The sequence below is a fragment of the Setaria italica genome, chromosome IV, assembly GCF_000263155.2.
Source record: "Setaria italica strain Yugu1 chromosome IV, Setaria_italica_v2.0, whole genome shotgun sequence".
In the NCBI taxonomy this organism is placed as follows: domain Eukaryota; kingdom Viridiplantae; phylum Streptophyta; class Magnoliopsida; order Poales; family Poaceae; genus Setaria; species Setaria italica.
The window spans coordinates 24,644,716-24,716,110 of record NC_028453.1 but is presented as its reverse complement, the minus strand read 5'-3'; the positions used below and the strand labels follow the sequence as shown (position 1 = coordinate 24,716,110).

Below are 71,395 nucleotides of genomic sequence, written 5' to 3'. Positions count from 1 at the left end.
GCTGATAGAGGACCGTCATCCATATACCACCTTCCCCCTTATCGGCTATCATGCTCCTTCCATGGACGTTATTGCCGGTCGAGCAAAGCAATCGCAGAAGAAGGTTGTCAAGAAGACCAGTCGCCGAGTACGAGCTCGTATAGAGTCGGCCGACCCTCCTATGATTACATCAGCAGAAACTTCGGTCGCACCGCCCCTTCCAACTGCTGGGGAAGTAGACATTCAAGTCATCATGGAAGCTGGGGCAGCCGCTGCATCATTACTGGTGGAGGCCATGCAGGTAAACTTGTTGTCCGATCTTCCCGATTGCCATCTCTATACTGACTCCTCTTATATTAGACTACACAAATCACCTCTGTGGGTCCCCAGCAATCGGCAGCAACCCAATCGGTCGTCGAAACGCCAACACTTCCATCTGCCGAGGTATACTACCCTTCAACCCATTCTCCTAGTTTCTGAATGATGTCCTTATTCAATTTTTTGACACAGGTCACCGGCACGCTAAGCGCCCCGCCTAATCAACCATTGGTCATCTTTCGAGAAGCTGGCCCGAGCAAAGCGCCAATCATTGTGGAGTCTTCTTCTTCTGACGAACCAATGGTACCAGCCCCTGAATCGAGGGTAACGGCCTCTCAAACGCAGTTTGAAGAAATCCGTTTTAAGGAGGTAAGAGATTTCCCACCCTTACTCGGCCGATTTGCTATCACCATCGGCTGATTTGTTTTCTTTTTGATTTACTATTTTCCAGGAACAAGACACCCCCAACAACAGTCTTTTTTCGTTCGCGGTCACACTCTCCGATGACGAGGAAGTCGCCTCTCATCAGGTCACTTTGAGCTTCGTTCCTGATGACGTTCGTGCCAAACTTGCAAGCATACGATCTCTTCTTCAAGAGGACATCGGCCGATTAGTAGAAGATGCCTCGCTGATTCGGCAACTTTTTGGTGACGTCAGCGGGCGAGTACCAGAAGAAGCGGAAGAAGCCTTGGCGCCGGCCGCGTATATCGAGTCAATGAGGATTCCGGTCTTTAGGGCCCTGCGTCACATGGCTGATCGCGCCAAGTTGACCAAGACTCGTGAAGAAGAAGACACGTACAAGCGTCAAGGTCAAGAGGTGCATCAACGGATCCACTTTCTGGAAGACTCTCGCTCGGGAATTGTCGGCACGATAGATCGCCTCAAACGACGAAGAGCAGAGCTTGCCAAGGAGATGGAGCAGGTGACCAAAGCAATAACCGCCGAAGAGAAGAGGCTTCAGGAACTTCCTTCCGTCATCGCCGATCTGAAACGGGAGAGGCAGCACCTGGCTCACGAAGCCCTCAAACTCCACCGCCATATGGCAGAAGTCCCTGGATCGGTGGAGGATGATCAACGGGTCCTGGACTGTGCCGATCAGATCCGGCGCCGAGCGATCGCGGCTATCAACGCCCTTCTGGGCGACCTGTAAAAGCACTGGCAGTCTTTGTGCGAACATTAATATCTCCTTTGACCGTCCTTCGCGGCGCCCCCTTATTTATTACCTTTTTTACTTCCGATGGCACGCGTCTTAACAAACATCCACGCCTTCTTTTCTTATAAACGCTGGCCTAGGTCCCCATTCTGAGAGTACCCGTCTAGCTCGGCTTCATCTTCCCTGACTTGTTTTCGTCGGCGCGCTTTTCAGTCATGTCTTCTTCATCCTCTACCTTTTTCTCTATTAATCAGGTAAAAGATTTGCCTTCATTCTCTTTCTCAGTTTAATTCCTCTAAAGAGAATCACATCTTCGGCGGCCATATGTATATTGTTGCTTTCCCCAGCCGCGGCGCCTTAGTCTTGAGCTCGAACGAGCCATCGGACTCGTGTACTCCGACGAACCGTTGTCGCAAGAAGACAAGGATTTAATCAGGGCCCATCGTGACGAACTCAAAGAGCACGTCCCTGCTGACATCCGACGGATCTGGGACTTTCTTGACGGCAATGACCACCGGCGACCTCAAGCCGACAGAAGTCACGCGCTTCCATGTCAAATCATCCTTGAAGATGCAGCAGCAGGAACATCACGTCCGGCAATGGACCGGAGTCATCCTCTCCCCCGTCAAGTTGAAGCAGAGGCCGCGATGAAAGAGATAGAAGAACGGCACATCCGTCTTCTGATAGAACTAGGTCGGGTTGAGAGAGAGCTTAAGAAGAGGCGTGGTTAATTATTTTTTGTTCTAAGGTGACTTGTACCGTGTCGGCCGTGTAACCCATCGTCCGTACCGAATAATATATCGGCCGATTTGGACGATTATGTTTTTTCTTTAGACGATTCTTTTTGTATCGGCTGTGTGTTTGTTTGTCATGATTGATCCTTATGCCCCGACCCATATACTAGGGTAGTACCTTTTCAAGTATCTTCCGTTCAAGGCCCTAGTAAACTCTTCTCCTTCGATCATTTCCAGAATATAAGCGTTCCCTGGAGCACATCTGCCGATTTTATATGGCCCTTCCCACGTAGGGGACCACTTACCGAATTTAGGATCTTTTGACCCGATCGGCAACACTAACTTCCATACCAGGTCTCCCGGAGAGAATTGCTTGGCTTTGACCTTCTTATCATACCATCTGGCCACTTTCTTCTTGTTTTCCTCAATACTTATCAAAGCTCTCAATCGTTGGCCAGCCAAGTCATCAAGTTCCCTTTTCATGAGCGAGGAGTAGTCATCAGCCGCCAACTACTCCTGGAGCGAAGTGCGTCTCGAACCCGTCCTCAATTCCCATGGTAGCACTGCTTCGTGACCGTACACCAACTGATAAGGGGACAGCTTGGTGGCCCCGTGGCAAGCCATCCTGTATGCCCATAGGGCTTCGGTTAGACATAAATGCTATTTTTTTGGCTGTTCCTCTATCTTCCTCTTGATTAACTTAATTATCCCTTTGTTGGAAGATTCGGCCTGGCCATTAGCTTGGGCATAGTATGGAGAGGAGTTTAACAATTTGATTCCCATGTCGGCCGTGAACTCCTCGAATTCTCCTGATGTAAACATTGTTCCTTGATCGGTCGTGATAGCCTGGGGAATGCCGAAACGGTAGACGATATGGTCCCTTACAAAATCAACCATAACGGCCGATGTTACGGCCTTTAACGGAATCACCTCCACCCATTTGGTGAAATAATCAGTGGCCACCAGAATGAACTTGTTCCCTTTGCTTGATGGAGGATAGATTTGGCCGATGAGGTCTATTCCCCAACCTCTGAACGGCCATGGTTTGATAATGGGATTCATGGCCGATGCGGGCGCACGTTGGACATTCCCGTATTTCTGACAATCCTGGCATCCTTTATAATATTTGAAGCAATCTTCGAGGATCATTGGCCAGTAATACCCATTATTCCTAATCATCCATTTCATCTTATGTGCCGACTGGTGGGCTCCACACACTCCTTCGTGGATTTCTCCCATCAGAGTCTTAGCCTCCTCCGTTCCTAGACACTTGAGTAGGACGCCATCAATTGTTCGGTAGAACAAGTCATCTTCCAGTAACACATATTTGGTAGCATGAAATCGTACCCGCCGATCCACTTTCTTAGATGGGTCTTTCAGGTAATCGACGATCTCTTTTCGCCAGTCATTGGCCGCGAGCTATAGAGCCATAGCGCCTTGAATCGGCCGATACCCAGATGCATGTTGGGCGAGCTTGTTGGCATCCTCATTGTGATTCCTCGGGATGTGCTCAATAACTGCAGATTTGAATTCTTTCAGAAGCTGCAGGCAACCTTCATAATAAATCCTCAACACATCGTCCTTGCATTCGGACCTCCCTGTTAATTGATCCACGATAACCATGGAATCCCCAAAAATTTTGACAGAATTAGCCTTGACTTCCCTTAATAATTGTAACCCTTTCAGTACAGCTCGGTACTCTGCTTGATTGTTAGTGGCGGATGCTTCTATCGGCAGAGAGAAATCATATCTTGCCCCCCGAGGCGATATGAGGACGATGCCGATTCCTGATCCGGCCCCACATGATGATCCATCAAAGTATAAGGTCCAAGGTACTGGTTCCACGAAGGTGGCCTCTGGTCCACAGTGCTGGGCAACGAAATCGGCCATGACCTGACCCTTAACGGCCTTTGCCGATTCATATCGAAGATCAAACTACGACAAAGTTAAAATCCATTTTCCGATTCATCCTTTCAAGATCGGCAATGACAGCATGTATTTTACCACGTCATCTTTGCATACGACCACACATTCTGCTGATAGAAAATAGTGCCTGAGTTTGGTGCATGAGAAGTAAAGGCATAGGCACAACTGTTCTACTGGAGGATATCTTGTTTCGGCGTCCAGAAGTCTTCTACTGACATAATAAATTACTCGTTCCTTTCCCTCGAACTCCTGGACCAGAGCCGACCCGATAGCTCGTTCATCAGCTGATAAGTATAGTTTAAATGGCTTACCAGTTTGAGGTGGGACCAATACTGGTGGTGAGACCAAGTACCGCTTGATATCTTCTAATGCCTTGCGTTGCTCTTCCCCCCATATGAACTCCTGGTCGGGCTTCAACTTTAATAATGGTGCGAAGGCTTGGATTCGCCCAGATAGATTAGATATGAATCTTCTGATGAAATTCACCTTGCCAATTAGAGATTGCAACTCAGTTTTATTCTGTGGGGCCACGACTTTATTGATGGCCGCTATAGTCTTCCGGTTGATTTCTATTCCCTCATGCACCATGAATCCCAAGAATTGTCTGGTGGATACGCCGAAGGCACATTTATTCGGGTTCATCTTCAGCCCATGTTTCTTAGTGCATTCCAATACCTGTCGTAAATCGGCCAGGTGCTCCTGGTGTCCTTTTGATTTGACTACGACGTCGTCGATGTAGATTTCTACTAGTATGCCGATAAGTTTATGAAATATGTAATTCATGGCTCTCTGATACGTAGCGTCGGCATTTTTCAAACCGAAAGTCATTACCACCCACTCGAATAAACCAAGGTGACCCGGGCATCTGAAGGCCGTTTTGGATATGTCCTCTTTGGCCATTAGTATCTGATTGTACCCAGCGTTTTCATCCATGAAACTAATAACCTTATGTCCTGCGGCGGCATCTATCAGCACATCGGCCGTCGGCATGGGGTATCCGTCCATTGGTGTGGCCTGATTGAGGTTCCTGAAATCGACGCATACGCGTAGCTTTCCGTTCTTCTTGTATACTGGTACAATGTTGGAGATCCACTCGGCATAACGGCATTGTCGAATAAATTTTGCTTCAATTAGCCGCGTTATTTCGGCCTTTATGTCTGGTAGGATTTTAGGATTGCACCACCGTGCAGGATGTTGATACGGCCGATACCCCGGCTTTATGGGTAACCGATGTTCGACAATAGATCGGTCTAATCCGGGCATCTCATGGTATTCCCAAGCAAAGCAATCCTTAAATTCTCTTAATAAATTTGTCAACTTACATTTGTATTCCGGATCCAAATTCGCACTAATATATGTCGGCCTTGGTTTGGTGCCATCGCCTAAGTCTATTATTTCTAATGAATCGGCCGACGTGAATCCGTGTCCCAGCTTCCCATCTTCTCGGGCGAACTGATCCATTTAGTCTGAGTCTTCGGAGCCGACTGCTCGAATCGGCTGTAGGCCAAAATCGGACACCTTCAAGAAATCAATGTCCCATATTCTCCCGGATATGCACCTAACGTTCTTGCAGCTCCACTGCTGCGTGTCGGCTGCCGCGACGCTGTATGCGGAATCGGCGGTGACCACCTCGATATTGTCGCCGACCCATTGCACGAGGCATTGGTGCATCGTAGACGGGATGCAGCAATTTGCATGTATCCAGTCTCAGCCGAGTAGCATATTGTAGGACCCTTTGCCGTTAATAATAAAGAAAGTAGTAGGAAGAGTCTTACTACTGATGGTGAGGTCGACGCAGAGTGCGCCGCGGGCGGGGGACACGTTGCCTTCGAAGTCCTTGAGCATCATATCTGTCTTGGTCAGGTCGTCATCACTCTTCCCTAGCTTTCGGAACATGGCGTACGGCATGATGTTAACTGCAGCTCCTCCGTCTACTAGTAATCTGGTGATGGGCTGGCCGTCGACATGCCCTTTAAGGAACAATGCCTTCAGGTGTTGTCGTTTATCATCTTCGGGCTTCTCGAACGTGGCTGTCATTGGCTCCAAAGCCAATTGTGCCATCTGTTTCTTCTATTGCCGACATGTTCTGTCGGTCGGCATGAGTCATGAATTCAATCGGCAGTATGAAAACCATGCCGATGTCCGCTGCCGACTCGTCGCCTCCCCTGTCGTTTCTTTTGGGGCGCCAAACCTGAGACCTGCCGTTTTTCTCGTCCGCCATATGCCGTTGCTCTTCTTCCTGTTGTTCCCACTGGCGGAGGCGTTGGATTCTTCGTTTTTGAGACTTGGTCAATCCATCGGGGCACCACCTGGGGTTCACTGGTTTGGTTCGTGTCCTGGCGCGTTCCTATTCTGGTCCGCGTCCTAAGGGGTTCTCGTTTGATACCCGAGCATCGGCCATCTCTTCGAGTCGGTCGTGAACGCTGACCTTGTTTTCTGGCTGATTGTGTTGATCGAATCTGCCCCCCGGCCTATCATTCCGCTCGCGCCTATCTTCCGACCGGTCATACCGGTCACTTCTGCCCCCCAGCCGATCACGCACTAGAGGGCGTCGGTCTTCTTGTTCGCGCCAGTTTCTGCTGATCGGCTCTGGTCTTCCATCTCTGGAGCGAGACCTCCTGAACGGCCGATTGTTACGATACGGGCCGTTGCATTCAGGGCAATTATCGGCCGATGGCAACCTGAGGTTGCTTTCCAGCAGTGGATGAAGAACGGGCATCACCAATGATCTTCATGTCGCCGCATCGCCTCTTCCCGGGACCTTGAACGTTCATGTTGCCGTTGATATTTGTTGAGCAGAAATTGGGAAGTAATGGGTCTGCGTGGTTCTCCCGATCCGTCATCATCGTCCTCCATCCGCCGTTTCCCCTTGACGTCTTCGGGCGCCGCTGGATTCCTACGGTCCACGGCGCCGCTCTTTTTAGCCGATTCGGACGTCAGCACCTTGGTTTGGAGCGAATTCTTTCCCGTGTCAACCATGTTGGTGGGGAAGGGGTGCTGGTCGATCTTCATCGGCTTGGCTGGTTTTGTTGGAACTTCAAATTTGAGTCTGCCTTGCTCGATGGCCGACTGTATCTACTGCTAGAAGATTTTGCATTCATTCGTGTCATGGGAGGTGGCGTTATGCCACTTGCAATATTTCATCTTCTTCAGCTGTTCAGCAGACGGAATCGTATGGTACGGTGAGAGTTTGATCTGTCCTTCCTGGAGGAGAAGATCGAAGATTTTATCAGCCTTTGACGTGTCAAATCCGAACGTTTCCGGCTCCTTTCCGAATGGACATGATATTGGCTTTTTCCCTTTAATCCATTCTGCAAGGCCGATCTCCGTTTCTTCTTCCGTTTCAAATTCTTCTAAGTATGCTACCTTCTTCGGAAGTTCCTCCGTGGATCGAAAGGGCGAACTTCTTGACCAAACAATCGGTGGATGATTTGGCTTAAACTCTCAAACTCCTGTGAGGCGTATTTTTCTTTGATATGAGGTAGGAGACCTTGGAAGGCTATATCGGCCAATTGTGCATCAGTTAGGGCCAGGGAGTAGCACTTATTCCTGATCTCCCTGAACCTCTGTACATATGAGGATATTGGCTCGTCGCTTCTCTGCCTGAGGCTGGTTAAATCGGACAACTTCATCTCATGTATCCCGGCGTAGAAATATTTGTGAAACTGCCTTTCCAGATCAGCCCATGTAATTATCGAGTTGGGCGGTAATGTAGTGAACCACTGAAAGGCTGACCCAGACAGGGATGACGAGAAAAGGCGCACCCGTAGAGCATCCTGTGCCGCTGCTTCCCCGCATTGGATGATGAATCTGTTCACGTGTTCCACAGTTGAGGTGTCATCCAGTCCCGAAAACTTGGTGAAATCAGGAACTTTATACCGATGGGGAAACGGCAGTGAGTCTTATGTAGGCCGGTATGGTGTCTTGTATGTGTAGGTCTGCACCTTCGGTTTTAAGCCGAATTGTTCTTGAATCACCTCTGCTATGTGTGCCGACCAGTCCGGCTGTTGCTGGTGTACCGTCGGCTGGGGAACTAGTACGTGCTGGTATATTGGCGGCGAGATGACTTGATGATGAGTGAAAGCGTGCGGCGTCTGATGTGTCATAGCTGGCTGTGTAGTCAGGGTCGGCTGTTTGAATGACCCGCCTGCTTCATCATACAGTACGAGCGGCGCAACTCCCCGAAGTACTTCCGTTGATTCTGCCGCCCTGCTCATCTCCGGTGCGACAGGCTGATACTGCGGCATGATTGGCCTAGCGGCCGCCTGGAAAGATGCCTGGAGTTGAGGACTTCCATGGCTGGCCGGTTGATCCTGGGCGGCCGTCACTGATGGTGCCCCCCAAAGCGCTGGATTTAATGGAGGAAACTGCACGGAGGACAACTGAATAGGACGCGGCTGGAGATATTGCACGCTATTAAACCCCATAGGGATTGATGATGAGGAAGTGCCAGAACCTCCAACTGGAATTTGGGTCGGCTGAGAAGCCGAATAAGGTGTATTTGAATAACTCTTGTTCGGAGCTGTAATTGGCGGAGCATATGTCGGCCCCTGGTACCCTTGAGATACGCCGCTAGCTAAGGAGCTGATGACGGCATTGTATACCGTATTAGAAATCACCGGGGATTGATCGATGAAAGCTTGATAGATAGATTGTTGAACCATCTCGGACATCTTGTCCGAGTCCTCGGTGATTGTGATCTGGCGGGGAGTTGGAAACGGAGTCTTTTTGACAGTCTCTCCGCTCCTGGTGCGACTGAAGGACTCCAGACATGTCTTCCGGTAGTATGCCGTCTGCTTCTCTAATTCTTCCCTCTGGTCGCCCCTGAGGTCTACTTCTGTCACTTCGATGACGTTATCTTCCGAGACTTCAGCAGCTTTCGATATAGTGGCGGTTGTATTGGTCCCACCAGGCGTGCTAAAAGTATGTTGGCGCTAGAAATCGGCTAACCGAATCCCCAGCGTCGGACACACGACCCGGGAAAATCTGCTTAGCTCCTGTTCGGGTGATCGCCCTGGTGCGGTTCGCGCGGCGTGCCAGCCAATCTGACCTGTTGATTGGCAAGGAAAGAAACGTGTTAGATCCCAGAGGTTGCGATCGGCTAAAGTTCCAATCTCGAGAAAGCTTATCAGCGAATCGGCCGATTTGCCGTAATAAAGAAATCGGCTATGACGCAGCCGATTACCAGGCAACGTTAATAAAGAACACTGCTGGAGTAATCTAAACAACGCTACAGTAACAACACTAAGAATAGATCTAAATCGGCTATGCGTAAGACAATAGATTGAATAACGAAGCACGAGAAAGCCGAAAGCTTCTATTCCTAGCTAGATAACTGGTGATAAAACTAGAACAACACGTAAAACCTAGAATTCTAGTGAATATCGATAACTGATGAATAAATCTAAACGAAATGACAGCGATGCGCCCGAAGTTAAAGCTTAGAATTTACTCGATAAGCGAAACTTACAAGATCGGCCGGAGGTCAAGTCGATGCAGCCCCGCCAACCCGTACGAACTCGTAAAAAAGAAGAAAAGTATTGGCGAAGTCGCCTGCTTGAAAGTAAGTACGAGGAAATAGTAGTTTGTTGTATTGAGTTGATGATGATTACAGATCTACAAGGGTGGCTATTTATAGCCTGTTACAAATGACTTCTTATCCGATTAGAACTCTATCCCTAAATTCGTACTAGGTCGATTATCACGCTCTTCATGGGCTGATTCCCTCTTCATCTTCATAATCCTCTTTAGGCCCACACCGGCCCAATTATTCCAGCCTCCTAATCAGCCGATTTCTATTCTCCTTATCGACAAGGGACAACCGACTAGGACCCACATGTCAAGGGCTCTGACTACTCCGACCCTGGAACCTAAGGTCGGGCGAGGCGGAGATCCTTAAATCGGCCGATTGATCCTCCCTTGGAGGGTCGAACGCATCCGATCCCAAATCTCAGGAGTCGGGCAAGGCGAAGCTCCAAAGGTCGATCGGCCGATCCTCGACTGTAGCATTAATCGGCCGATCCTCGACTGTAGCATTAATCGGCCGATTTCCAGTCACCGCCCCTGTGTCTCGCCGCATCTTCTAATTTCTTCCTCTTCTAACGCCGATTCTACTCGTGTTAAAATCTGGCGTCAACGGGTATATATACCTGAGCCCCAAAACTAGTCGTTATAGTGCTGTTATGTGCTTGTTGGAATTTCTGACACAGGATCGAAACTTCCAACACAGTTAAACTAAAACGGCTGAGACCCCTTGCTGGAAGTCACAGGAAACTTCTAGTGCCCATTATCGGAACTTCTGACATTATTAAATTAAATCAGCTGAGCACCCCCGGTCGGAAGTTTCTGAAAACTTCCGGCCGGTGTCGAAACTTCCGACCCCATGTCAGAACTTCCGACACTCACAGAAATTGTGAGAAAATAAATATGCAAGTGCGTGATTAGTGTCTCTCATGGGTGGTTAGCATCTCAAATGAGCACTTTGACATCTTCAGGCTATCCATCCGCATTCCTCTTTATAGTACGGTGTTCCTATACTCAATTTCAAAATTAGAAATTATTAAAACTTCTTCTTTTAAGCTCAACAATGTTCTTAAATGAAATTGGGGTTCTTTTTTTTACACCTTTGCACTTCTTAGAATTAAAACCTATCAATAACTCAATAAATTCATTAGTCCCTTAATCATGCATGTCATCAATATCAAAACCCACTTAGGGGGCCAAATGCAGTTTCAATCTCCCCCTTTTTGGTGATTGATGACAACACAATTAAGGCTCACATGAGAAATATATAAACATTTGAAAACATCTTTAAATGCTTGTTCTTGATTGATAAAGAATGTCTCATGAATTGCAAACTTCCAATAATAAGACCAATATGTAACACATAAGCTCATGTCTTTTTATCATATGTGCCTGAAGTCTTGCAATATCCATTTGTGAATATCACTATTCTTTTCGTAATGATCCCTTTACTTGTCAATCAAGCTATCACATGATTTGAAGACTTATACATCAACCATAAAATATATCCCCAAGTTTTACTTCACCCTTGCTTGTCATTGATCATATAATTGCATCACGGGATCACATACTCACTTGCTTTTCTTTATTGTGAGCCATATAATACATATTCAACTTATGAGACAATATCATATCATAAATATAAGAATAAAACCCTGCTCACAATCTTAAGCAAACAAGTGAGTTCTTTAATCATTTTGTCATTCAATTCACCAAAACCCACTTAGGGGCCTAGATGCACTTTCAGCCCTGTGCCATGGTCTCCATGTCAGATGCGTTTCGATGTCCAGCCCCATATTTAGAACTGTCCAAACCTTCTAGTGGGCCCATAGATGTATGTACGACATGCCGAGATCTACAGGTGAGCCCCATATCACATTCACACCATAAAATTTTAACGAATTTGACTGAATTTTTGTTGGAGATGTCTCAGAAGTTAGAACAACAATTAGCTACTTCATGCACATTGGTTTAGGAGATGTCTTCCAATGATAGTTAGCTACTTCATGCATATTGGTATGACTAGATCACTTCATGGGCTAATTGAAAGCCGGATCATGGAACAAAATTTCACGTCTATACCTTAAAAATTTAGCTAATTCAACTAACAGTTAGCTGGACGGACCCTAGTAAGAGGGGGCTTGGCTTGCATGGAGTAAGCAAAAATGGTATGAACATTTGGGTTGGAATGAAGAACCGAATGGCTTGGTTGGTAAAAAAGCTAAGTGGTTTGGATTGCTTTGGTGCAGTAGTAAGTATGTGTTTAGGTTGAAGGGGTTTGGGGATGGGTTGGACTCATATGGACCAACATTTTGGGATGGGGTTCACGTGAATTGGGATGGACCTAGGAGGTGATATGTCGTGTAGGTGCATGTTCATTCCATCCTCTCGAAACGAGCGGATAGGGTCGACCCACTTTCATCCAGTTTAGCCCTATCTCGAGTTTGTTCGATGGGGGGCTTGGTTGAGCACGTCGATGCTAGTGTAGGCAGCATTGGGAAGGCGAACGATGATCGGCGAAGGGGCCTGTGAATGCGGTTTAGGGTTTAGAGGCTTATGAAGGACCAAGTGTTGTAAGGGCGGATGGAGGAAACTGATGTAGGGCTTGTGGAGATGTCCGGCAAATGTTGAGCAAAGGCGAGGCATATACAAAAGCTCGTGGAGGCGACACCACACGCTCGGGTGGAGTAGTGGAGCTTAAGGAGGGAGATAAGGTACAAGGGAAAAAAGAAAAAAAGGATGATGATAGATGGGCTCCACATATAACTGTTGCTAAATTTTGTATTATCTCATCCCTCTTTATCTCTATAATTAAATAAAAATTAAGATGAACTTACTCAAAATGGATTGATTCAAACAAAAAAAACATGGAGCCAACCCATCCTACTGAAACACTAAATTCTAAAGCAAACACATGCTAAGTCGGTAGGGTTGAATTGGTTGATAAGTAATAAGAATCGGTATGGATGTTGCTTGTTTCCAAAACCGTTACCAATTTTATTTTCTATATGAAAGCATCTAGGTCCCTAATTTGTGTTTTGGTAATTAATGACAACCTTTAAGGAATAACAATTTCATTGGGGATATGAGTATAGGTTAGTCCCGGAGATAAATTGAGCTTCAAAGGATGCTACGGTGATAGCTTGGGTGAATTCACTTTGGAAAGCTCAAGATCAAGAGGTGCTTAGTGGATGATAATAGATCGGATTAATAGGCTGGATAGTTGTACTATCAAGAGGGGTTAATTTCATTTTGTCATTGTCAAGATTAGCGGATCAAGACTACAGCTAGTAAATTTCTTTTATGCGTGTAAGGCTTCGGATGGTGGCGTGAGAGGACACGGGATTAGACTAGTTCGGGCAAGGAAAGCCCTACGTCCAGTATGAGGAGCTGCTCGTGTTGCTCACGCAAGGTCTGCAGTAGGGGTTACAAACAGGTGAGAGAGGGAGCCGGTCCCAAGTCTCTTGGGTGTGCACTGATGCTCTAGAGGTGAGTGTGTAGGTTCTGTTGGCTTGAGAGTCCTCCCGGTATTCGGGCCCCTAGTTCTCCTTATATAGCGCAAGGAGGGCTCAGGGTTACAGGTGAACCGGGTGTGTGAAGAAGTCAAAGAGATAAGCTAAGTAAAGTAAAGTACAGCAAGAAGGACCAAGTCCCCGGGTCACCGCCTCCTGCTCCAGCCTTTGGCTCCTGTCAGCGCGTCCACCGGAGGAGAGCGGCTATCTTCGGATCCTGGCGATGATCTTCCTGGCGACTGCTGCCGCCAAGCATGATGATGGTGTTCAGACATGGTAACTGTGCACGTTGGGGGAGACGGTTGACCCTTGTCGTCCTGCTTACGGTCCGTGGCACACGGACGTCGCGTCACTATCGCCGGATACGCGGGGCGCGAGAACGGGCGGAGCTCCCTCCTGCACCGCGCGGCGCATGCCATGAGTGTCTTATGACAAATCAGGGGGAGCCGCGGCCACTCTTGTGACATCCTGGCCCAAGGTTTAATAGGATTGATAGAATACTCATACCAATAAGTTGCAACTTCTTTTCCGGAAGCTCATCCTCAAAGAACTCCGGGGTTAAGCATGCTTGGTCCGGAGCAATTTCGGGATGGGTGACCGACCGGGAAGTTCTTCCCGGGTGCGCACGAGTGAGGACAAAGTGCGCAGAAAAGACTTGTGTTGGTCTGTGAGGAAATTCTTGATATTCTAGAGAGCTGCCAGGTGTAAGCGGGCCCGACCCCGGGGGGGCGGGACGCCACAGTTGGTATCAGAGCCGACTCTCGCGGTTTCACGGGCGCATGCGGTCACAGTTGCGCAGGGATGGGTGACCGACCGGGAAGTTCTTCCCGGGTGCGCACGAGTGAGGACAAAGTGCGCAGAAAAGACTTGTGTTGGTCGGTGAGGAAATTCTTGATATTCTAGAGAGCTGTCAGGTGTAAGCGGGCCCGACCCCGGGGGGGCGGGACGCCACAGTTGGTATCAGAGCCGACTCTCGCGGTTTCACGGGCGCGTGCGGTCACAGTTGCGCAGGCATGGTGTGCATGGCTGGTGTGGGCCCAGAGTGGTCACACAGCATGGCACATGCGCTGGCACTGGACACACAGACGTGGCCAAGAGGGGACGTTCCTGGCTTGGGGTTGACCGACGAGGGCGTCGGTCTTCTAAGGGGGTGAGTATGTGACATCCTGGCCCAAGGTTTAATAGGATTGATAGAATACTCATACCAATTAGTTGCAACTTCTTTTTCGGAAGCTCATCTTCAAAGAACTCCGGGGTTAAGCGTGCTTGGCCCGGAGCAATTTCGGGATGGGTGACCGACCGGGAAGTTCTTCCCGGGTGCGCACGAGTGAGGACAAAGTGCGCAGAAAAGACTTGTGTTGGTCTGTGAGGAAATTCTTGATATTCTAGAGAGCTGCCAGGTGTAAGCGGGCCCGACCCCGGGGGGGGCGAGACGCCACAACTCTAGCCTGTGAGGTCGTGGCTACAGTGTTCTGCCCGGGTACTTGTGGCGGTCACGTCGAGGGGCGCGGGCGCCTTTCTGTGCGCCAGAGCCGCGGCGCATTTATGGCAAGATCGGTGAGGGGCCCACGAGATCCGCGTCCTTGTCTGCCAATCTGCGCCCGAGGTGGACCCTTGCCTTGTGGGCCCGGATGAGTCCGACCTCCTACGCCCGGGGTCGGGCGAGGCGGAACCTTGCAGTGAGGGGTCGGGTGCATTCGACCCTGGGACTGTGGGTTGGGCGAGGCAGAGTTTCGCCATCGAGGGGTCGGGAGTGTCCCACATAGGACCTTGGGTCGGGCGAGACGGAGCGGGATGTTCCCTGCCCATGCTGGGCCGGCGGCAATCATCATTACCGCAGGTGGGCCTGGGCCTTCATGATTGTTGTTTTAAGGGGCATTAGGAGGTTGTTAATATTTCCCCCCAACAGTAGCCCCCGAGCCTGTGGTGGAGCAAGGATGCTCCTCCAGAGGCTGCTTTCATCATTCATCGGGGATCTTTGCTCATCACTCAAGCTGCAGTTAATTAGGGATAAGGACTGTTGTTTGCTCAGCTTGGCCGGGGAGGTTGATCAGGCGAGGTGTCCTGTGGGCGACTTGGCGCGGGAGGATTTCTTATTGTTCCATAGGGCACCTTCCGCCTGGAGACCTCAAATCGTGACCATTCGCGTGGTCATTGGTTGAGAAGCTAGCCCCCGAGCCCCCGCATGTTGCAGGAGACCGGTCGGGAGGCTAGATCAACTTTTGAACGTTACCCCTCAAGCGTCCGTTCGTTGAGACGGAGGGGGTGAGCCGTGCCACGCTATCCTCGCCGGACGAACCGTGGTGCTCGTTGAGCTGCAAACGGGTCGATTCGAGTGGGGTCCCGGTCCCCGTTCGGGGGGGGTCCGGCTCGGGCCAAGCTGGTGGCGTACCCCAGATTCCGGCCGGCCAGTTCATATAGTTCCCGAGTCCATTCGATCGGATTCGGGGGCTTGTTGCCTTTCTTTGGGGGAAAAACCATGAACTTTCATGCCAGTCCGAACTAGAACGTGAGGTCGGGACGCCCTAGGCTGTCGTGCGCCCGGGTGATGGCCGCTAGCGGGCCCGTCCCTTCTCACCCCTCGCTCGGGGTTATCCTTGGGCGGCTGTTGAACCCTTAGTGGGCCAACCTTCGAACCCCTGGACCGTAATGGGCCATAGGGGCGTTTTCAGCCCCGTATCCCTTTTTTACCGATTGGTGGGCCTTGGGTCGGTCGTGGAGGAGATTGTGCGCGCGCGTTTTCTGGGAGACGAAGTGGCGGAAGGTGCTGGCCCATGAAGCGAGGGAGGCAGAGATATTGTCCTGCAGCAGATCATGCGCACGGGTTCCGAGAAAAGCGGGCATGACGGGGCGTACCTGGCGCTGCATTAACTGCGACAAGACCGTCCCTTTCGCTTCCCATGCGCCCGCCTATAAGATGGGGGGTCTACCTCGCCGGTTCCGCCCGCAACTGCTCCCAAATCTTTTCGCCTTCTCGCGCACCCTTTGCCTTCTTGCGCGTTGTTTGCCTTCCTCTGCCTAGCGCAGCTACTTTCCTCGCCCTCCGTCGTCGACGCCTTCTCCCCTTTGCGATGGAGTCCTGGACGCGCTCAAGCTTCGGTACCTCGCGCGCCGACGGCCTCATGAGGAAAGGCCTCCTCTGCGAGAGGACCGAGAGGGGCGAATGGCGATTCCCCGAGAGGGAAGAGGTGCCGAGTCCGCCCGCCGGCTACGTCGTTTCGTTCGCCCACTTCCACGAGAGGGGGTTCGCGACCCCGCCGAGCCGCTTCTTCCGCGGACTGCTGCACTACTACGGGCTCAAGCTGCAGCACCTTAATCCCAACGGGATCCAACACATCGCAGCGTTCGTCGCGCTGTGCGAGGAGTTCCTGGGCATCGAGCCCAACTTCTCGCTCTGGAAGTACTTTTTCGTGGTCAGCCTGTACTAGAGGACTGAGAGGAAGGGGAGCCAACAGTGGATGACCCCGGTGCCGATTGGGTGCGCTGCCATCCATCTTCGCCAGAACCGCGCCAAGGAATATATGGCGATGAAGACCATGGCGTCCCACAAGGGGTGGCATCAGCAGTGGTTCTATGTGAAGAACTACTCTAACTCCCCCTTGCCGGCGTTCACCGACCGCGTCATCGAAGCGGCGCCGGAGCTGTGGTCGTACGGCCCGGTGGAGAAGGAGAAGAAGCGGATCACCAGCTTGCTTCAGGCCATCGAGTACCTGAAGGGAAAAGGCCTGACCGGGGCCGGAGTTATCGGGGCGTACCACGCTCGGAGGGTGGCACCGCTGATGCTCCGGGTTCGCTCGCTCACTGAGATGGTTCCCGGCGCGCCGACAGAGGGCACCATCCTTGCGACGGGCGCGCTTGCCGACACCGAGATCCGGCAGCAAGTTTGGGAGGCGCTGGACGACAAGGACGCCGATTACCCAGTGCCCGGTCATCCTCCGATGCGCCCGGACAAGAATTTCGTCGAGCTGGTGAGGACTTCGCGCTCTCGTTCTTTTTTTCTGCGTTTCTTGGTTCGTCGCTCTGACACGGAGTTTTCATGTCTGCAGGGCCACATGTCCAGGGTTGTGGACTCGCGCCCGCCGGTGCTAGAGGACGCTGAACGGCGGTAGCAGAACCGCCTCCTCGCCGAGAAGTAGAAGAGGCGCAAGGACAAAGAGACGGCGAGGAAGAAAAAGAAGGTCACCAAGGAGTTCCAACGGCGGTGGCAGGGCAATGTCGTGTCGGACGACGACGATGATGAGGAGGAAGATGAGGAGGAGGAGGAGGAGGAGGAGGAGTTCATTCTGGCCCCCCAGCCGGGCGCGCTCGTCATCTGGGAGTAGCGCCCCCAACCAGCCACGGGGGACAAGCCGAGCGGACCGCCTGCCCAGGACCCGCCCCCGCAAGGCTCTGGGGCCGCGCCCCAGGGGTCGGCGTGGGGTGCGCCTCAGGAGTCGACGGAGCCGACCCCTGACCCTCTGCCTGCGTCCCGCGAGCAGAGGAATAGTGGCAAGCGGCCGTTGCCAGAAGCCCCGGGGTCGGCGTCGAGCTCAGAGGCGAAACGCGCCCGCCGTCCTCGCGCTGAGGGAGTGTAAGTGGAAATTCCTCGCGCATCTTATTCCTTCCCCGGCATCGAGCCATTTTTGATGATGTTTTTTGTTGTTTCACAGCGCCGCCCCTTGGGACTTCGTCCCGCCGCTGGCGCCGAAGAAGGCGCTACGGGTGTCGTTCACCTCCGCGGGGCGGGCCGCAACCCCGCGGGGGGCGAGCGGCGGTGTCGACAGGGAGATTGTGGAGCCTACCGCGGAGGCGGCCTCTGCGGCGGCAATCGGAGGGAGGACGTCGCAGCCAGGCACGGGGTAGCGTCCGACCCCTGCTCCGCCTTCTGCCTCCGTGGCTAACCCTGTGGGACAAGGTGTTGCCCCTGGGGTCCCTCCGGCCGGCGAGGTCATAGACCTCAATGACGAGGCGGAGGAGGAGCCTGCGGCTCCGACGGCGACGGCGGAGATGGGGGCAGCTGCCCCAGTGACCGCGACGGAGACGGCAGTGGCGACGGAGGAGGGAAAGTCCACCCCCGCGGCCATGACGAGGACAGCGGTGGTGGTGGAGATGGGGGTACCTGCCCCAGCGGTCGTGATGAAGGCGGCGACGGCGGCAGAGGCGGGGGTGCCTGCCCCGGTAGCCACGATGGAGGCGGGGACGCCTGCCTCAGCGGCCGCGACGAAGGCTGTGGCGGCAGCGGGAACGAGAACGGGAACGGGAACGCCCGCTCCGGCAGCCACGATGGAGACGGTGGCGGTGGTGGATGGAGTGGGACGCGCGTCAACGTCAACGACGGCCGTGGCGACTTCAACAGAAATGGCGGCGCATGTGCCGGGGCCGTTGACGAGGCTGACGGCATCAGGGGTGGTGGCGCCTGCCCTGGCAACGGCGTTGGGGACGGCGGCGCCGGGATCAGCCGGAGCGGCCTCCACCCTTGTCCCGGTTAATCCCATTCCCAAGGCGTGGGGTGGGCCTACCCTGCGCTGGATGTCCCGTGAGGACCCGCAGAGACCCCTATTCATGCTGGACGACGCCAGAGAGTAGGCTAAGTGGCAGGCGGTGCAGGGTGGGCTTGCAAATGTCCGTGCTGCCCTGTCTTCCGCGATGGGGAAGCTAGACGGTGTCGTCGTCCCCGGTGGCCAGGTACGGTGTTCTCCCTGGTGGTTGTTTTCCTCTCGTCTCTCCTTTCCTGAGCATAATTTGTTTTGTAGGCCTTCCAGGAATGCAGCCGGGGGAAGTCTGATTTCCTCCGGCTCGAGCGGGGGCTCTGGGAATGGTTCTCCACGGAGAGGCAGTGGACCGGGGAGCTGACCGCGTAGGTTGCCGCCGCTCAGCAGGTCATCACCGACCTGCGCAGGCGCGAGCAGGCGGCGCGGGAGGACGCGCGGCGAGCGGAGGACAAATTCCAGGCCGTCATTGAGAAGGCTCCCCTCGATCTCGAGGAGTTCCAAACTGCTGCCGAGAAGGCCCGCCACGATGCCAAGGAGCTCGCACGGCTGAAGGGGGACTATGAGGCCCTTCAAAAAACCGTTGAGCGCATCCGGCGTGAACGGCAGAAGGCTTGGCAGGAGTGAGACTTCGAGGCGATTCGGAAGGCTGAGGCTGAGAAGATAGCGGCCGAGCTCGGGGTGGAGGTCAGTCAGCTCCACGTGCGAGTGTAGTGGCTTCAGACCGCCGTAGCCCAGGGACTTGACCGGGAGAGTGAGCTAAAGGCTCAATCTGAGGGTAAGGCTTTTCCTGTCCCTTTGCTTTTGTGATTTTGCGATGGTTTCTGACTTGGCAGATTTTTGTGGACGGGCCTCACAGACGAACTCGCCCGGCTGAGGGAGGTCCTCGATGCGGAGCGCGCCGAGCACGGCAACCTGCGGGACACGGTCCGCGTTGTCTGCGACGGCCTCGGCGTGGTCTAGGGGTAGGGGACAAGTTTGTTGGCAGCTTGTGTCATTGGGATGTACCAGCGGGCCTGCGAGATCGCTCTAGAAGCGCTCCACATCGGCGTGAGGCGGGCCTTCAGCGTCTTCGGCTCCCACTACTCCGACATCAACTTCGCCAGGATGAGCGGGGGGTACGCCTCCGGCTACTCCGAGGCCGAGCTGGACGAGATCGACGCGTCGGTGCTCAATCCAGCGGAGGCCTTGGCGAAGCTTCTGGAGGATGAGGCCGTCCCGCTGGAGGACCTAGGGACGAGTTAGCTATATCGGGCTTAGATGCCCCAGAATGTAAATATGTTAGTTAACTTTGAACTTGTTTCTGTGATGGCCGCAGAGGCCTTTTCTCTAATTTGTCGAAAAATGTTTTCGATCCTTTTTCTTGTTTTTTGGGTTTGGAAAGTTTAGAGCGCGGTCGGGTGCGTCAGAAGCGCTGATGAGCGAAGGCACCGTAGCCGCTGGGGCGTAGGTTTTTTCGCAGTCCGATCAGTCTTGCCTGAGCTTCGTTCGTGCACTCTCTCCTTTTCACGCCCAAACGTTTAGGAAGAGGGTCGGTTCGGAAAGAAATGGTATTTTGAGAAGACGTCAAGTGACTTGGGTCGGAGCCTCTGATAGCCCCCGAGGGATATGCGACCCTGGGGCAGAGCCAGGGTCAGATATCCCTGAGTTCGGCACGAAACTCGAACAAAATCGACTCAAAACTGCCCTTTTCTGTGAATTAACAAGTTACAAAAGTATGTATGTACAAACTTGGAAATAATAACTAAGGGTAGAAGTGTCTTAGCTGCTCTATGTTCCAAGCGTTGGTGAGGATCTGCCCATCGGGGGTCGCTAGCTTGTACGTGCATGGCCGCAGTACTTGCGCGATGATGAAGGGTCCTTCCCACGGAGGGGTCAGCTTGTGCCGACCTCTGTTGTCCTGGACGAGGCGCAACACCAGGTCGCCGACGTTGAAGGCTCAGCCTCGTACCTTGCGGCTGTGGTATCATCGTAAGGCCTACTGGTACTTTGCCGAATGCAGCAGGGCCCCATCATGTGCTTCGTCGAGCTGGTCTTGCGCGTCCTCGAGTGATGCCTAGTTCCCTTGTTCATCGTACGCCTTGACCCTTGGCGACCCATACTCCAGGTCGGTTGGGAGGATTGCTTCGGACCCGTAGACCATGAAGAACGGGCTGAAGCCGGTTGCCCTACTGGGGGTCATCCTTAGACTCCATAGGACCGCGGGGAGCTCCGCGACCCACCGGCCACCGAACTATTTGAGGCGGTCGAAGATCCGTGGCTTGAGACCCTGGAGTATCATGCCGTTGGCCCGCTCAACCTGCCCGTTCGCGTGGGGATGCACCACGGCCGACCAATCCACTCGGATGTGGTGGTCGTCGTAGAACTGGAGGAACTTCTTCCCGGTGAACTGCGTGCCATTGTCCGTGATGTCGGTGAAGAAATGTACCGCCTGCTCGGACTTGATTTGCGCCACCGGTTGTGCCTCGATCCACTTTGAGAACTTGTCGACGGCGACAAGCAAGTGGATGAAGCCCCCGAGCGCCTTCTTAAAAGGTTCGACGAGCTCTAGTCCCCAGACCGCGAAGGGCCATGTGATGGGGATGGTCTGGAGCGCCTAGGCGGGAAGATGAGTTTGGCGTGCGAAGAATTGGCACCCTTCGCAGGTGCGTACCACGTGGGTGGCATCGGCGACCGCCGTCGGCCAATAGAAGCCTTGTTGGAAGGCGTTCCCGACGAGGGTTCTTGGCGTGGCGTGGTGGCCGCAGGCCCCGGCGTGGATATCCTGTATCAAAGCCTTTCCCTGCTCGATCGGGATGCAGCGCTGGAGGATGCCGGTGTGGCTCTATTTGTAGAGCTCCTGGTCGATGATGATGAAGGATTTGGCGCGACGCGCAATCCTGCGCGCCTCCGTCTTGTTCGTCGGGAGCGTCTCGCGGATGAGGTAGTCGAGGTATGGGGTTCTCCAGTCTGGCGGGGGGTCGAGCCCTGCTGCTGGGTCCGCGTCGATCTCCATGACCTTAGGGTTAGGGGGATCGGCCTCCGAGTCCAGGACAGGTGGCGTGTTGCCGACCCCTCTTGCGTCGGCGCCCGAGTCCGGGACAGGTGGCGCGTTGCTGTCCTCTCCCGGGTCGGTGCCCGAGTCCGGGACAGGTGGCGTGTCGCTGACCCCTCTCGGCTCCTTGTAGCGGATGGAGGGCTTGTATTGGTCGCTGACGAAGATGCCATCGGGGACGGGCTTTCAGCTGGATGCGGCCTTCGCCAGTTCGTCAGCTGCCTCGTTGAAACGCCTTGCGACGTGGTTGAGCCCTAGTCCGTCGAACTTGTCTTCGAGCTTGCGAACTTCGTTGCAGTACACCGCCATCTTGGGGTCGTGGCAGCTCCACTCCTTCATGACTTGTTCGATGACTAGCTGAGAGTCGCCTCGGATGTCCAGCCGCCGGATGCCCAGCTCGATGGCGATGCGAAGCCCGTTGAGGAGAGCCTCATACTCAGCGACATTGTTAGATGCAGGAAAGTAGAGGCGGATCATGTACCTCATGCGCATGTCGAGAGGAGAGACGAAGACTAGACCTGCTCCGGCGCGAGCCTTCATCAACAAACCGTCGAAGTACATCGTCCAGTACTCCTGCTTCTCTGGCGCTGATGGCGTCTGGATCTCTGTCCACTTCACGACAAAGTCAGCGAGTACCTATGACTTGATGGCTGTCCTGGGGGCATAAGTGATGCCCTGGTCCATAAGCTCGAGTGCCTACTTTGCGATCTGTCCCGTGGCATCCTGGTTCCGGATCACTTCACCGAGAGGAAATGACGAGACGACCGTCATGGGATGGGAGGTGAAGTAGTAGCGCAACTTGCTCTTCATGATGAGGATGGCGTAGATGAGCTTCTGGATCTGCGGGTAGCGAGCCTTGGACTCGGACAAGACCTCGCTGACGAAGTACACTGGGCGTTGCACCTTGGGGGCGTGTCCCTCCTCTTCTCGCTCCACCACTAGAGCCGCGCTAACCACCTGGGTGGTCGCCGTGATGTAGAGCAGGAGGGGCTCCCCGTCGGTCGGCGAGACCAGGATCAGGGCCTTCGTCAGGAGGTTCTTGAGCCGGTCAAGCGCCTCCTGGGCCTCGGCGGTCCACACGAAGTGGTCGGTCTTCTTCAGGAGTCGGTAGAGAGGGAGCCCCCGTTCACCGAGGCACAAGATGAAGCGGCTCAGGGCAGCCAGGCATCCCGTGACGCGCTGAACTCCCTTTATGTTTCGAATCGGCCCCATGTCGCTGATGGTCGCTATTTTCTCCGAGTTGGCTTCGATGCCGCGCACGGAAACGATGAAGCCCAGCAGCATGCCCCTCGGAACCCTGAAAATGCACTTTTCATGGTTGAGCTTGATGCGCTTGTCTCTCAGCCTTTCGAAGGCTAGTTCAAGGTCGGGGATGAGTTGGTCGCCTTTCTTGGACTTGACTACAACATCATCTACGTAGGCTTCAACGGTTCGCCCGATGAGGTCCCCGAAGCACTTAAGCATGCATCATTGGAACATAGCCCCCGCGTTTTTAAGGTCGAACAGCATCTTAACGTAGCAATATGGGCCGAAGGGGGTGATGAAAGAGGTCACGAGCTGGTCGGACTCTTTCATCGCGATTTGGTGGTAGCCAGAATACGCCTCAAGAAAGCTAAGGGTTTCGCACCCGGTGGTTGAGTCGACTATCTAATCTATACGTGGCAAAGGAAACGGATCCTTTGGACACACCTTGTTGAGACCGGTATAATCAACACACATCCTCCATTTCCCATTCTTTTTTCGTACAAGAACAGGATTAGCTAGCCACTCTGGGTGGTACACTTCCTTGATGAATCCGGCTGCGAAAAGCTTCTGGAGCTCCTCGCCGATAGCCTTGCGCCTTTCCTCGTCGAAGCGACGCAAGCCTTGCTTCACCGGTTTGGAGCCGGCCTTGATGTTCAAGGAGTGCTCGGCGACTTCCCTCGGGATGTCGGGCATGTCCGAGGGTTTCCACGCGAAAATGTCGTTGTTCGCACAAAGGAAGTCGACAAGCGCGCTTTCCTATTTGGGAGATAGGGTAGCGCCTATCCGTACGGTCCTGCCGTCGGAACTGCTGGGGTCGAGGGGGACCTCCTTGATGCCTTCGGTGGCTTCGAAGGAGGTGTCAGACTCCTTGGAGTCGGGCGGGTCCTCGGTGCTCTCCGCGAGCTGGACTGCGGGATCCTCCATGCATGTGATGGTTGCGGCGTACTCGCAGCACTCTACATCGCACTCGTACACCTTCTGGAAAGACGTGCTGACGGTGATGACCCCGTTGGGTCCCAGCAGCTTGAGCTTGAGGTAGGTGTAGTTGGGGATGGCCATGAACTTGGCGTAGCACGGCCGCCCCAAGATGGCGTGGTAGGTTCCACGGAAACCCACCACCTCGAAGGTGAGGATCTCCTTCCTATAGTTGGAAGGAGTCCCAAAAGTGACGGGCAGGTTGATCTGCCCGAGAGGCATCGCCCGTTTCCCCGGCACGATGCTGTGGAAAGGCGCCTCGCTAGGGCGGAGGCGGGAGCGGTTGATCCCCATGGCGTCGAGAGTCTCGGTGTAGAGGATGTTGAGGCCGCTGCCTCCGTCCATGAGTACCTTGGTGAGGCGCGTTGTGCCGACAATGGGATCGACGATGAGCGGGTAGCGTCCTAGCTGCAGGACGCGCCCCGGGTGGTCGGACCGGTCGAAGGTGGTGGCGGGTTCTGACCAATCGAGGAAGGCCGGTGTAGCGGGCTTGGCCACATAGACCTCTCGGCGCTCCAGCTTTCGGCGGCGCTTGGAGTCGTAAGTCGCCAGCCCGCCGAAGATCATGAAGTAGCCATCCACCTTGGGGAAGCCGTCTTCTTTCTCTTCGCCGTCCTTCTTCTCCTCGTCGGGCTTCCATCTCCGGTCGCCCTTCACTGGGTTGCCTACAAAATACCTCTTCATGAGGTTGCAGTCTTTGTAGGCGTGCTTCGCAGGGAACTCATGGTTCGGGCACGATCCCTCGAGCAGCTTGTCGAAGAAACCGGGGGTGCCCTCTGGGGGCGGCTTCCCCCACTTGCGCTCGGCAACGGCCACGATGGGAGCCTCGCGCCGCTGCTTATTCTTCTTCTTCTGTTGACGGTTGGAGGTGCCCTCGTCGGCGTCCTCCTCCCGCTTCGCCTTGCCCTTGGAGTGGTTGAAGATCGCCCCGACGGCCTCTTCGCCTGAGGTGAAGCTGGTGGCAATGTTGAGGAGCTCCTCCGTGGTCCGCGGGACCCTTCGTCCCAGCTCATGGACAAGGGGCCGGCAGGAAGTTCCTGCCAGGAAAGCTCCGATGATGTCGGCATCCACGACGTTGGAGAGCTCAGTGCGCTTCCTGGAGAAACACCGGATGTAGTCCCAGAGGGACTCGTTCAACCCCTGGCGGCAGCTCCGAAGGTCCTAGGAATTGCCAGGGCGCATGTACGTGCCCTAGAAGTTTCCCACGAAGATCTCCTTCAGGTCGTTCCAGCTACGGATTCGACCTGAAGGGATGTGTTCCAGCCAGGCTCGCACCGAGTCGGCTAGAAAGAGCGGGAGATTGCGAATGATGAACAGGTCATCATCCGCCCCACCGACCTAACATGCAAGCCGGTAGTCGCTGAGCCACAGCCTGGGGTTCGTCTCCCCGGAGTACTTGGCCACATTCGTGGGCTGCCTGAAGCGCGGCGGGAATGGCACGTTCAGGATGCGTGCGGAGAAGGCCTTGGGCCCCGCTGGGTCGGGGATCGGGCTGCGATCTTCTTCGCTGTCGTAGCGGCCACCACGGTGGATGTGATAGCCGCGGTCTACTCCATCTTCTCTGTCCGCGCGGGATCGCCTCCACGCGTCCAGAGTGTCGCGGGCATCGCGGATGGGGCCGACGCGCCGGTGAACAGACTGAGCGCCGCCTCCTGTGGGCGGCGGTGTCCGTCGAGCGGGCGCGGCCCGGTTCGCCCTGGGAGGAGGCTGGTGGATAGACTCCCCCCGCCTCTCGGGAGGTGCGGTGGGTGCTGCCCTGCTGGCGTTTTGCCCACGTCGCCAGGACGCGGAGCTCTCTGCCTGCTGGACGGCGGTGCACTCGAGCAGGTTGCGCACCTCCTGGTGCGCCTGATGCTCCTCGGGCGTCGCCGGCTCGGGGAGTCATTGGAGCAGGGCTGCCACTGCAGCGATATTCTGGCAGGCGTGGGCGAAGAGCTGAGGGTGATCTTCGTCCACGCAAATGCATTGCTGGACGTCACGTGCCCATTGCCGTGCCCCGCCTTCGTTGCGTGGGCGCTCGACCTTCTGGTGGGGCGCCGCGCGTGCCTCCGGCTGTCGTGGCCGCACCGGGACCCTAGCAAGGGCCCCAGTTGTAGCTGCGGCACGCGGTGGGGGAGTGCGCTGCCTCCCTTCGGCGCCGTCATCATTGGATCCCTCGGAGTACGTGTCGTCCATGAAGCACTCGCGCGAGGGGTGGTGGCTCCCGTTGTTGGAGCTGGCGTCAGAAGTTATCCTCGCCACGCCCACGAGCTTGTTGCTCATGGGCGGCACGGTCATGGACCGTGCCAGTCGATGACCGTAGGTCACCGCGACATTGCGCAGCCCGAAGGGCCACTCCTCCGAAGGGGGCCCCACGGCGCGCGCCCGGCTGCTCGCCGCCATCCCGGCGGCGGAGCCAGAGATGACGGGGCGAGCGGGCAAGACAAGAAGAGGGATCAGCTCGATCCCCTCCCCTGTGGCGAGGAAGTCCAAGCTCCCGAAGTGGACGAGGGAGCCCGGAGCGAAGCTGGCGTCGTGGCAGGCCATCTGAAGCCGGTGATATACGAGCAAAGGTCCCCTACCTAGCGTGCCAACTATCGTTGTCAAGATTAGCGGATCAAGACTACGGCTAGTAAATTTCTTTTATGCGCGTAAGGCTTTGGATGGTGGCGTGAGAGGACACGGGATTAGACTGGTTCGGGCAAGGAAAGCCCTACGTCCAGTATGAGGAGCTGCTCGTGTTGCTCACGCAAGGTCTGAAGTAAGGGTTACAAACAGGTGAGAGAGGGAGCCGGTCCCAAGTCTCTTGGGTGTGCACTGATGCTCTAGAGGTGAGTGTGTGGGTTCTATTGGCTTGAGAGTCCTCCCGGTATTGGGGCCCCTAGTTCTCCTTTTATAGCGCAAGGAGGGCTTAGGGTTACAGGTGAACCGGGTGTGTGGAGAAGACAAAGAGATAAGCTAAGTAAAGTAAAGTACAAGGAGAAGGACCAAGTCCCCGGGTCGCCACCTCCTGCTCCGGCCTTCGACTCCTATCAGCACGTCCACCGGAGGAGGGCGGCTGTCTTCGGACCCTGTCGACGATCTTCCGAGCGACTGCTGCCGCCAAGCATGATGATGGTGTTCGGTCGTGGCAACTGTGCACATTGGGGGAGACGGCTGACCCCTGTCATTCTGTTTGGCAATAGGGTGTTAAAATTTAACACCCATCACATTGGATGTTTGGATGCTAATTAAGAGTATTAAATATTGGTTAATTACAAAACTAATTGCACAGATGGAGTGTAATTCGCGAGATAAATCTATTAAGCCTAATTAGTCTATGATTTGACAATGTAGTTCTACAGTAACCATTTGCTAATGATGGATTAATTAGGCTTAATAGATTTGTCTCGCGAATTAGCACATGGTTCTGCAATTAGTTTTATAATTAGCTCATATTCAGTTCTCCAAATTAGTATCTGAACATCCGATGTGACACTGTTATAGTTTAACACCTCGTATCCAAACACCCCATGCGACCACGTCGATTAACCCCTCGCCGAAACCCAAGCCTCCCTTCCCGCATCTAGCAGCCCGCACCTCATGAGTCAGGACAATGGCGGCCTCGCCCGTGGTCCTCCGATCTAGGGTTTTAGCCCGCGCCGTCTCCTCCTCGCTCCGCCGCAGCATCCTCGGCGCCCACCCCCACCCTCCTTCCTCGCCCCTCGCCGCCTCTTCCCGCCCGTCCGTGGTCCACAGGTATTCTAAACCTAACCGGTCCTTATTTCTTTCGCTTCTCCTCTCACATTTCTCCGCCGCGGTCCAGGTTACCCTCTGTGTGCGGGGGTTTGCTCACTGTGATGCCGCTGCACAGCGCCGTCGCCTCAACGCGCCTCCGGTCTGCGATTTCTCCCGAGTCCCAGAGCTGGGGCGTCGTCCCCCAAGGTGCTGCTCTTGCTGGTTTTTCTTTTTGGTTACTTCCTTATTGCAGATTTGCAGTGCTGGGACTGCCCGGGGATAGGAACCCATCCTTGGCTGTGCTGAACTTTAACTGCACCGGCTCTAGGAATTGAAATTTTGTGGGGTTTCTGTTCAAATTGACGATCAGGGCCAGTCAGAGATATGAGGTTGAAATGTGTAGATTGTGGATTCCGCGAAAGAATTGCATTTCTGCCACTTTTTGTTTACATTCCACGAAAAAATTTCATTTCTGCCACTGTTTGTTTACATTCCTCTGGCGCCCCCATGTCCGTCGCTCCATTTCGCACAGAAATAAGGATGCACGTTTCCACTGGCCTGGCACCATTTATGTATGCAGAACAGTAGCGCATGAACAAACAACTATTTTACAAGCATTTATGAAGGAAGTTCTCATTTTTTAGATGTAAAAGGTTGATCAGGATTGGCCTTTGCCAAACAACTTCTTGTGTCTGTCTTTTCTTGTTCATCACATGTGTCCCTACCAAACAACTTATTTGCTACAATTATTGTTCAATTTCCTCTGGTGCACCCATGGCAGTTGCTAGATCTGTTAATCTTTTGCATAAATAAGCATGAGAGTTTTGATAGACCTAGCAATATGCATTCAGCCCATGTATAGTCACTGCTGTTGCTGTGGAATTGTTACTATTTCACAAAGGAATAAAGTTGAGAAATATCAATAGACCTAGAAATATTTATTCAGTGTGAAATAGTGATGATATACATGTACTAGCAACTATTTGCTAAAGAAATAAAAGGAATTACTATTAACTAGATTTACTGGGGCAGATCAGGATTCAATCGTCAGTTGTCAAATCATTTTTTGTAGAACTTTTATAGGTTACTTTAAGTACATATATGTATCTTTTCCTGTCCAGTACATATAACTCCGCAAAAGAACTGTTTTGCTACAACTCTGTTTAATTTCCTCTGGTGCTGCCATTGCAGTTGCTTGGTATTTTAACATCATATTGCACTTATAAGTATGGAAGTTTGCATATGCCTAGGAATATGTATCTAGCACATGAATAGTTACTACTTTAGAATTGTATGCTAAGTTGCTAACTAGTAAGACGAGTAGAAATGTAGAATTGATTGGCAAATCTGTTTTCTTTCAGTTCTTTATTGGATCTATTGTTTTGGAGATCAGTGCATGGAGATTTGTAGATTGAGTTCTGGTTCCAGAGTTCAAGTGCATCTTGATGACAACTGTTTCTTTTTATCCAATAAAATATGCCATCCTTTTTTTTTCGGGCTTCATTTTGCCTAGGATGCAGTGTCCATGTCTGAGAAACAATGATATAGTTCAATGAAGCAACCCGGAAACTTGTCTGATGATCGACAAGTCACAAGTTCATATTTGAAATTAACTAGAGGAGTACATGGATTAATTTATAAAATCATTGCATGACTCCTTTGTATCTAATTGTTATCAATTGTGCAAGTGGGATAACATTGAAAGAAATGAACAGTCTGAATTACTTTTAATAGTCCAATGATGTGCCCATGTTCCGGTTCTTTGTACATATAGTTAAATCATCAAAATGCTGGTGTCTTAACTATTTCATATGCTGTACTATCATCGATTTGTTTTAGTTTGTTTCTTTTCTATTAACAGTCTAAGGACGATTTAGAAAGCTATCTTCTCTAACTCTTTGCACATTTTCCATGTTTTACTTTTGTGAGCTATTGTTGAAAGATGCAGACAGTAGGATCAGCACATGAGTTTGAAATATATGCATGTGGATGGATAGTTCAAATGTTTGCTTTGCTCCCTTTGCACATGAATGTCTGAGAAACACCAGAATTGCTATTTTAGTTAAATATGAATATGTATTGAAATGTGGAATTCTTAAATTTCTGTAGATCCTGTATATGTTATTTGCCATAGACATAAATAAATACATGGCATATATTCTGTTGTCAAAAATTCTGTAACCTTGTTAATTGCGTTACCAGAAGATATGCATGGTGAATTCTTTCAAAAATGTATATAACTCAATTTCGTTTCCTATTCTCCCTAATATGCTATTACCTGGACAAGGGTGGAGGTGTTGGAGTCAGACTTGGGTGTGTGACTCAGCAAACTCTAGAAAATAGGATTTGGGGATTTTTCTAATATATACTCTTTTCCAAAATGTAAGTTTTAGTTTTGTCCCAAGTCAAAGTTCTTGCCTTTGAATAAGTTTAGATTGGTGCTGCCAGTTACCATCTTGCACCTCCAAGCTCCGACAAGCAAAACAGGTTGTCCATGCCTGCCTCATCTCTCCAGTGCCCTTCTCTAATGCTGGCCACCTCCCTAGGCTCTCTGCATCATCTTTCTTCCCTAGTGAGCTACTTGTACTTGCCAGAGATGAGGAGTCTGGTTCTTGTTGCTGCAGCCAAAAAAAAAAAACCCTATGAAGACCCACGAAAATAGATCCAAATCATTCTCTCTGACTTGTACATGTAATTCTGTGCTATTGTCTGCCTTCTATTTTATTAAGTAATTTTCATCCTTACCAGATGATCTGCAATTGCCACTAAAACTAGTGACTTTCATTGTAGAATCATTCTGTTTTTTCAAGTAACGTGGATGGTTGATTGTTAATTTTTTACATGCCTTTTGAACGCTTCAACTCTTCCCAATAGGCTAATACGTTTCGGATTGCCTCCTTAGTCCTTATGCTCGTAAATCCCTAAAATTTACTAAAACCTCCTTATGTCTCCCAGTTTACTGTGTTGTGATATGTTTACTATTACTATTGTTGGCACAGTTTTTGCTGGTCCGTTTTATTAATTGATTTGGCTGGAACACATATCTAATACATACAGTATTCAACCTGTATGATTTCACTGTTATTACTGTACTTTTGTTCATGCACTATGTTTTTAATTTTCTCATTCTTCTGTTGTCATTATTCGGTGCTGGTGTACTTGTCATTGTCTTGTCACAAAACACTAGTAGTTCTGTTTTCTAGTGGTTTTTTCATCTGTGCCCATACAAACTGTTTTCTATACCGTACATACTGAGTTACTAACACGTTGCCTTATTTTGCTTGCAGGAAACTCGATGCCTTTATGACAGCATTGCTTGGAGTCAGCTGAGAAGCTTTTTGAAAAGTTTCATATTTGTCACAAAGTACGGACAAGCTTACATGTAGCCATTAATGGTTTATAACCGGTACAAAACATGTTCCATTTTCTTGTATGGTGGTTACAGTATCCGGTTCTGCAGGCTCATGTTATGATTTATGTTGCTAATGCTTGTTTCTGGAAATGTGGACTAGATCGCATGATTCTGCCAAATTCTTGATCAAATTCTAGAGAAGCAACATTGTGTGACCTTGGGCGAGTGTAAGCAAATGGCCATACTTTTGCAATGATTTTCTTAGTTGAATGCCGCTCGGTCACCGTCTGCAAAGCATGGTTGCCTGTTGTTTGGGTGTTGCTGTTGGCTTCATGGGGAAATAACAAAAGGGGTTGACTTTCATAGTTATTTTTTTTATCAGCAGTTACATTACAAATTTTTCACTTCGATTGGAACATGAATATGTTTTGTCTAGAGTTTAAGAACCAGGATCGGCCTAAACTGCTGAAAAAGGACGGAAAGACATGCGGTTTGATCTCTGAACATAAGAATTGAGACTGAGGTACTGTACATCATCACAACTGTAGCAATGCCCATGACACGTTGGTTACGAAGCAAAATGAAACCTTGGACCAGATAACAAGAATCAACACTGATGAATTTTTGAGTTATCTCAGCAGATTGGTCATTAAGTACCGTGTCTTAATCCAAAACCTAATCCATATCAAAATAGGAAATGGAATACAATCACATTACTGACCTTGACATATCCCATGACGTCAAGATATAGCCTGTTCGGTTGAGATTGCTACTGCAGCACACTGAGACTGGAAATCACTATTATAACGCCTATTTGTTCTCTAGTCCAGCCCTGTTTGTTTCCGCTTATAAGCGGCTTATCGGTGAACATAAGCGAGAATCCCACCAAACGTCTTACTTATTTTCCTAAATTCTTACTTATTTTCCTAAATTCTCGCTTATGTGGTAAGCTGCTTCAGAGATTTGAACTACAAGAAATGAAAAGTGAGAAGCATGAAAATCTTTACTTAGATTATCATCTAAGCATGACTGAGAGAAGTAGAAACAAAAGGCCCAGTGTGTCTCTAGAAAGTCATGCTTAAACTTGAACATGAGCACATAATGGGATTAGGTGTATATATGGGCATGATATGTAATTATAAATTTTAGCACCAAAATAGATTCAAGATGGATTTTGATGGATCAATTTAATTGCAAGGATGATACAAATATGTGTTATGTCCCAGAAGAACTATTAGAGCGCGTTTGAATGAATGTCCGCAGCAGCTAAGCTAAAGTTTAGGCATTCACCGTGGATAAGAATGGCATTTGAATCGAAGCCATGATTCGCGCACTTCATTTTGATGCTAAAGTTCGATTAATTTGAGGAGAGAACAATTTGCCCACCAAAATTTAGCCGGTCAAAGGTTTGGAAGACACACATGCCAGCGTCCAAGTGGACCCTAAGGGTGTGTTTGGATGGAGGGACAAGTGAGACGGGACAGGATCATCCCTTTTTAAAGGGATGAGATGATCCCACTTGGTGTTTGGTTGGAGGGATGGGACACCTCAGTTTTGTTGTTTGGTTGGAGGGACGAGGATAAATGAAATAAATGATATTTGTATTCCGTTAGCCGCGGGACTCACTGTTAGCCTCAGATAGCAGGGCCTCATCCCCTTCCTCGAGTCGTCGCCGCGCTGGAGTGGAGGACTGAGCGCCGCCCAGCCTCCCTCCGGCGACACTCCCCGGAGCACGCCGGCCATCCATCGGAAGAAATCAGGAAGAAATCAGCCTACCGCGCCGCTGCCAATCACCCCTGAGCTCGCGTGGACCAATTTGGCTGGATTCCCAAGCCACGCCCCCTCCTCTCACCGGCCATGGAGGACCCCTGGGCCGTTGCCCCTCCGCCCGCAGCCCTACCGTCGGGCCTCATTGGCTGGGGCCGCACCTCCGCACGCGGCCGCAAGCGGCGGCTGGGTGGAGCGGGAGCGGTGGCGGGCGGAGCCGAGCGGCGGCGGTGGACCGAGCAGGAGCGAGCGCGGGATGGCGCAAGGAGGAGACTGGAGCGAGATGCTGTCCGCGAGGGACGGAGTGATCCGACGGATTTGGAGGAATCGTTCCCTCCCTCTTTTTTCAAGAAATATTCCATTTTGATGTTGTCCTCCTCGTTCCACCTGACCTACGGACCCTAACCAAACACAACATGTAAGGGCAAGTGCATTGGTGTCGTCTAATAGGCGGTCTCATGCATTGACACGTAATCTTGAGACGATTCAACAGGCAATCCGTACAATGGGTTGTCCTATAAGTTGTCTGATAGTGGTATATAATTCCTTAATTTGTGCATAAGAAAAATAAAATATTATGAGTTGCATGGTAACAATAACTCGTACAATGGTTGTTAAGTTGTCTCGTAGTCCTACAATTTAGCTCATGAGGTGGTTGTTTTGCGAAGCAACAACCTCTTTCTCTCTCCTCGCTCTCTCTCCTCCACATCATCAAAAATCCTACGTGGCACTATATGAGACGACTTATGAGACCGCTCACGTGTAGCAATGTACTTACCCTAACATGTGTAAAAGTAGGATGAGCTCGTCCCGTCCCATTCGTCCATCCATCGAAACACACCCTAACTTAACCTAGGAGCCTAGTAGGCAGGCCAAGTAGGCAACAACCAAACAACCTACAAGCGCCGACGAGCCGCGGAGCCTCCGTGCGGGAGGTTCATCTCTCCCAGTCTCTGCTGGTGCCGGATCCTCCAACCGCGGACCGCCGTCCCTCTCCACTCTCCGTCTAGTTGATTGGAGTTTCGTTTCATCCCAAAGGCGCGCGGATTGGTTTCTTCCCTTTCGCTGGTAAGTAATCCAAAAGCCCTATGGATGGATTCTTGTTACTTATTCTACATGTTTCCTACGAGATCCAAATCTGCACCCCCACCCCCACCCTCTCCCCGCAATTCAGTTTGTGCGGATTCTTGCGCTGCGTGGTGCCCTACTAACCCAAATCAATTTCATCCCAATGAACAATTGCTGAGAAACATGCATCCCATTCTTTGCTTTTGGTTTTGTTGTTCCGTTGTAATTCCTTACCGTATCTTTCTATCCAACTTCAATGCAATGAGACCCAGTTCGCCTGGGACAACATTTCAAGGAAAAAACTTTTTGTGCACTTCACTTGCCACGGAAGAATTAGTATATGAACTCATTGTAATAACTGGATAACCGTTGCTCATTGCAGGTATTAATCCCATGTCAGCACTCATGATATGCTCCTTGCCACAAATTGTGGCAGCACCTACTGCAACTACACTATTCGCAGGTGAATACCTTCCTTCTTAACTGCCCTATGGTATCTGATTGTTTTGCTGATCAGATGTTACAAATTTGCATTGATACCTCACATATAGAGTAGTTAAGTTTTTAAATATCAAGAAATTCTTATGCATGTCCACATTGTTTTAGATTTTTTTGAATCGAGGTCTCCTCCATTTCCATTACGAAGACGGAAATACCACATTGTTTTAGATGAGAATATCGTTTTTATATATTCTAAAATCAGTCACTTCTCGAGTTACCTTCACTTTCATATTATTTGGACAAATCCAGTGATCCTTTGTATATCTATTGGTTGCATTTCGTTAAAAATAAGCACGCAAGATGTTATATTTGCTTCATTTTAGTTCAGTCCCGTTGACCACTAGTCAAAGTTTTAATGGAAAAACCTTTCAGATCAGTTGGCCAGGTAAGGTTGAAACTTTTTAAACTGGGGAAATATCATGGTGTAGTTGCCTTGATTTTTTCTCCCTGGAAAAGGAAATACATCATGTGATTCGCTTTTTTGACAAACAAAAGGAAGGGATTCTGGTATATTGATGGTTACCTAGAACTTTTTTCTTTGTTTTGTCATCTAGATACCAGTACTGCTATAGTGGTATTATAGTGTATCTATTTTCTTTTGCGATGTTAACATTGATAAATCGAATTTGCAAAGATATGGATTAGAAAAGTACATTTGATTATTAACTAAATTCTATCATTGAGATAAGAGTTTGCATTTTGATGCAGGGGGGAGACGTAATGAGCTACAGTGTTCCCAAATTCAGGGTCCCCGAGTCAATACCATTTCGGTTACTGGAAAAGTTTCTGCTAGAACAACATCGTGTGTATGGGTTCTTTCCCCACTAGCTGTGGTTCTTAATCCATCCCCACTAGCTGTTCTTCTTAAAGGGAAAGCATAAATTTATTGAGAAGAAACATAAACAGTGTAGTTTCGTAGCAATATGCACAGTTTGCATCTGCACACAGTCAGAAATTTCACTGCTGATAGATTGTAAATATAAAAAATTTAACGTGGTAGGAAGGTTTAACAGATGGCTAATGTGTAGAGATATTTCAGAATATTTGAATTGACTTTTTTTTCTCGAAAAACGCAGGAGAGCTGCGTGTCATTTCATTAAGGTAGAAAAAGAGAACAAAGGGGCTAGCAAAGGATTGTCCCAATACAAAGACACACACAACACGCACACACACAATACTCTAGCTTACAGGAGCACCACAGAAACTGCCACAGAACGACCTAGCAGCACAGCCTAGTTGGCTATGGATAGCGACCTGGCAAGGAAATCCTGAAGCTTAGAAGCTCCAGCCATGCCCCACAAAATGCACTCGTCAGCCACTTTCCGGAGCAAATCTATAATGCTTGGTCTTGTATGCTCAAACACAAATGAATTCCTATGCTTCCAGATTTCCCAGGCGACCAAGATAACCAGAGAGTTAAGACCTTTCCGCTGTTCTTTAGGCACAGCTCGAAAAGCCTTCCCCACCAGCTCAAGAATCTGGTGTCTGAAGCAGTTGGCGATAGAGCTGACAGATCTAAAGGCTGGAGAATTGAAAACCAAATTTCCTAGAGAAGACACATCCAACCAGAAGGTGCTGAATGGTCTCTTCCTCTTGATCACAGAAAGGGCAGGCTTCAGGGTGGGTCAGTCCCCTTTTAGCGAGGCGATCCGCCATCCAGCACCTGTTGTTGATTGCAAGCCAAATAAAGAACTTGCAGCGGAGGGTAGCCCAGCTCTTCCAGATCCTCTTCCAAGGAGAAAATTTGATGGTCCCAACAAAGAAGGCAGCATAAGCTGACTTACTGCTGTAATTTCCAGATTGGGTTAGCTTCCATCTGTACTGATCTGGTACATCATGTTGTAGAACGATGCCATCAACCAAATCCCAGACCTGAAGGTATGCCACCAGAACCTGGACAGATAAGGCACCCTTGATGTCAGACACCCAAATCCGATTATTGAGGGCCTCAGCCACTGTTCGCCTTCTGACTGTTCTCTTGGGGATGGCAAGAATTAAATTAGGTGCGACCTCAGCCATGGTTTTGCCAATCAGCCACCTATCCTTCCAGAAACGAATGGACTCCCCATTTCCCACTATTGATTCCACAGCCATGTTGAAAAGACCTTGAGCATTTTGAGGAACTTGAATTTGGAAGCCAGCCCATGGTCGAGAAGGGTCCATTTTTTGAGCCCACAACCAACGGATGCGGCGAGCCCAACCCAGAAATTCAAGGTTATGAATCCCCAATCCTCCATACTCCAGGGGCCTCTGGACCCTTTCCCATGACACCAGGCAATTGCCACCATTTGCCTGTTCTTGTCCTTTCCACAAAAACCCCGTCTTCTTTTGTCTATAGCCTTGATAACCCACTTTGGGAGGTCAAAGGCTAACATGTGGTAAATAGGAGAGGCTGTCATTACCACCTGCACCATGACCAAACGACCAGCCCTATTCATCATAGAGGCCTTCCATCCTGGGAGATGATCAGCCACTCTATCAATTAGGGGTAACATCACTTCCTTTGTGGGCTTACAAATTGAGAGGGGCAGACCAAGGTAAGTCCACGGGAAATTTTTTACAGGACAAGCCAAGACCTCCGCAGTGTGGAGCATCTCATCTTCTGAACAGTGGATGGGAGAGACAGAGCTCTTACAGAGATTAGTATGCAGACCAGAAGCATGCCCAAATAAATCAAGAATGGCTTTGGTGACCTAGAGGTCCATCTTGTTTGGTCGCAAGAAGACCATGGCATCATCAGCATAAAAGGAGACCCGGTGCCAAGCATGTTGCACTGCAAGAGGATGCAACAATTGTTCCCTAGAAGCATATTCCACCATCGAATTTAAGACCCCCATGACGAGAATGAATAACATGGGAGAGAGAGGGTCTCCCTCACGAAGGCCCCTGCGATGGAGGATTGTCTCCCCCCCAGCTCTCGATTCACAAGGATTCGAGTAGAAGAGGTTGACAGGATCATGCAGAGAAGGTCACGCCACCGCTGTCCAAACCCCAAGTGCTTCAGAATCTCCAGAAGGAAAGACCAAGACACCGAGTCTGGCAGAACCAAATTAATCCGGCTAAAGTGTGCTAAACATCACCTCAAATGCGAACAGACACTTTAATCGGATCAAGATGGTAGTCTGTCGGGTTTCACCCGATACAACCATGTATTTGCGATCGAAACAAGCATACTCGTAAGAAGACGAGTCTAGAGATTACAACAATCCAGATGAAAACATTACAGAGGTCCCAAATTATTTATTACAAACCGAGTTCAAATCATAAATTAGTTCAGAGTTCGAGTGCAGCGGAAAGAAACGATAGGCTAATGACGATACACGACATCATGGTGAAGCCGTCCATGATATCACTCACCACAGTCCTCGCCCACCGAGGACGGGTCCCACTCAACCGTCCATCCCGGAGGAAGCTGGTATGGCCAAGTCACACTAGCAATCATCTCATCAATTTCATTACCTGAAAACAGAGCCACAAGCAAGACTGAGTATACTAATACTTCGCAAGACTTACCCGTTAGGTGGTATCTAATCCACCGACTCCTAGACATGCAAGGCTTTTTGGCTGAGGGGTTGTTTTTGCCAAAAGCTTCTAAAGTGGGTCCTAGCTTTCAAGTTTTAGCATCAAATTCTAGTTGATTTAACCATTCTAGATAAGCACCTATTCTAAGCAAGCATGGTAGAACAAGCAATTTAATCAAACCTCAATATTAAGCATCATCATTGTTCATATTCTTACACAGTGCAGCATAGTGGTCAAGCAGTCTCAATAACTGCGAGAAACAGACGATTCGAATTGAATTTCTTAACCTTGCAAGGTGGACCTAAACACACGACATGTGCGTACCGCGACGGGTTCACACATTATCAACGGTTCCCATCGATCCCCGGCGCGGGTACAGAGCCCATTTCCCTTGGATACAAGGCCCCACCGGTCCCTGGAACGACGCCGTGCCATAGCCGCACTTGTACCCACATGATGCACCAAGGGAAATAATTTCCAGAGAGAGCGGGGAAAAGGTCCATGCCCCGGTTCAATCAGGTACTAGGCTTCCTGATTGCCATCTTCTCAGTATGTGTTTAATACGTTCAAAGATTTGACCACGAACACTGACACGGTTCGACCTTAGCAATTTTCTCTATACAGACGGGGCATCAACCATTTCAGGAACATCGCACTAAGCCCCGCCCGTCATCCTTATGATTCCAACATAAGTAAACAGGCAACTCCTATAGCTTGCGAGTGACCGTAAATCACTCGACTTTTACCGTGTCCCTATTTAGCATAGCCACTACGCGACTTAACATACTAGTATTCAAAACATGGGTACTAGAGCATGCAACTAGGGTTTCAATACAACTCCTATGAACTTAATGCATAAACATAAGTAACAAGGATATTGTAGAAATTTTAGAAACTAGGGTTATGCTCCGGGGCTTGCCTTGTCCTAAATCAGCCTTGGGCTCTTCCGAACTTTGGTTCGGGGCTTGATTCGCCTCGATCAAGTTCAGCTCCGGGGGGGGGGGGGGGGTTGTCCTTCGTGTTTTGGGACGAGCTTGTACGTTTCGTCGGTGAGGTTAGCTTCTACACGAGATGGATATGCATAAGATTTCGTTTATAATCTTTCAGGACGTAGGTTTTATTTTGTTAACCATAAAGCATGGGGTGTATTTTGGCCACATTCACCTAGACAAGTTTATAACCATTTCTTTCCTTTTAGCCACATTCAACTAGACAAGTTTATAGTCATTTCTTTTCTTCACAAAACAAGCTTGGTTGGAAAGAAAACATAGATCTTATTTTGATGGTGATTGTGTACACATATAAAATTCTTATAAATTATTTATTCAAAAGACGACAGCTGTGGTGTTTTGGTACTGTTTAGCAACCTTTTAGGGATGATCATGCTACTGATGAAGAGCATAAATAATCATTTGTGAGCCTACAAATCCTAGTAACAATTATTTTTACTAAATAAACTAGCCTTTGACATGAATAAGTGTTCAGGAAGCATCTGCTAGTATATAAACATGAATGATTTACAGGAGCTTTCCCTCTACACAAGAAATCTACTGTAAAAATTGGAGATGGATTTGACCACTACAGGATTTACTAAAAATCAAATATGGTTACACTACAGATATGAAGAACGATTTATAACTAGAGTTCTATCATCATTCTAGTGCTACAAATTTTCCAAAATACTCATCAGCACTATCAGATACTACTGTGATTTTTTCAGGATTTTCTAAGCATGGGAACTATTTATTCCACAATAAGGAGATTAAACAACATGCATTTTGTTAAGCAACAAAAATATATATTTCACAGGAACAAGTATTTTTACTTGGTAGTCATGAGCATCGGGAAGCTACCAAAATTTATTTCGCATTTTATCCTTTTTCTATGATTTTCTACGGATTTTCAAAGTTTCAGCCATTTTCAATGCACTTTATTCAAATTTTGAATTTCCTCTTTTACCGAACGAACCTTAGTTTTCAAGGTTCACAACCATGTCCCTGTGTTTTGCACTGAGGCCCCTGAAACAAAACTCGGGCTGGCAATGTGGTCCCTTGACCGGTCGGCGGCGCGGGAGCGCGATTCTGGCGAGGGGTCGCCGCGGGGGCGTGGGCGAAGGGCACGAAAGTGATGAGGGACTCACCGGCGAGGGTTTTGGTGTAGGGCTTAGGGTAGGAGGTGAGCCGGCGAGGTCTCACGGCGGGGCAGTGGCGGCGTGGCTGCTTCTGTCTTTGCTCCGGCGAGGGTGGCGGCAGTGGTGGCCAGGAGTGGGGCTGGGGAGGTGCAGTGAGGGTCGAGGAGGGCACCGAGGTGCTTGGGTGGCGGCGGTGAGTGCCGGAGGTGGGTGCTCGATTGGCGGCGTCAAAAGCGGACGGCGGCGGGTGTGAAGGGTGGCCGGCGGTATGGGCAGAGGCTCTTTTATAGCCGGCAAAGAGGAGGGACGGGAGTGAGACACCAGGCGTAGGCTCTCCGCGCATTGGGCGGCGGGGTAGTGGTCGGCAGTGGCAGGCGCGCAGGAGTGGCCGGAAGGCCGTGCGGTGCGCCGGTGGGCGGCATGGCGCGACAGCGGGTTGGGCGGTGAGGATAAGGCGTGCAAGGGAGGAGATCGCGCGCCCTGTGCTATCGCTTTGCTGCTGGCGATTGGCTTGCGGCGCGGCGGCAGGCGCCTTGCGCCGCATGGCGCCGGTGAGCGCGCCGCGGCACAATGATCGCGCCCAGTGCGTCGCGCGCGTGTGTTTGGCGTGCGAGGGGCCTATCTTCCATGCAAAATTTCTCCCAAAATTTGAACTGCACGGCTGAAACTCCAAATACACAAGTTGGAGTTCAAACTATAGGTACAACTTCTGTAAAAGCCAACATGTGAAAAACTCGACGGATTTGGAGATACAATTCTGGGAATTTTGGTGGAACGCTGGTCAAACTGTATTTGAATTTGATTTGAATTTTGCCCGAATTTCAACTCAGTTTTTGAACGCCTTCCACTCAAAATCAGAAAAAGTGCCAATTATGAAAGTTGCTCAATTTGAAGAGATCCACCAGTTTCATATTGGCCAAAATTTGAGTTCTTATATAAAATTTGTTTTTATTTGCTGCCCAAGTGCATTATTACTAGGGTGTTCAATCACTTAATCAAATTGATCTTCTTTGATTTGTTTCTTGATTCCCTTGATTTGGCTCTAATTACTTGAGATGTCACAGAGTTGAACGCCTTGGAGATATCCAACTTTAGAAGGATATGAGCTTCCTTTTTCTAGTGCAAGGATTTCACCATCTGCTGGACAAAGAGGAAGTTATCATGAATATTCCTTCCCCTGATAAAAGCACTCTGATTTGTGGCGACTAGAGAGGGCAGGATAGGGGCCAGCCGATTAGCCATCACCTTTGTCACCAATTTAGCAACACTGTGAATTAAACTAATAGGCCGATAATCCTTGACCTGAGAGGCATCTATTTTCTTGTGGAGAAGAGATATGAATGCAGAATTGAGCAATCTGAATTTGAACACATGTCCACTCTGAATGGCTGTAAGAGCCTGTAGCAGATCCCCTTTGATAATGTTCCAACATGATTTGTAAAAACGACCAGTAAAACCATCCGGGCCCGGAGCCTTATCCAGGGGCATATCCTTAATGGTTGCCCAAACCTCTTCCTCAGTGAAAGGAGCATCCAAGGATGAAAGGTCATGCTGCTGTATGCCAATCTCAGAAAGGTCAATTGTGTAATTTCGTTCCTCTGCAGTCCCCAGAAGATTCTCATAGAAATCTAGAACTGCTGCCTGTTTCTCTTTGTTTCTCTTCCTGGGTAACAGCAAGCCGATCCTCGACCTGGAGTTTGGCAATGAAGTTTTTCTTCTTTCTGTACCATGCCTGCTGATGGAAAAAGGAAGTGTTGGCATCTCCTTCTCGAAGGTAAAGGATTCTTGAGCGTAACCGTGCAATTGTACGCTCCAAAGAAGCCATACCAAGGCAATGAAGTTTCAACTTTTTCCTTAGCCACTCCTCGTTTGTGGATAGCTCACGAGAGTCTCTTGCAATTTCAAGCCGGTGCAGGATCTCTTTGGCCATTTCTAACTGGAGTTTGATATTACCAATCTTCCTTGGACCCCATTTTTGCAAACCCCTGCTGAGGTGCTGTAATTTGATGAAAAGGTGCTTGACTGCACAGGAGCCTCCCAATTTTGCTGAACTGCATCTAAGAAACCAGGCACCTTGGTCCAGAAGCTCTCAAAGTGGAAGCGCCGCTTACCAACAGTTTGGATTTTCAAACCAAGTATGAGAGGGCAGTGGTCTGAAACCGTTGAGGCCTTACTTTGCAAGACTGAATCAGGGAAAATATTTTCCCATCCCAAACAGCAGAAAGCTCGGTCCAGCCGGACAAGCGTGGGAGACCGACGCTCATTAGACCAAGTATACTTACGACCCAACAAGGGAATTTCTTTGACTTGAACATCATCCAAGAATCGCCGGAAACGACCCATCATGGCTCTGTCCAGGTTGGCGTTGTTTTTATCTGCCGCTTGATAAATCAGATTAAAATCACCTGCCAACAGCCATGGCTCATTTGCTCAGATTACGAACATTTCGAAGTTATTGCAGGAACAACACCTTCTCTTCATCTCCTTGTGGCCCATATACCCCTGTAACCCACCAATTACGGCCTTCTTGTTAAGCAAAAAGCACAGATACTGAAAAAGTGTCAACCCGAGTAGCAATTGCTTGACAGATGCTGCTCTTCCAAGCAATCAGAACACCACCCCGGGTTCCTTGTGCAGGCAAAGCAATAAACTTATCATAAGCCAAGCCAAACACAAAGAGGAACAACTGCTGGTTCAAATCTGCTACTTTGGTTTCTTGAAGGCAGACAATCTCTGCATTGCTGGACTGAATAACATCTCGAACTGAATTGCGCCAATCCTTTTCGTTGAGACCTCGCACATTCCAAATCAAAATAGAGGAAGGATTCATTTCAGGAATAAAGGGGGAAACGACCCATGTATTCCAGGCTAGAAACTAGCTAGGAGGTCAGCTGAGTGCACCTCCCCCCCCCCTCTCCACTGTCCACCCAAAAATTGCGGCCATAGCTGAGACATGCGACTCCGAGAGCAATCTACCAAACAGCTTGCAGTAATTATCCTATTCAACCATATCTAACTTCTCCTGTGCACCAAAACCAAGACTCTGCATAACCTTCTTTTGAGCCACGCTGATCACAAGCCTGGGGGAGCAAGGTTTTGCACCGGCCACCCTCCTACTGCGACGAGGCAAGGTTCCAGATATAGGTGCCTTGATCCTTCTCTTGTGGATCACGGGCTGAGGAAGTAAGGCGTCGATAGGCTTACCGACCTTATTCAGCTTGCACAGAGGGGTAGCTGGTGGTGAAGTAGGGGGAGTACCTATGTGTGGCGGAGGCAAGGTGGCCCTAGATTGGAACCGCTTCCGAGAATACACCAGCGGAAACCTCGAAACGAGGCCCGAAGGCTGCATAGTAGATGGAGCAGCTTCTGGCGAAGAACAGGAGGGTTCCGGGCGGAGTAGAAGGTTCCTCCAAGGCCCCGCAAGCCGTGGTAGAAGATGACGCCAATAGAGGCCCTCCGCCCCTATCGGGAGCATCAGTAGCAGCTGCGGCCGGTTCCCCGTCAGCGGGCGTAGGTGGAACCAGCGCAGGATGGCCATCGACGGCAGCCGGGGAGGCTGGTCGTCCTGAAGTGGGCTAGCCGTCTCCAAGATGAGGCCGTGGGGAGATACACGTGTAGACGCTAGCGGCCCAGGCCCAGAGCACGGCCTAGGAGAGCCCAAAGGAAGCAGAACATCCTAGAGAGAGAAGCAAAAGGCTTCCGTCTCTGCCTCCGCCTCCGCCGTAACTCCCGTGTTCGCGAGAAGCGCCTGGTGAGCATCTCGGCAGCAAGGGAATAGTAAAACCGGCAACTGAACCATTCTTGCGAGGCCCGCCAGCTGAACCCGGGACGATGGCTCTGTCGGGAAGGGGTGCAGCCAGCGGGCGATCAATGGGATCGGGAGCCGAGGCTGCTTCCACAGGGAGAGGAGCTGGGGCGGCCGTGGGACCCAAATCACCCGCCACATGGACGCGCTCAAATGGCAGCGAGCCCAGGGTGTGGATGCACTGAGGCACGCGGTGGCCCAGCTGCTAAATTTGAGGAGCCCAGCACCGTCGTCGGCCCACCTTCCTGTGCGGACAGCAAGGTACGCCGTCGCCACCGTCTTTTTCTTCGATCAAGATCACCGCCAGCTAGAGGTGGAGAAGGGGGATCATCTCCCCTCAACAGTTGCTTGAACGGAGTCACCGAGATAGAAATAGGATAGCTCAGCAAACGCTTCATCGGCCGTGCGCCGTCTTCCGCAAGGGATGGCTCGACTATCTGGAGGTCCATCTCTGCCGGGATTTAAGATGGTGAGGAGCATCATGACTTCCCACTGATCTGCAGTGCTCAGATGCATGCCGCTAATCCAGCAAAGGTCGTTGAGAAGTTGTTCTGCCGAAGCTAATTCCCAGGCGTGAGCCGGGATTCCTTTGATCTCGATGTCGACCGCAGGAGACAAGTGTCGCCGCGGACGAGAAGAGGAAGTGTGACCATCTCATGACGTGCTGATGCAGTGAGGTGCCGATGATAGGCCACCCGCCATTGTAGACCCGTGTAGCCAAGTCCACCTCCGGCAAGGTCAGCAGGAAGCTCGCCGGACCGAGTCGGTGAATGATCAACGAGCTTTCTGCGACCTCAAACTGAACGGAGATCGGGGACTTGATGGCGGCCGTCGTGTCGGTAGGGGGACCACCAATCACTGAGATGACGAGGGCACGACCAAGAGACTCCTCTAGCTGAGAAATGCTCGCTGAACGATCAAGAACCCGCTGGGGCTTCACAGGCCAAACAGTCAGCCTGTTGTTGCTGCTCGATCGAGGCTGCCGGAGAAGGGGTTTCGGGCTCAGCAGCAGATGGCCCCTCACCTAGATCATCATCCGAGCGCCGCTTCCTTCTACCACGCATGGAGCCGGCCGCGGCGGACCTTTTGCCATTGCCGGCAATAGCAGGCTCCGATTGCTGTTGGGCAGCAGAAACTGGCCTCCAGATCAACATCCTTCCCACCGGAGGCACCTGCGGCCAGGAAGCAAGCTTGGCTGGACACCAGTAGGAGCGATGCCTACTAGCCAGGCAATGGAAACAAGGCGAAGAAGCACGACAGCCTACCGCTCGGTGATGAGAAGAGAAACAGTTAAAGCACTTCCCACGGAGGTTAACAGGGACCGGCCGCTGCGTCGGACGTGCTTGCTGACGTTGCTCCTTGCGCTCACGACGTCCCAACACCGACGACCAGCCGTCCCCGTCCATGGGCCTGTGGCTTGCCGCAGCCACGCGATCTTCACGCCGCAGGACAATCCGTGGCGAGAACCCGGCTCTGGGGCAAGCAATCGCGACCGAGGCCCCCGAGCGGACAGGGGCCTGTGAGGCCAGGCTGGTCGAGGCGCTGGCGAGAAGGGCCTCCCTGAATGACAGAGGTTGGTACGAAGATCCGCTGTCGAAGCTGACCAAGGAAGGGGAGCCGTTGTCGCACCACCGCTGGGCCTTGGAGCACCCCGCCGTACCATGAGGAGGCCTAGGGGAATGGCAGGAAGACGGGAGGGAGGCTGATGCCAGGTGAGATGAAGCAGCTAGGAGAGGAGATTCCACGGGTGTGGCGGTGGCTGCTGGGCCCGGGGTAGGCGTCGGCGTGGGGCTGGTGGACGGGAGGGTGTCGGCTAGGGGAGGGGGAGGTGGAGAGACGAGAGCCATTCTTTATGCTGCACGTCTTTTCAGTTAGACTATTTGAATTGACTTCACCATCGTCATCCTCGCTTCCCCAAATTCTATTATTCCTAATTGATTTTCGTTGTTAATAATCATCTGATCATTTTACATGATACGCCTGAAGAAATATGCATCCTTACGCATTCTAAATGAGCTATAAGATGAACCATTTGCCATAGTTTTCTAGTAGAAGCAAGAATTCAATCATTGTTCAGAAATTTAGAAAGTAGATGACACGGGTTCGGAATGAGACATGTCATTATTTTCAAGAAGTCTTGCAGTGCAGCAGAAACATGTAGAAAAACAGATTAGCAAGTTGTTGAGCCTTCCTGCTATAGGTGATTGAAAATCAGTCAACTACTCAACATGAGTCAACTATGTTACCTAGAGTGCTCAACATGAAAAGTTTGCTATAAATCTTTCAAAAAAAAAAAGTTTGCTATAAACAAAAATGTGTTGCCTAGAGATGAAGCACTGTATTTCTGACTTGCCAAACATATTATTGAGGAATTTCTTTATTGCGAACCCTTTTATTGAGATGGAATCAGTTTAGTTTGCTTAGTTACAGTCTGAGAATTCAGTAAGAGATCCTATTGTCTTTTTAATTATTTGCTTTAAAAAATACAACACTACTCATTTCAGGGTGTAAGATGTTACGCAACTCAAACCCAAAACGTACTGAGGAAATCTTCTACTGCAACTATCAAGCGAGCTGATCCCAAAGGTAAAATTGTGCATAGCTTCTCCTTTTGGTGCATTAATCTAAAGGGATTCACAGCATGTACTGAAATTGATTCTATTTCCACCCATGGTGTCACACATGGGTTGTTCATTTGATTTTATTTGTTATTGTTTATAGGGATGGTGAACAGGCCTAAACTTGATGATGGCAATGGGGGTTTTCCTCCATTCCGCTTTGGTAAAGGCGGGGGAGGAGGAGGTGGTGGGGGAGGTGGCAGCAACTATTTTGGTGGTTTTTTCGTATTTGCCTGTGTATTGCTTCTGGATTACCTGAAGGAAGCCGAGAAAAACCTACTCCGACAAGGCCATGGTTCAGGAGATCAAGCAAGCATTGGGCTGGCGCAATAACCATTTTCGTTTCAGTTAGCATTAATTGATTGTGTTTGCTGTAAACTTGAGCTCGTTCAATGCAGATGTGACAGTTGACCCCGAGCATATTGATGTATCACTCTCGTGAAAGAGTGGTTATCATATGCTTAAGATTCAGTAGATAGAGGTCATGTCGCTCGATATCAAATCAATAGAAAACCTACAAATAAACACTTTTAACTTGTACTTGGCCAGCTCAAACGGTGGCTAGCCACCCCCCTCTATTCTAGCCACAAGAACATGCATCTTAATGGTCTGTTGGACTACCTGCAGGCTGTTTGTTAAAGCGACCTATGGTATTGATTTGGCACTGGAAATTGTACAAATAAGCCTGAAGAAATTGCTGGCAATGGGTGTCTGCTGGATATTTATCTAGTAGGCACTCAATAACATATTGCAGTGAGTTTTTCAAAAATTGCTGAACTAGGTTTCCAAATTTGTTCACAGGTTTTGTAGGAAATTGCTGAAGGGTTTCAAAATCTCTTACCTTGCCTTTAGAAATGCTGAGTGATTTTCTTAGACAATTATCTAGAGTTCAGTTCATCAGTTCCATACCATGCAAGTCAAATCATTTTTTATAGAACATGTCAATTTTTACTTTCTGACACACTTCTTTATAGGACATGTCAATTATTAGCATTTACATGGTTGTTATATTTACATGTGAATGGAATTACTCAAGTATTTCAAATCAAATTCGCCATTTTTGGCACTTTTTTCTGTTGTTTCTGATTTATGATGGCCATGCAAATCCAGATCAATTTTTTTTATGGTTTGTTCAAATAGTTCTGCAGCATTTCAAGCGCAAGTAATCGGTTTAATCTTGGAGATCTTTACATCAATTTCGATCACCTAGACAAGATCCAACATCAACTATTTCTTACAATTTCTCGCAAAGAAAATTAAGAGAAAAATAAAACTTCTTGCAGGTGGGGGAAGGACTGCCCCCCAGACCGCAAAGAAAAATATTTCTTAGTGTCATAGGAAAATCATATAGGAACTTATTATTAAAAAATAATTACATGATCAGCAGGATTTTTCTTTCCTGCTTACACGAATAACTAATGCTACATGGCCGGTTGCCGTTACAGGCAACAAAGGCCCCGTTTGTTTCGGCGGCCGCGGCGCGGTGTGGTAGTGGACCGCGATAATCCCACCGAAACGGCCGCGGCCGCCGCGTGGTGCCAACGCCGCGTTCGTTTTTTAACGCGGGGCCGCGAAACGACCGCCGCGGGGGAGTCGCTGCGGCACGGCGCCGCGCGGTCGCGTGCCGCCCCGCGAAAACAAACAGGGCCAAGGACTATACTATCCGTATGTACATGGAGATTGGCTGTGGTACAATACATATCTTATCTTGACATAAAAAAATATAAACTCTGAGCTAAGTCTATTTTATCTCATGCGTTGATACACCATCTGATCCAAATGATTTACTTGTTTTAGGATTTCTGGGGTCATCCGGAGCACAGGATTTTTCTTCAGCTCTTACTGGGGGTAAAGTGGTGCTTGATTCATGATTCCTCGTAGCATCCAGTTCCATCACTGTCCCTGATGAGGATTTTCCTTCTGTTATACCAGCAAACCAACATATCCGTAAGTTCAGTAAGAAACCACACACGCACACGCGCGCGCGCGCGCACACAAGAAAAGCAACAGCACATTTCACAAGCCAAAAAAAAAAAGAAACAAGGGAGCACAGTTTCAAACATCTGGGCTAAAACATTATATAAAAACCAGAAAAGGATGCAAATGCTTGTTGAATATAATTCTTAGTTTATGCCAAGTATTGAAATACTTTGATGATGGCCAGTAGGAGCTAATAAATTTATTCTTCTTTAAAATCTGATAAATATAGGTCAACAAGAATTAGTCATCCAGAATTCACATTTGCCAACTGTAAACCAATTTCAAATTTCTTAATTCAGTAAAAACTTAAAAAAAACGACCAACCTACCATGATCTAGGTAGGTTTGTAAATGAGAAGAAATAAGTACCCAAACTCCAAACTTGTGTGCTGGAGGTTCAGTTCCTATTCTTAATTCTTAATTATCCTAGGCCAACTAAAATGGCCCAGTTCCTTTTCTTAGGGGGTGTTTGGGAGGCATGTGCTAAATTTTAGCACCTGTCACATCGGATGTTTGGACACTAATTAGGAGTATTAAACATAGTCTAATTACAAAACTAATTGCACAACCCCTAGGCTAAATCGCGAGACGAATCTATTAAGCCTAATTAGTCCATGATTTGACAATGTGGTGCTACAGTAACCATTCGCTAATGATGGATTAATTAGACTTAATAGATTCGTCTCGTGATTTAGCCTAGGGGTTGTGCAATTAGTTTTATAATTAGACTATGTTTAGTACTCCTAATTAGTGTCCAAACATCCGATGTGACAGGTGCTAAAATTTAGCACCTGCTATCCAAACACCCCCTTAATTCAGTTCATCCTCCTGGTTTTTCTACATGAAACAGAACTAGTAATTTGAAAATAAAGGATATAGCAGGGGTGAGCGCTCTTTCAATACATCCAAATGTAACTAGACCGATATGCCAAAACAGCATGAATATTACTGAACGGTGTTCAAGAAAAAAAAAGAATATTACTGAACGGAAGGGTTTCTTATAGAAATCCAACTCACCATTTAATTTTCCACGTGCGATAATTAACCGGAGGTAGTTTCTGAATTCCCTCAACACTACATTTTCTTGTGCAGTTTGTAGCTCTGAAATGTCCTGATCATGCAATGCTACTGGAATTGAACTTCTATAAGCTGTTCCAAATGTGAGATCCTGCTCATCACACAATAGAGCTCGTGTTCCTGGAGAGGCAGGCCTAGAATCCTCTTGGGTGTTAGAGCAATATGATCCAGAGTCACCAGGAATTTGCTGATCTATTTTGGTCACATCGCCAAGTTGACTAGCAGCAGCTTTCTGGAATTCTTTCTTGTTCTCGTCGAAATTCTGGTCAGTATTTATGAAAACTTCCCTATCTATTTCCATCTCCACTTTGTTATCTACAAATATGAAAAGAATACATTCACAAAACTAAAACAGTAAAACTTGAATGATAATGGTTGCAATTTCATTAGTGCATTTGGTGCTGAAAAGGATTATTCCAAGTGTGCATCACAATGATAGTTACACTAGATAGCGCCAAACTGAAGCAAAACTATTCTTCTAGTTGGACAAATTTTCAGTTAAACATAAAAACATATAGGAAAACTATTGGTTTCTCTCATTTAATAAATAACTATGTAAGCATCTAAAGTTCTCCATCCATGTCCAAATGACACACTTTCAGGTGCATAGGGCAATGTTAAATGTATTAAAATAATTCTTGAGATGCAATCATAAAACAGGAGACCTTTTTTTTCATTTGTTTCTGATCACCATGGTAGTTCATCTTTTCATTGTGAAAAACTGAGTTCACAAAATTAGCATGTTCATGCAGAGAGGTTGAAATAGTCCGGTCAAATAGAAAAGGATTTCCTTGTGTACCAGCTATTGTTGTGAATCCTTCAGCTGCCTTTCTGCATACAATCACCAAACGATTGGCTAGGTCGTTGACATCACTAGGATGGATAGTATTTGCTAGTGGAGACCTAACAAGATATCATTTCATTAGAAGGATACACAAAGCATATAAGGAATAATCAAAGTAGTACTACTGCAATATCGATTAACATAGATGTAAATATGTTGGTTTGCCATGTATATGTGCATATTTTCAGGAAAAAAAAATATCATTATACCATATTGGAATCATAGATGCATAACAACATTTTAACAGAGTAAATATTTCTTTAGTTTTTTTTAATTATTTATCTTGGAAGATCCTTTATTCTTGTTAGGTTTCATCTCTAGCCTACCCTAACTTGTTTGGGATTAAAATGATTTGTTGTTGGTGGCAGTGTTGGTGTGTTGAACAGAGCAACCTATTCAGAAATAAACCCAACATCATAGAATTCATGAGCCAGGTACCGTACACTACCGTGAGATGGCACAAACCACAAGAAACTAACACCAAAGGAATAGCTATCAACAATCACTGCTGGACTGTGGACTGTCTTGCCAAACAAGGCCTGCCTCACCCAGAGGTCTGTCCTTTTTTTGATCAAGAGGAGGAAACAATTCAGCATCTTCTAGTGGGCTGTGTTTTCACAAGACAGATTTGGACCCTGATCCTCCAACCATCGAAGCTGATCTCCCTGGCACCTTCAGCCACGGAGGCTTGCTTTTCTAATTGGTGGAGGAAGGCTTTAAGTTCAGTGCCTAAGGAGATGAAAAAAGAACTCAACTCACTAATCATTCTGGTTTCTTGGGAAGTTTGGAAACACTATATGGATCCTTCCAAGATTCTCATTTGGAACGTGCGGGGTCTGAATTCCTCAGCTTGTCAAGACTCTGTCCGAATGTTGGTCCAGTCCATTAGAGCTGACATAGTTTGCCCCTCAAGAAACTAAGATGGAAAGTATTTCTCAGTGGTTTGTTCTGTCTACTTTAGGGTCGGATTTCTGTCACTTTGTGTTTGTGCCTTCGGTGGGTGCTAGTGGAGGGATACTTGTTGCATGGAAGCAAGCTCTTGGCCCTGCTAGGAACTTTCGGGTGGACACTCACTGTGCTTCTGTCCAATTTCTTCCCGCTGACAGCGAACCATGGTGGCTCACCTGCGTGTACGGTCTGCAGGGGAATGAGGAGAAGATCAATTTCTTGCAAGAACTCCGCTTGATCCGCACTCACTGTCATGGCCCATGGATGGTAGCCGGGGATTTCAACCTCATCTATAGGGAACAATGCAAACCTCAACCGTGCTATGATGGGTCGTTTCCGTCGAGTCCTGGATGATTTGGCTCTCAAAGAACTTCCCCTTATTGGTCGCAAATTCACATGGAGTGATGGTGGCAATTCACCCACTCTTAGTAGGCTGGACTGGGTTTTCTCTACCATGGAATGGGAAAATCTATTTCCAAGTTGTCTATTGCAAAGTGCAGCCTCATTGGACTCGGACCATTGTCCCCTAATTATAGGGTTGAATGACATGCTACCTGGTAAGGGCAGATTCCATTTTGCATCATTCTGGCCTAAACTGGAAGGACTCCAGGAAGTGGTCGCTCAGGCCTGGGGTTCAGTAGAAGCAAGGGCTTGTCCTCTGGAGACATTGTCACTGAAATTTAAAGTGCTCACCCATGCGGCCATGCTTTACAAAGCTGGAGTCAGAAATGCATTAGAAACACTGGTGCTCAACTTGGTATTGCCAGAGAAATCATTCATCGACTTGAAATTGCTTAGGACAGCCGACAGCTATCTGAAGGGGAGCTTTGGTTGCTGCACTCTTTAAAAAAGCATTCTCTAGCTTTGAGTTCTATGCAGAGAACAATTGCTCGGGTCAGGTCAAGGATCAACTGGTTGAAAGATGGGGATGCTAATACAGCGCTGTTCCATGCTCATGTTCGCCATAGGAAGCGGAAAAATTTCATTTCACAAATAATAGCAGATGATCAGGTGCTGACTAGCCATGTGGATAAGGCTGCAGCAATCTTTGATTTCTATGATCAGTTGTTGGGCACAAGTGGCCAGCGTGATACGACAATCAATCTGGATGAGCTGAACTTGAGGCAAATTGATCTGGTCGACCTGGAACTGCCTTTTACTGAGGATGAGGTGTGGAACACCATCAAGCATTTGCCTCCAGATAAGGCCCTAGGCCCGGATGGTTACACAGGGCGTTTCTATAAGATGTGCTGGCCAGTTATCAAATCTGATTTAATGGCAGCTATATCATCGGTGCAGCGCGGGAATTTTAGAAACATGCAGCTTCTTAACTCAACACTGCTAACCCTCTTGCCCAAAAAAGATAATGCATCCTCTGTTAAGGACTTTCGACCAATTAGTCTCATTCACAGCTTTGCTAAGTTGGTCACAAAATTGTTGGCAAACCGCCTGGCAGGAAGACTCAGCGAGCTGGTGTCATCCAATCAAAGTGCTTTTGTGAAAGGGCAATGTATCCATGACAATTTCATCCTTGTCCAGCAGACAGCCAGGTTCTTGCATCAACAAAAGTAGCCACGCATTGTATTGAAGCTGGACATTTCTAAGGCCTTCGACTCAGTTTCTTGGCCGTTTCTTTTGGAGGTTCTTCAGAAAAGGGGTTTTGGGTGTAAAAGCCGAGATATGATCAGTGGCTTGCTTGGCTCGTCATCAACTAGGGTGCTATTCAATGGGGTCCCAGGTGAGGTTTTATTCCACCGACGTGGACTTCGGCAAGGTGACCCACTCTCTCCTATGCTTTTTATCCTGGTCAGTCCTGAATAGCTTGATTGAAAAGGCGAGCACTGAAGGGCTGCTGCAGCCAATTTCCACTAGAAATATTCATCATCGTGTCTCCTTGTATGCCGACGATGTGGTCCTGTTTCTTCGCCCAGTCGCCACAGACTTGCAAATGGTGGATGCACTGTTACAGCTATTTGGCACATCTTCAGGACTCAGAACAAATATTCAGAAATGCAGTGTCTCTCCTATTCAATGTTTAGAACAAGACCTGGCTGTGGTTCAGACTCATTTTCCATGTGTGGTTCAGGAGTTTCCCTGCAAATACCTTGGTCTCCCTCTTTCCATCAAGAAGCTGTCTAAGGCACAGTTACATCCTCTGATTGAGAAGGTTGCTGATCATTTGCCAGGCTAGAAATCTGAGTTGATGAATCGAGCTGGTCGTGCTACATATGTGCAATCGGTTCTCACCTCAGTTCTAATATATTTCGCCACTGCCTTGGAGCTTCCTCCATGGTGCCTAAAGGCAGTGGATAAGATCCGTCGTAATTTCTTGTGGTGAGGCCGGAAGGAGGCGAAAGGAGGTCACTGTCTATTAGCATGGCCCAAGGTGTGTCGTCCTAAGGAGCTTGGTGGTTTGGGCATTTTAGACCTTCAAAGGTTTGGCTGGGCACTCAGAGTCCGTTGGTTGTGGTTGAGTAAAACTGAACCTGATAAGCCATGGGCAGCCTTCCCGGTCACAGTTCATGGGAATGCACAGGCCATATTTGCTGCTTCTGTAACTACGGAAGTTGGCAATGGGGCGAACACCAAGTTCTGGACTGACCGGTGGTTACAAGGGTCCTCTATTCAGCTATTGGCACCCAATTTATTTGCAACTGTACCCAAGAGGCGGGTTAAGAAACGTAATGTTCAGGAAGCACTTCTGGACAATCAGTGGGTACAAGATATCCAGGGGCACTACTCAGTGGCGGTCCTGTTAGAATTCCTGGATATTTGGGAAGGAAACTTTGCTTCTGCCAGAGGTTGAGGATGTTCATAAATGGAAATTTGACAACTCAGGACAGTTCTCTACTAAGACAGCATACGAGGCTTTTTTCCTTGGAGCAGTCCGGTTTGAGCCGAGCACTCTAATTTGGAGGAATTGGGGTCCCAGGAAGTGCAAATTCTTCCTTTGGTTAGTAGCACATAACCGATGTTGGACAGCTGACAGACTTGCTAGAAGGGGTCTACCTCATCCTGAGCACTGCCCCCTCAAGGACCAGGAGGATGAAACCATTCAGCACCTCCTGTGTTCCTGTGTCTTCTCTCGGCAATTCTGGTTTCAGCTTCTTCGCATTTTTGGACTCCCGGATATTGCACCTCAACCATCTTCTACTGGGTTCTTTGACTGGTGGCAACAAGCTGGTAGCACTCTTGACAAAAGAACAAAGAGAGGATTCAATTCACTGGTCATACTAGGTGCCTGGCTGTCATGGAAGGAGAGGAATGATATTGTGTTCAATGGTGCCTCGCCTACGATAGAGCGGGTGCTTCTCCTTGCACAGGAAGAAGCCGCTCTCTGGAGGCTGGCAAGCGCTAAAGGCATTAGTGAACTGGTTGCTGCTCGACCTGGGGTTTAGCAGCGCCCATTGGTGAGGAGGGTCGACTTTTAACAGTTCTAATGGGCGCGTATGTAACCTAGAGCCTGTGTGTAGTGTTGTTGTGTGTGCTGCTATATGGCTATATAAGCCTTTTATCCCCTTTCTTAATGCAATGATACGCAGCTCTCTTGCATATTCCAGAAAAAAGTTTGGAAACACACGAATTCCTGTGTTTTCGAGAATTCAAGGCCATGCACATCAGTACTGCTTCAGACAGTAACTGATGAGTGTAGCCTTTGGGGTATGGCTGGGGCAACCAATCTTCAGGAGTTCCTTGTTAGGTCTCTGTCCCCACCTGCCTAGGCTGGGTTGGCCTTGGTCGAGGTGCTGTTGATTTCTGTGGCGCATCTGTAAGTTCCCTTGGGTGTGTGTGTGTGTGTGTTTGTACTCAAATTTTGGTCCTTAACCGGACTCGTTGTACGCTCTTTTCTCTCTTAATGAAATAACACGCAGCTCTCCTGCGTTGTTCGAGAAAAAAAACCCAAAGGAAATTTACTTTAGCAGTCCAGAGCTTATGCTATTGAAATGGCAAAAGCCTCAAAGCAATTAAAGTTCATTTGAATCCTTTCATTCATAGGTCCAAATAAAACTGCATTTTTTTTACTTACCTATAGACTAGTTTAGATTTACTGTGGAAATTGCCAGTGGAACCTTCAAGTCCAGTAGATGAAGCAATTTGGGAAGCATCCAAATGGCTAACCTGTACACAGAAATAGTTTTAGTCCAGAGATTTCAAAGCTTAAGTACAAACAAATCAATATCACTGAGAAGTAAATGAGCACTGGGCAAGCGTAAACAATCATCCCAAAAACTTAATCAATACCTCTTGAAACTGCATCTGCATCATATTTCCTTCAACATTTAATCTCTGATAATGGGGATCTTCTGGAGGCCTTTTTCTACGAACTGGAGAAAATCTATACCCTGAAGATCCAATGGCACCATTCAGAGCAACATTAGCTGCTTGTTGAATGTTATTTCGATCACATGAATTATCCCCTTGAATTATAGCGCGCAGCTCCTCACTTCCATCGAAGTTCTTGCAATCCATACATTTACAATTCTTGGAGCAAAGGATATTTGCTTGGAAACATTCACAGTACTTCTTTAGACAACCCGACTTCTTGCAGTGACAACCTTTATTATGCTTTGGAAGTGAAGGTGGCGCTCCAGCATCCTGATAACCAGTTAAATGATATATTAAAATAAAAAAAGGAGTATTTCATCCGAATCCAATAAAATAATATATAAAAAGAATGACTTTAAAATGAAAAAAATATTGGAGTTTTTATTCAGATGACAAATGAAGCATAATATATAAAGTTAATATGATTCAACACAGCACAAAAGAGTTTTAGCAGACCATAGTATATAATGCAAAAGGATTGTAAGTTACTAGCCACTCAGAATATAAATGGATGATGCCATGAAATCTGATCCACCTATGCGACTTCTAGCATAGGGAATGATCATAAAGACTGTTAGGATTCAAGTATGAAAGCACAGTGCAAGTCAACATGATAAAAAGAGCAGCAAGGTAACGCCAGGGCATCCGATTCAATATAACTTTATGTATATCTACAAATGGCAAGCAGGAAAATGAATGGTTTCTACAAAGCACAAGCGCAGTATATTAGAAAAGGGCAAGCAGAATCACAGGTCAGGCACAGACTCAATAAAGATTTAAACTTCTATTTATCCACTTATATATAACTTAAATGTGATCTGCTACTGTTACTAAGCAAATGGCTATTGTAGTGCACAGAATAAATTTAAACTATTCCATTAGTGTATTGAATGTAAGTGTACCTTCCGAACACTGGGAGTAATTGGGCTATTTTCAATCTTAGGTTGAAAGGCATTCGGATTCCGTAGAATTGTGTTGTTAATAGCCTCCTGTCTAACCTTGTCATTCTCAACAGTGTTTCCACATTGTTTACAGTTGCAACCATCACAATAATCACCAGCTGCAAAACACTCGCAATACCTAAGAAATAAAAATCATGTTAGTGACTGTACCTTCTATCCACATGATGTTCTGTTCATAATAAATACTCATATTTCAGATTACTTACGATTCATCAACTTGAGATAAAACACAGAGCTACCTAATTGGGAATATTAGCAAAAAGTGGGGAACACAACATTCCATTGAGAGAAGGAAAAAAAAAGACAAATGGACAGCGCTAAAACTGCAAATTTTGCTTGAAAATGATTCAACAACAATATCAACACCTTCTCAAAGTAAAGCTTGATATAATTATGCCTCATTTCTTTATATTTGCCCAATGCATATAAACATCATTCAAAACGAATGGAACTGCCTCAGCTCATATAATGTGCTGTTAATATATTTTTCCAATGGTGAGGATAATGATATGGTCAAGACTATTACACAATCAAACATCCTATTCTTTTTCTCTTTTGTGAAGAGATCAACCCATTCAACTATACTTAACATTTTAAAATATGGAAGTTCTTATTGAACAAGTAACTCAGTTTAGTTAAACACTGACATAATAACATACATGGCCCTTATTTGCATGCAAATATAATGTAAAAGTATGCATTTGCAGATAGCATTCAATTACATTGAATGTTTTAATAAATGATGTCATGATTGAAACAAAAATTCATGTGCTAGAGTACTCACAGCTTCAAACATTGTGAGTTTTTGCAATTACAGTGTTTCTTTTTCTTGGCTGGGGTACCACTCTTCACTTCAACTGCAGGCTTCCTGGAACAAAAAATCGAAAGCAATATATAAGCAAAAAGAAGTTGTTTATGAATGCAGTGATTCCTTTTTCTCTCGAAGCAAGAAATGAAAATGTACTCACACACGAGCAACAAAATTACTTTTGCTAATAAATACTAACATCATGGATAAGACCCGTTCCTGATAAAGAATACAGAAGTAGGATGGCTATATTGCGATATTGTTTCAGGATACATTCTTTCCATCTGTGCTCCAAGGCATAGAAAAAAATGAAAAGCCATTAAGACAACTCTATTCACCAAAACAACCTTTCTGCCAAAATGAAACCTCGGAGTTAACAAGCTAGGAATGGATTGTGGTGAAATATATAAGCCTACTTGCCTACAATGTCCACAGCACTCCTATTCACATTTATAGCAATTCAAATTCAAAATGCTTAATAATTTCACTAGGAGTAAAACAGTCAAACCCTAATAATCTCTAACCGATTCAGCAACCAGTAAGCACAGCATTGCAAAGCACGAAGTGCATAGTGCCACATCTCAGCACAAATTATAGCGCATCCCCGTACATGTCCAGGTCCAAATAAAGAAAAAAAATCCACTAACCAGACTGAACGACTGCTATCTAGAAGCACCTAAAACTTTTGAAAGGACAAAATACAAACAAAATATGCATGGCCTGAATTCTCGACACCCATAAGTCAACACACCGCACAATAGAATTCAAATTCTCAAAGGAAACGATTTGCTCACACAGAAGGGATGATGGACATTGGCCACGGCCTCGTCACCGGCAAAGAAGGCTGCACCGGTATCGCCGGCTTCGGCTGCTGTTGCGGATGTGGTGGCGCCCTTGGCTCTGATGACGCTTGGGGCGCGGGCGTGGGCGCCGGCGCCGGCGCCGGCGGCTCCACCCTCTGCTGCTTCTCCTGCTCCATCAACAAACCAAACTTTCCACCGCCTTAGGTCAGAAACCAAAGCTCCCCTATGGCTTCTCCGATTTATCCGTCTAAACCACTGGGAGAGGCCTCGCAATCCAATCTTTCCGCGCTACCTCGCGGAATTGGGGCAGTTTGGATCAGGGAACCAAGAACTCGAGTTCCTGGGCGGCTCCCAACTACGGAGAATAAAAAAAAAAGCGAGTGAAAGGAAGAGCGCCAATAGGAGGGGATCAAATCCAAGAAGCGGAATTCGAGGAGGAGATGGAGAAGGATTCGGAGAGGTGAAGGCCGAAGAAATTTATGCCGCGGGCGGATTTGGGAGGGAGGTGGTGTGGGAGGGGGAGAAGAAGCTGATGGGCAATGCAGGAGGTTTGGTTGGTCTCTCTCCCAAATTTTTGAATCTCAAGGTATTATATTCTGTTTACTTTCCTTTTCCGGAACAATTTTTTGAATCTCTCTCCGATGTTAAATCTTTTTGCGCTGCCACATCGGAAGTCGGAAGAATATAACTCACAGAATAGCAGTAGAGATTAAAGCTGATGCAGACCACAAACTTTCACAAGTTTTTTTTGTGTGACGAATTTCACCTTTTCATTTGTATTAGATAAATAATCTAAATTATGGAGTTTTTTTTGGCAAAAGTGAATAACTAAAAGTGCAACTAAAATCAGATAAATTATATTTCTTGTACAAGCATCTAACTGTGTTTTCTTCCGCCCTGCGGTGACCGCTATTCATATGAGATTTATATACTTGAGAATTCTTTTTCGAAATATAAACGCAACCCAACCTCCTACCTCTAGGAGTTCATAAACGCAAAAAATCACCCTAAGAACCTTCGAATAGTGGCATTAATTCATAGAATGAACCTACGTGCGGGTGCCCATACTGAGTGTAGAACATCAACATGTGTAGATAGGTTCTACCATGAATAACCTAATTAACCAATATTGATCACTACTCACTCTTGAGTTTAAATATGCATAGATGTAAAATGTATAAGTAAAGTTTTAACTATATAGTCACATAGATCAAGTGCACGACATTTTAGAATTGCTAACAGTCAAACAATCTTATTTTTGACCATCAACATATGAAAATTTATATAGAATCGGTAATGTAAGATTCTGTTTGGCACAACTCTAGCTCTGAAATCCAGGTTTGATATGTAATTTAAAGACTAAAATAAAGTGATTTAAATATTTGTATTTAGTCTAAACTATGTATAAAATGATTTATCTAAATGCTCCAATTTGGTGGACCCCAAAAGGTAAGGAGATAGGATCGTCTAGGGTATGTTTGTTTGAGCTTCTTGACAACTTCCTAGCGTGAACAATGTTCTAAAAGATGGAATCCTGTGGTCGCCTAAGCGCACTTATGCGTTGGGCGGTGGGTACTACGGCACCTATGGAGTAGGCGGTCTCCTAGGCGGCGGCTGAGGTAGTGATAGGCGGCGGCGGCGGAGGAGGCAGGGGTGGGTGCGCGGAGGAGGAAAAGGAGGCAGGGGATGGGCAGCGGTCGCGGAAGGGACCGGCGGCGGCGGAGGAGGAGGAGGAGGAGGTATGGGTGGGTGGCGGCGGTTGGAGAGGAGACCGGGACATCAACCGGTGGCGGCGGCGAAGGCTAGGATGGCAGGGGCGGGCGGCGGGGTCGAATGAGAGGGGAGACGTCGAGCGAGAGGAGGGGAGGCATCAGACAGATAAGATGGGCAAGGTGGGATAAGGTGGCCAGGCAGGCTGCTGAAATAGTTGGCAGGTTTGATGGAACTTTCTTTTCAACTCAACGCCTACTAGTTCCCTATTTTTCCTTTTCTTTTAGCGGTATATGATGTATATGAAAAATATATGTACTTATATGGCAACGTGTAGAAAAATGCCTTGAAACGCCTAGTCCCACCTAGGCTCTAGGCGGTGGGTCAACACCTTTTGCAACCTTAAGCATAAAAAGTTAGAAGCTTAAATAAACAATAAACTTCTTGTCCAGCTTCCGGAAAGCTAGAAACTCAGAGAAGCTAAGTAAAAGCTCAATTTTTTGAGCTTTTTATAGCTTTTTTGAGCCCAGAAAGCTAAACACATCTTCTAAAAGCTATAGTAGGCTTTTCAATCCCAAAAAGCCAATAGCAATTTTTCAGAAAGCTCCAAAACCTACAACTCAAACAAACAGGCCCTAGTCACAATTGTATTTTGTGATATGGTCTTGAACATAATTAGTGATATGTCCCCCCAGTAGGCCACGATTAGAGTGCTAAGAGGCAATTATAGAAATACATAGATGGCTTGGTTAGAGCTGTACCTAAGTAGTGAGAAGCTTTTCTAAGGGGAAGATCTTAATGGGCATGTAGGTGCAACAAGGGCAAGTTTTTTTAAGGCGGTTCATGAAGGTTTTGGTTATGGTAGTAGGCATCAAAAGGGAGAAGAAGTCTTGGATTTTGATGTAGCTTTTGACCTAATGACACCTAACACTTTCTTTAGAAGGAGACAATCCCATTTAGTGACCTTTAGTAGTGGCTAACGCTCTAACCAGATTGACTTTGTCCTTACAAGAAGAGAGGGTAAGCGAGCATGCTTGGATTGCAATTGCAAGGTGATACCTGGAGAGTGTGTTGTTTCTCAACATAAGCTTGTAGTGGCAGACTTTCGCTTTCAGGTGCGTGGCCTTAGGAAGAAACAAGCCAAGATTGGAAAGGTGGAGGAAACTTGACGGGTTCATGTACTAGGAGTACCCCCGGGAAAGTGATTTAAGATGACCGCACGCGAAAAGGCCAAGTGCCCAACAGTGAGAAGTATATCAAAGGTGGCCCACCTCCCAATCTCCCTTGGTCGGGAGTTGAAGACCATGATTCGCCGCACCAACCGGCTCGGGGATGGGGCCTGCAAGGGGCCCACAGCGTCCCGCCTACCCCTCGACTAAGGGTGACTGGTGCCGTACCAGGAGCATTAAATGTGAGACGTGACCCTCCTGACCATCCCACGCCGGGACGTGACCCAACAGAGGCAGCCCATCGATGGTCGTTAAGTACCAAATATGACCATCAATATACTCAAGTATAAAGGAGGATTGGCATTTCTTACATGCATATTTGGTTTCAAATAATGTAGTTCCACTTGTCCTTGGAGAATATTTAGTTGTAGGTGAATTAGCACAAAAGGATGGAGAAAGCACCCTCTATGGATCCAGAAACACACTTCTGACCAGTGGGAGGTTGCCACGTGTGCATCCCATGGATTGAAAGGCCCACAAACTACCACAACTGCCTCAATTCACTGGATAACACACACAACCGCCATTGGGACCCACCAGGCAGTCACCCGGAGAAAGACAATTGCGAGGCGGGCCCACAGGGGCCGGCCGAACCAGGGGTTTGGCCGAATTGCCCTTCTCCCCTCTCATCTCCAGCTTCCACGTGGCGACGGTTTAGGTCGGTTAAGAGATATTCCTCGAAGATTCCCTCGCAGAACCGCCTCTTAGAGCCTATAATTATGAGGGGAGGGGCTCCATTCTAGGACACACACCACTAATGAATCACTCTCTCCCTCTTAGTTTCCAAGTTAGTGGAGTTAGGCTACAATAGCTATACTTCAGTTTCCAGGTCTTCTTGGAGTGTAGGGTACAGCTCTTGTATCTATTATTCCTAGGTTGACTTTATTCTATTCAAAGTATACATCTTACTTATATAGTGTTGTGCTTGGTTCTTCTATACATGAGTTGGTTGTATACCCTTGCTATGTTGATGTGCTAGGTTTATATGCTCGTATGCTAGTCATATACCTTTGCTATCGTAGTATAGGCTTATATACTCTCATGTGTGTTTATAGACCTTGCTACATGTTATACCTTGTGTGCATACATATCATGTATAGGCTAGTTGATCTATGCTATGGCATCGATTCAGTAGCCATTTCCATGGAGGCTTCAGCCATTGTCACCATAGCCAGGATGGTTGAAGTGTTGTTAACAATGCAAGCATGATGTTTGGATTGCTTAGCTTCATTGGATATGAGTTTGCCCCACGGATTGCTAGGGGTAGGCGGCAAGTGGTGACAACCCTGTTTGTCCTCTGTAATCCCCCACTTTCGGGTACGCTATAAGAGTTTGTAAATTAGCAGTAACTACGTTGGTAGACTGGTAGGGTACTGTCTTCCGTGTGTGCCTGGGTGCATAGGTCAGGTCCCTATACAATGTGTATGTATGTTATGCTTGTATGATCTATGCAGTATATAAGAAGTACATATGAACCTAGAGCTAACTCTTAGTCCTTCTCCCTAGCTTAGTTATCTTGAGATGATTCCTGTGTGTGTCACACTACTCTATCCATCATCTACCCCTGTCTTGAGTATTGTCCTATCCATCTATGTCATATGCATAGTAAACTCTTTTGACCTACCCGCCTTCCTTTGGAAATACGATACCCTTGAGAATACTCTTGGGTGAAATGCTACAATAGTATATCTGTACGCTTGCGGATTTACTCATGATTGTTAAATATACCAACAGACCCGACCCTTAGCCAGGGGTCCAAGGGTGAGGCTACACCCTTCGAACCGCCCAAGACGACCTGCGGGATGAGGCCACATGGTCCGTACTCGCTCACGCACCTCAGCGTCATCATCACGCTCCCCGCCATAGTGACCCATCGCGGTTAGGGTCAGGCCACCACGCCAGGTCTGGTACAAGCCCGCAGGTGAGGTGGGACCCGAGGTCAGGCGTTACGACGTTGAGTGGCCATGAGCACGTTGGAAAGATCGAGGAAAGCTGGGGAAAGCGGCACGCCATGCTCCGGATGATGACCTAAGGCTCACCTAATCACCTCAGGTACGGACGTTAGCAACAGCATCCGTCCCGTTCACTGTCACAGGGTTGGCGGACGAGACGGAGGCCCATCATGGAAGCGGCCAAGCCCTGCGGAGGCAGCCCATGCCGCACAGGGGCCCGTACAGGGCGCATAGGGTCCACGACGAACAAAAGGGATATGGCAAGGAAGCCCCGTGATGCCAAGGGAGGCTGGGTGCTGGTATTTCTTATGGCCTAAAGATTAATTTGAGATTAGTTTTGCAAGCCCACAGAATCATCGTTGTAGCATTTCACCCGGGAGTATTCTAAGGTATCGTATTTATATTTTCCACAAGGAAGCACTATTGGCATAGACGATTGGTAAATAAATCCTTCAAACGTTACCACAACTTAACGAGCTACAACCAGTGGGAGTAACACAGAGGAGATCCAGGATAAATAAAGATAGAGAGCGGACTAGCTAGTTGGGAGGACAACGAGACGAGACTAGGTTCCTAATATGAACTATCCAATCGGGTCAACTTCTAATAGAGACTAAACTAGATATGACGACTGCTAAAGAATCCTTATCCTAATTCACTCTCTCAAATTCGGGCACCCAAGACACACCACCTCGGAAAAAGATGAGAAGGGGGATGGTTGTGCCTACCCCTAAGTCCTACAGTTCAGAACTAACATGGTGGACTATGTAGGCCGGACAGGGCTGTCACCACCTGCCGGCTACCACAACTATTCCTTTGAACTGGGGGCAAATCAAGTCAGAGACAGTTCTAGGTTGCACACCTACAACTAGCCATTAAGATATCCTCCGGGAATCCTACGAAGGAAACTCCTTGTACAATCACAACAATTGGACTCAGACGAGAAACCCGCTAAGAGAGATTCTAAAGATAAATCAACTAGAGCCAAAGCCAAACCACTATAGTCTAAACTAGAAATATTGTAACTAGAATAAAGTAGATGTTGAATATGAATTGACTCATTGAAATATAGAACTTGAACTCATATTGATAACTCAAGTCTTACAAAAGGATAAAGGAAAAGATACAAGAGCTTATACCAGAACGTCTGAAGACTCCTTTGAAACCCCGAGGCGAAGCTCAACTTGACTCTAACTCCCAACTAAACTATCCTAACTCTACTAAGTAGCAAATGGTAGTGGAGAGCTCTTTCTTGGTGTGTCTTCCCGTTGTTGTGAAATCCCTCTATTTATAGCACCCAGGAGGCAGGAGATACTTGTAGGGGTTGAGGAGAGGAATTTGGAGGTGGGTCCCTAGGTCGGCCGACCCTAGGATCCACCGCCTCGGCCTGATCAACGCCTGAGAATAGCTCCTGGACATCAGTTTCTTGCATGCAGTTAGGCGGTTGTGCTCCGGGGTGGCCAAGTGTTGGTTCAGCTAAAGTGGATAGGTCGGCTGAATTAACATCTTATGCCCGAAATCGTGCATTGCACCGCCTTATCCCTTGGACTCCTTGGATCAGTTAGTGGGTAAGTTGTTCGGTGAGAATTGCTTGACTTGTGGGCCCATGGATCCAAATGAGTCACACTCGAGCCTTCTGATCAAACCGTCATTCATCAATGCATGGGATTTTTCATGAGTGTGTTTCTTCCTGCATGGACCAGAGGGAAACAACATGGTTTGGTCGGCCGACCTTGTGGGTTCAGCCGACCGGACCATTATGCCCAGATTTGGTCCAGAGTTTGTCCTTCTGCTTCCTGCAATAAATAATCACCAAAGCTCGTGGAACTTTGTTATTCAAATAAAAATATGCCTATGGATTGGTTCATGTTTCGTTATTTCCAAGAATTTGATGGTTGAATTTTGTGTATAATGACCGTCAATAGTGGGCGGCCCTGACCATGCCACGACCCCGACCTCTGCGGTCGGGGAACCCCCTCCTTTCTCCAAAACACTGTCTCCCAGTCCCTGTCCTATATAAAGGGAACCAGGCCTTCCTTTTTTGCTCTCTCTCGAATTCACACACACACACGCGCACGCATGCACACACACACACACATCCCATGAACGCTTGCTTGCAAGAAACCAGTTGTAAGCCCAGTGCACTCGATCCAAGGAACACAACTCCTGCTGAAACTGTAGGGACCTTCCCGAACCAGTATAATTTCTTGTATCTTGTTGCAAGCCATCGAAAGTGAGGAGAGCGCGGTGTACACTCACTAGTCAGCGGTACAAAACACCGAAAATTGGGGTGCTAGGTAGGGGGAGTTGCGCATTCCTTGCTAGCTTTCGATGGCCTCCTTCAGTTTCAGCGCCGATGGTAGCGCTGCCCTTGGTGACACCATTCGCTTCGGGAGCCTTGAGTTCATCATCGATGCTGGGGGCGAGCTGCAGCCTGTCCCCAGCTTTCTCCTTGCCCAGGCTTTCCGTTTTGGAAGCCTGGACTTCGTAGCCGACTAGCTTGGTTACCTGCACCTCCTCGAGGAGGGGCTCCCCATCCAGCCTGAGGTCATAGGGGTGCCACTTAGCGACGATCACGCTGCGTTGCCCATCGACGGTGACACCCTAGCGCATCAGATCGACACGCACCTCGGGGTTGATCCTAAGCCTGAGGCCTGCCAGTACACCTTCTATGCGCTGGCCAATGTCAAATCTCGGGGGAGGCCCCAATTCTCCTAGAAAGCAAGTTCTGGGACCCACGGTCCAGCTGCCGTACGATCTTCAAAACGCCGCCCAGCTCTTCCAGCTGGACCTTGAGCACCAGCTCTACCTCACCCCCGTGAACCCTGCATTCATGGGAGTGGCGGAGTACTCGCCCGCATCTTTCCACCATCGATCAGAGCTAGGAGGTTCAATCTGTGAGCAGCTCCTCATTAGAGATGGAGCTCATCTACCATGACAACTTGTCAAGAGAGTACTTCATGGCGGAGCTTACCGAGCACACCCCACCGGACGGCCAGCACCCACAGCAGTACCAGCGCACGCCGGGGGAGCGAGAGGTGTACCTTTGTGAAAAGGCAGAGCACCTCGCCACTGAAGCAGCGGAGCTGGATAAGCGGCACGCACATCTGGAGCGCAATCACACCGAGCTGAGCAAGCAGCGCTGCGAGCAGGTGGGCAAGATGGCTCGCACCTGTTCTCACCGCGTTCATGAGCAGATCATGTGCGACGAGAACGGTGTTCCCCACTTCGCCCGAGGTAGCCAGAACATGGTTGCCGCCACGATGATCCTGCGCTCGATCCCTGAGCCGAGGACCCCGAGGGATTGCGCATCCACTGTGACCTCAAGGGGCTGCTTGGGACCGCAGCGGTCCAATGGGGCGGAAAGCTCCCTCCAATGAAGGTAGGAGGCGAGCAGCAGCCACTGGACACGGAGCGCAGCTGGCCCCCAAGCTTCCCAGCGCCCACCGCTGCCACGGTTGGCCGGCAGGTGGCTGGCTGACCCACTGAAGGGACACCCAGTGCCACGACGATCCGCCGCCTTGGCGCACAGTCGCCTGCATGGTGCCCACAACACGCGGTGCACGATCTAGGCATGGCAATGTGAATGCGTGGAGTTCGATTGACAACATCATTATGACCCCGACAACTACCATGGCCATCACGACCGCTACTACGAGCGCTCACGCTTGCCGACCCTGAATGGCCGGGGCCCGAAGGCCTTCAGGAGAGGGATACGCTCATCACCCTTTCCTGAGCGCTTCCGCACCCCGACCAACATCAGCAAATACGTCGGGGACACAAATCCCAACATCTGGCTGGATGACTACCAGCTCACTTGTCGGGCCGGAGGCACCAACGACGACAACTTCATCATTTAGTACTTGCCGATCTTCCTCGCATATTTGGCTCGGGCATGGCTGGAGTATCTCTAGCTAGATTGCATCCATGGCTGGTCCGACCTCTGTCGGATTTTCATCGGCAACTTTCAGGGTACGTACAGCCGACCCGGCAACTCTTGGGACCTTAAGAGCTGCAAGCAAAAGTTGGGGGAAATGCTCCGGAATACATCCATTGCTTCTCCCAGCAGTGCAATGAGCTACCCGATGTAGCGACGCCAACATGATCAGGGCGTTCATCTCAGGGACCACCTGGAAGACACTTGTCCACAAGCTCGGGTGCGCCAAGCTTCCCTCCACGAAGGAGCTCCTTGACACCGCCACCAACCACACCTTAGTGGAAGACGTGGTGGTTGCAATCTTTGATAGAGGGGAAGGCATTGCCAAGCGCGGGGGCGAGGAGGAGGGTGGCCCTTCCCTCCGCGACAAGAAGAAGAAGAACAAGAAGCGCCACGATGTCGACCTATGTTGACAGTCATTAAGTACCAAATATGACTGTCAATATACTCAAGAATAAAGGAGGATTGACATTTCTTACACGCATATTTGGTTTCGAATAATGTAGTTCCATTTGTCCTTGGAGATTATTTGGTTGTAGGTGAATAAGCACCCTCTAAGGATCTAAGAAACACGCTTCTGACCAATGGGGGTTGCCACGTGTGCATCCCATGGATAGAAGGGCCCACAAACTACCACAACCACCTCAATCCACCGGATAATGCACACAACCACCATTGGGACCCACCAAGCAGTCACCCAGAGAAAGGCGATTGCGAGGGGGCCCACAGGGGGTCGGCTCAACCCCTGGTTCGGCCAAATCGGCCTTGCCTCCCCTCATCTCCAGCTTCCACGTGGCAATGGTTTAGGTCAGTTAAGGGATATTCCCTGAAGATTCCCTCACAGAACCACCTCTTGGAGCCTATAAATATGAGGGGTGGGGCTCCATTCTAGGACACACGCAACTAGTGAATCACTCTCTCTCTCTTAGTTCCCAAGTTAGTGGAGTTAGGTTAGAGTAGCTCTCCTTCAGGTTCTAGGTCTCTTTGGAGTCTCGGGTATGGCTCTTGTATCATTTGTTCCTAGGATGACTTTATTCTATTCAAAGTATACATCTTCTTTATATAGTGTTGTGTTTGGTTCTCATATGCATGAGTTAGTTATATACCTTTGCTATGTTGATGTGCTAGGCTTATATGCTTGTATGCTAGTCATATACCCTTGCTATCATAGATAGGCTTATATACGTCCATGTATGCCTTGAGACCATGCTTCAGTACATACTCTATGTGTATATATATCTTGTATAGATTAGTTTATCTATGCTACGGCATCGGTTCAATGGCCATTTCTATGGTGGGTTCAGCCATTGATACAATAGCCCCGTATGGCTGGAGTGTTGTTAACAATGCAAGCATGGTGCTTGGATTGCTCAGCTTCATTGGATATGAGTTTGCTCCACAGGTTGCTAAGGGTAGGCCGTAGGTGGTGACAACCCTATTGGTCCTTCGTAATCCCCCATGTTTGAGTATGCTGTAGGAGTTCGAAACTTAGCAGTAACTATGTCGGGCGGAGCCAGTACGGATACTGTCTCCCCGTGTGTGCCTGGGTGCATAGGCCTGAGTTATATACAATGTATATGTATGTTATGCTTGTATGATTTGACACCATATAGGTAGTACATATGAACCTAGAGCTAACTTTTAGTCCTTTTCCCTAGCTTAGTTATCTTGAGATGATTCCAGTGTGTGTCACACTATCTATCTATCTTACTCCTGCCTTGATTATTATCTCTATCCATCTATGGCATACTCATATGCATATTAAACTCTTTTAATCTACCCACCTTCCTTTGGGAAATACGATACCCTTGGGAATACTCTTGGGTGAAATGCTACAATGGTATATCTGTGGGGGATATAATTCCAGGGTACCACTCAGATGGGCCTAGCCACCCTCCAAAGGGGGTGCCACGGCCCATGCGAGGGGGACTTAGGATAGGCGTATGGATCAAGATGAAGGATCGGCATCAAGAGATATACTTACGGATATGCATGTTTAAATATGTAAAGAGATAACTTGTACGGAAAGGTAGTAGATTTCCATGCAATCGGCTAGGTTTAGATCGAATCGGATCTGTAACCTTACCCCCCAAACTATATAAGGACGGCAGGGAACCCCCCTTAAAAATCCAAGACATATTCAATACACTATACGCTGAGAATACAACTCTGAGCACAGGATGTAGGGTATTACACCAATCTGGTGGCCCGAACTTGGTAAAGTCCCCTGTGTTCTTGTGTTCATCGATCTAGCTCTAGGTGCGGCGATCCTCTCCACACAATCTACCACCTTGGTCTACCCCGTGGTGGACTACCGGACTATTCCCCTGATAGTTGGAGAGCCAGGTAGGGGTTCCTTGTGTCAGTTGAAAAGCTTGATGGACGCTGTTAGGATCCCAAAGAGCTGCATCATCTTCACCACGATGGGAGTTGCAATTCCCTTCTAGGGACATCACGCTACCTTCGCCACTGGCGATCGTGCAGCCAACTACTCGGCCTCTCTTGGGGGCCAGCTTCTCATCGGGGAGGTGCCTTGCATCATCCCTAGTCCCTCAGTCGAGAAGATCGAAATCTCCGATCAGGCTACGACACCGGTCGCGGGTGATTCGAATCTAGCTGACAGATCCAATCTGATTGGCAACAAGGCCTAGGCTAACCAAGTAGTCCTCAGCAGGCCGCCACAGACTAGGAACCTACAAGTTCCGGTCGACGATCTGTTGTACCCTATAGCAGAAAAGGACGGAGCCCCCATGGCTCTCTCCAATGATGATCTTGTCCAAGCTATGGATTGGATCGCATCTCAGCTGGCCGAGTGCATAACCGTCCATGTGTCTACTCTCAGAGGGGCGTCGACTAGTTCGACCCCTCAGATCCGTTTCCCTTACGGGTTGAGGAACGCCGCCACCACCTTCCAGGAGGCGACGAGGAAAGCTATGGCGAGATCAAACTTCTTTGACTTGGTCAATGATCAGTCAGATGAGGATGAGCCGCAAATCGTGGCTGTTATCAACAGCCATCTGCCAGCCGGCGACTACCTTTTTCCAATCTTGGAGGAAGGCATGGAGATGGACTACACCACCAACCCAGATTAGCTGTTGGAGGGATGCTCTCGGATGCAATCTGCAATGGGTCTTGAGTCGAAGGTAGAAGATGAAGACCAGACAGAAATTTCCGTTGAATCTACTGATGACTCCGAAAGTAATTTGCCCCCCGATTTCATTGACGCTATTGCCCCGGCAGCACTGATCTTTGATGACGAATGAACCGTGGAGGGGAAACGGAGCAGGCCAAGGCACATCATGTTCAAAAGAATGCCAACCGAGCCGCTAGGCGATAGCAGATCCTCAACGCTGCTGGGGACACCAACGATAGCGGAGACCATGCTGAGTCCCACCAAGATAGGAGGAGGAGGTTGCGAGGTAGCAAGCAGCACACCCTTCACCCTTGTAACCTTGAGCAGGAGTTCACCATGGAATACGACAGTCACAAGGTCTACATGACTCTGAAGGATAACCTTGTTGCTGCCAACGAAAAACTCTCCAAACTTGTCCCCAACACTTCGGGATTGGCACGAGTGTAAGTGATGGTCCAGACTGCCACGACCCTGATCAACTGTATGGAGCCATCCCCACAGGTTCGACAGAAGCGGGGCAGAACTTCCAAGATGCAACACTTTGGCTCACGGTGAGACAAAGACCTCCGCGATTGGATCAACCGAGGACGCAACGCGAGGCACACAATCAAACGCCGCATCTCCCAACAAGATGATGAGGAGATCCGACACAGGGAGGAGTATGACCGAGAGCATGGACCTCCCCAGTGAGGCAGACGTCATGGCAAGACATCCGAACCTATGTCGGAGAGCAGCTACGAGGAATCCGACTACTCGGACTACTTAGACTCCGCAAGCGATGGCTATGCCTCCGGAGAAAGACCAGTCGGCCATTCCTGTAAAGGTTGGGGAAGAGCTCCAACGTACAATGGATTCCTCTCCCTCACCAAGAGGCTTCACCAAGTCACATGGCCGTGTGGTTTTAAGCTTTCTGATGTCGAAAAATATGATGGGAAGTCAGACCCTGCCTAGTGGCTCCAGATCTACTCCACCACTGTTAATGCGGCGGGAGGTAACACCGACGTGATGGCGAACTACATGCCCATCATGCTCACCAAGGACTGTCTCAACTAGCTAGTAGGGCTCCCACGTGATGCCATCGACAACTAGGAGTAGCTCTGCTTGCTATACACCGGCAACTACATCGGCACCTGGGAAAGGCCTGGAAGCAAAAGGCTCCTAGGTCAGATTTGCCAGCAGAAGAACAAGACACCGCGAGGCTATATCCATTGGTTCTCCGAGAAGAAGAACTCAGTCCCCTTCGTTGAGGACCATGACATGATGAGTGACTTTCAGAATGGTCTCGCCAATGACAAGCTGATCAACAAGTGGACTAGGAAGCCGCTGAAGAACATCAACGAGATGTTCGCCATCGCCAATG

The 71,395-nt window shown here is 48.8% G+C and overlaps 2 protein-coding genes and 1 long non-coding RNA gene across 3 annotated transcripts; 2 read left to right on the top strand and 1 right to left on the bottom strand.

Moving 5' to 3' along the window:
• The first annotated feature begins 27,381 nt into the window (after positions 1-27,381).
• On the top strand, positions 27,382-31,185 carry LOC101775805. Its single transcript, XM_004965414.4, has 3 exons — positions 27,382-27,584; positions 27,652-27,770; positions 30,851-31,185. Exons 1-3 carry the CDS (start codon positions 27,442-27,444, stop codon positions 30,868-30,870), a joined length of 282 nt encoding a protein of 93 aa, XP_004965471.1. The 5' UTR covers positions 27,382-27,441; the 3' UTR covers positions 30,871-31,185.
• Positions 31,186-33,526: 2,341 nt separating this feature from the next.
• On the top strand, positions 33,527-46,986 carry LOC101775532. Its single transcript, XR_215062.3, has 5 exons — positions 33,527-33,750; positions 34,133-34,213; positions 34,960-35,057; positions 46,214-46,295; positions 46,431-46,986. It is a non-coding gene; the product is annotated as an uncharacterized LOC101775532 (long non-coding RNA).
• A 554-nt stretch (positions 46,987-47,540) lies between these two features.
• LOC101775129 (protein tesmin/TSO1-like CXC 5) lies at positions 47,541-58,673 on the bottom strand. The gene is made up of 8 exons (XM_004965411.4): positions 58,066-58,673; positions 57,248-57,331; positions 56,404-56,581; positions 55,418-55,771; positions 55,203-55,294; positions 50,183-50,286; positions 49,324-49,698; positions 47,541-48,247 (listed from the first exon to the last, which is right to left on the bottom strand). Exons 1-8 carry the CDS (start codon positions 58,248-58,250, stop codon positions 48,069-48,071), a joined length of 1,551 nt encoding a protein of 516 aa, XP_004965468.1. The 5' UTR covers positions 58,251-58,673; the 3' UTR covers positions 47,541-48,068.
• Positions 58,674-71,395: the final 12,722 nt, after the last annotated feature.

Bases quoted from the DNA above. Each gene is read 5' to 3' on its own strand.
- LOC101775805 (XM_004965414.4), top strand. From the start codon at position 27,442: ATGGCGGCCTCGCCCGTGGTCCTCCGATCTAGGGTTTTAGCCCGCGCC. The intron at 27,585-27,651 runs GTATTCTAAACC...GCCGCGGTCCAG, and splicing joins CGCCCGTCCGTGGTCCACAG to GTTACCCTCTGTGTGCGGGG. The intron at 27,771-30,850 runs GTGCTGCTCTTG...TTTTGCTTGCAG, and splicing joins CTGGGGCGTCGTCCCCCAAG to GAAACTCGATGCCTTTATGA.
- LOC101775129 (XM_004965411.4), bottom strand. From the start codon at position 58,250: ATGGAGCAGGAGAAGCAGCAGAGGGTGGAGCCGCCGGCGCCGGCGCCG. The intron at 50,287-55,202 runs GTAAGTAAAAAA...ATATCTTGTTAG, and splicing joins AAATCTAAACTAGTCTATAG to GTCTCCACTAGCAAATACTA. The intron at 48,248-49,323 runs GTGAGTTGGATT...CTGGTATAACAG, and splicing joins CGCACGTGGAAAATTAAATG to AAGGAAAATCCTCATCAGGG.